Source organism: Phalacrocorax aristotelis, chromosome 9 (genome assembly GCF_949628215.1).
Source record: "Phalacrocorax aristotelis chromosome 9, bGulAri2.1, whole genome shotgun sequence".
NCBI lineage: Eukaryota > Metazoa > Chordata > Aves > Suliformes > Phalacrocoracidae > Phalacrocorax > Phalacrocorax aristotelis.
Window position 1 is genome coordinate 34,114,047 of NC_134284.1, and position 70,220 is coordinate 34,184,266.

Genomic DNA, 70,220 nt, shown 5'->3' on the forward strand with positions numbered 1-70,220 from the left:
TATCACTATAACTGGAGTTTAGCAAAGCGAGAGCTCTTAAGGACTTGCTTAGTCATCAACACTGTGCAATAATAGTGGTAATGAGGGATTTCTGACAACTGATGTATACACTTAAGCCGATGTTAGCAGTGCACTGGTCTGGGCTACTGCATCTGCTGGAAATTCCAGCACTGTGCCGCTTGTAAGTTGGCATCTCCAAGTATACAGGAAGTAACTTATAAAAGTAAGAGACGCATCAAGGGAGTCCTTGAAGACTTCAATAGTGGCTATTGCGCTGTTCTTGTTTTGCAGACAAGACCAGAATGACTCACAGACAAGGGAACATACTTTTTTTTTCCCCACTTGACTCATGAGATAAATTTGCCAATAAACCTCCCCACCCTTGAAACACGTCTTGACTCATACAGAAGTGACGAGGGGAGAGAAGCATGAGGCTCGTGACCTGCTCCATGGAGTGCCGAATGCTTGTGCAAATGGGATCTCCCTTGGGAGGGCAGCGCGTTCAGGCCTTGGGCCACCAAAGGGGCAGAATGGGCCTTTGAAACCAAGGATGGGGGTAACTTTTCTAGCCATGGTCTGGGGGAGAGGTTTTGCTTCCTCCAGCTCTGAACCCCGTCTTGAAATGCCTCATTCTGGTCAGGCTCAGAGGCTCTCTAGTATTCCCTGTTCTCCAGTGTTTCCTAGTGGACAGCTTCAGTGAGGCAATACTTCTGAGAGTTGTGCACAGCCCGGTGATAGCCTGCTTGTGCAACTCCTCCTCCCCTGGCGGGGCGGAACTGAAGTCCTTTGCTGCACTGATTTGAGTCCTTCAGTGAAAAAGGCATAACTGCTTTACCTAACAGAGCAACTGAGGCTAAAAATACCAGTGACTGACTGCTGTCTGGTACTTGGGGAAGATGGGGTTGAAGATTGCTGCCCTAGTCCACAGGACCAGCGGCACTACGCCACGGGCTGCTTTCCCAAGTACTTCCCTCCGTACAAACCAAACTGCTCCTAGTCATCATCCTTTGGCAAAGAGATTCTCTGCCTCTACAGCAGCAGTTCTGATACTTCCACACTTGGATTTGGCTTGCTGGGGGACATAGTGTCTTTTGAGATCCTATTGCAAACAAATTTTACTTGTGAAAGTATGTTTTATTACATCAAAGTATTCATGCAAGAAGGCACTTCTGTTACAGCCATATTAAGTTTGCATTAAAATTCCACCACCGTAGTTATATCATGGTGGGCGTGACGCTGGTGAGGGTGACGTCCCCGGCAATGCAGAGCCTGGTGATCTCGTTCAGCTGCTTCTCGCGGAAGCTGTACTGCAGCAAGTGAGCGTCGTCGACCGCTACCTTGAAGTGATCCACCTCGCAAAGGACCTGGAGCTGGAATGAAAACACCAAAAGATAATATCAGATTTGTACTAGGAAGGAGTTTTAAGCCACAGACTTGAGCAGGCTGGCGCTGGCTAAAGCAGCCAGCTGAGTCCGGACCAGTGGTATGTGGATGAGCTGGTGCAGCAGCGCTCGGCTGCAAACACACTGGTGACATTTGCCTTCCTCAAAGCCCTGCCGTACTCCTCCTCCTTCGTGTTTCGGCCCACAGTTTGTCTCCTCATGACTATGATAGTATTTTCAAGAAGCAGCACTGTACAGTTCACACAGCGAGAGCCGAGTTCTCACCAAACATGAACCTATTTTGCAGGAGAAAAAGCTCCTGAAGAGAACTGCCCATGGGGGAAACGCTTTATAGAAACCTGCAGAACAACAGTATAAATAAGGAGGATATAATCTAAATATGACTAACAGGAATAGGGAGAATTTTTACCCCAGGAGGGGTAAGAAGTGCAGGGAAGGTGCTGCAGGCCTGCTGTGCTGGGCAGCCAGTGAAGCCCACTGGGCGACTGCCCTGAAAGCACCTCTGGGAGCCGACTCCTGTGCAAAAGTAGCGAGGTCCTTCGAGTCAGTCTTTTTGCACAGCCCTGACCCAACCCTCCCATCCCACAGTGCAGCTGCGATTGGCACATTAAGACTGAGTTGGGAGGGGTTTTTTGGTACCTTGAAGGGTTTTCCAGCTTCAAACGGAAACCGAGGAGCTGTCCTCTCCTCCTTTCCCCAGTTATTCTGAAACATTGAATTACAGACAATGACTTTTCTGTTGTCTTCCTTAAAGCGGGGATTAAAGTGGAAGGCGATGTCATTCCCTTTCTTGAAATCCAGTGAAAACCTGCAACGACAACAACGGATTTGCTGCTTTTTCTGCAAAAGCCCTGGTCTCTGTAGCAGGGCTTGCCCAAAGTAGCAGCAAGCAGGCAGAAAAAAACCCCACAGACCCCATTGGGCAATGACAGGGCATTTACACATTTATTTTGTGTAATATTTGATTTCATACCAGGTTATTCAGGAATGGAAAGCAAATTCCAGCCCCCCCCCGCTCCATCCAGCAGTGGAAAGCCCCTGCCCTCAGTGCTGGACGCCCCCGGTACCTGTTTGGGTTAGGGTTGACGGTCCCTGTGATGGTTATGAGCAGCCGAGGGACGAGTCCTGCCTGCAGGGGCAGCTCAAAGGGGACTTTCTGGGAGACAAGAGGGGTTTGATGTTAGCAGAAAACCACATCCAAAGCCAAATGCTCAGGCATGGGCTTGCTCTCGGTGAGACAACACACTGGGGCAGCCCTGTGACGCAGTGATGACCTGTGCCACCTGTCCTGGGGACAGCCAGCCCCAGATCCCTCCCATGGCCAAGGAAAATCGGGCAGTGAAGACACAGGAACCCTTATAATATGATGGAGCTGTTACCATTGGAGGAGCCGGTCCCCCGTGCGGAGGAGTGGGCTCAAATCCAGGGCCACTGGGCGGCTGTCCTGGGGCAGGATACGGCCCTGGTCCTGCTGGTGCTCCAGGGAATGCTCCAGGTGCTCCCAGATATGGTCCGTGTCCTGCTGGTCCTCCAGGATATGGCCCCGGTGCTCCAGGATATGGCCCCAGTGGGCCGGGGAACGCTGGGAACGCCCCAGGAGCTGGTGGCTGGTTGCCCCAGGACGGCCAGCCTTGGGCTGGGGGGGCAGTGGGGTTGGGGTTGTTGCTGGCCGGCAAGGCGTCGGATAACTGGGGACAGAGGGGAAAGGAGGAGGGTTAGGTGGGCGACGTTAACCCTGGGCTCAGGTCGAGTCCTCCAAAACCCAGCTCTTGTAGCCTACAGCATGCGCCGAGGGCAAGCGCCCAGCTGCTCCCGAGCGGTGGCAGGGCACCAGTGCCTGGCCTGAGGTTTCCAAAACACCAGTAAATGTAACTGGAGCGGATTTGGGGAGTTACGCAGGTTAGCGAAGCTGTGCCCCCACCCGTGCCGAAGGTCCCTGCTTCAAGGCAATTAAACAATCACAGCCCCCACTTTTTTTTTTTAAAGAAAGCCGTACTTACAGAGAAACCGTCTGACATTTTTCCTAAAACAAAAGACAAAGGACACTTAAGTCATTTTTATCATACGCCATCCAAAAAATAGAGATTTTTTTTTTGAGAAGAGCTACCGGTTACAGCAGCAACAGGCTGGAAATCGCTACGTGCCCATCACATACCTGCCAGGCAGAGCCGACAGCTCTGGTACCGCACAACAAACCCTCGTCTGGTACCTGCGGGAGAAACCGAGGGTCACCACTGTGAACAGCCTGAATGGCGCCGGGGGGTGAACCCAGCCCAAACACCCTCTGGATTAAATTGGCCACTGTAGGGTTGATGTTAACACACCACCATTGTTGACCTTACAACAACGCCGGTGTCAAGCAGAGAGGGGACACTGGACGACGGGGACCTGGGGCTGCTCTGCCCTGAGAGCTCTTGGCTCTCTCCAGCCTCTCGACGCATTTTCATGGGCTTTTGCTCTTTGCTCGCAGGGACACACCGCGCAGCATCGCAAACTGCATGAGCACCCTCGTCCTCCAAGAACCATGGGTCACAGAATCACAGACTCACAGAACGGTGGGGGCTGGAAGGGCCCTCTGGAGCTCACCCTGTCCCACCCCCTGCGTGAGCAGGCACCCCCAGAGCAGGGGCACAGGGCCGCGTCCAGGCGGGGTGTGAATGTCTCCAGGGAAGGGACCCGACAGCCTCTCTGGGCAGCCTGTGCCCCTGCTCTGGCACAAGAAAGTTTTTCTTCATATTCAGGTGGAACTTCCCGTGTTCCAACTTGTGCCCGTTGCCCCTTGGCCTGGCGTTGGGCACCACTGAAAAGAGCCCAGTCCCATCCTCCTGACACCCGCCCTTTAGATATTTATAAGCATTGATGAGATCCCCCCTCAGCCTTCTCTTGTCCAGGCTGAACAAACCCAGCTCTCTCAGCCTTCCCTCATAAGGGAGATGCTCCAGCCCCCTGAGCATCCTGGTATCTCAAATTGTCAATCCTTGGTCAATGAGGACCCCTGCATTTGACCTACGCAAAAAAATTCCCATGCCAGGTCTGCTGTGCTCAGAAGTCAGGAGGCTTTACCCAGCCTCAAAACACTTTTCATAATGGGAAAAAAAAAACCATAAAGGAATGCGGGGAGCTGTTCTTTCTGCCTTCAGCAAACCCGCTCTGCAGCCAGCCCTCCGCTCTCACCCCGGCTAGTCTGGCAGCGCTGGAGGCTGGCAGGGCCCTGCCAGCAAGGCCCTTTTAGGGGTGGTGATGGTGGTGCAGGGGGGACACACGGCCACGTCCCTGCCCTGGCCAGGGGGTGCCAGCCGTCGGTGCCAGCCGCCGGGTGACACCCGCACCCACACGGGCTCTGCGCAAGGGGAAGGCGCCCGGTGACAACACTCTGCCCTTGCAAAGGCATGTGGAGGAGCGGAGCTGCTCGGTGGGATGAGTAACATGGTGTCGGCGCCCACACGTGTCCCAGCAGCGGTTTTGCCCTGCATGCGGCCGCAGCCAGTGTTATTCAAGTCCCCATCCCTGAGGCATCATCCAGGAAAAGATTCAATAAGAAAATTATCCAAAAAATCCCTGGGCAGGGCTGCAGCAGCAAACAGAAGCAGCATGAGGGGGCTACAAACCAGCACAGCATGTTGGGGGACACACAGCCACCCCGCGACACACGGGATGGATGCTTGCGGCAGGCCTGGAAAAGCGAGAGGAGTGTGGCACCCATGGGTGGCGGTCCCCTTTCTCCCCGCCGCAAACCCACGCATCCCCACTCGCCCCGCATCAGCCAGAGGGGCACACGTGCCATCGGCCACTCCAGCCCAGGGAATACAAGCTGCTTCACAAGCTTTATGGGTCCATGCCAAGCCACTCTGCTGCCTGCGTGCAGGAATAGCCGCAGCCTGAGCTGGGTTCCTCCCCTCAGAGAGAGCATTCATAAAAGAAGAGGGGAAAAAAAAAAAGCGAGGCAGAAACAGAGAAGGAAATGGAAAATTCCAGATTGAAAACAGAAGGAAAATACTCTTTGAAAGAAACGATTTGATGCACAAAGGCCAAGGCAAAGCCGGCTGCCCTGCCTTAGGGATAACAAAGTTTTCACAACCAAACAAAAAAACCCCTTTCCCTGCAAAACACTCATACTGCTGAGCCCATGAGATTTTTAAGTCAGTCTTTCAACCAGCATCCAGAAGCCTGGACTGTTTGAACAGCCCGTATCTTGCAAAGCTTTTATTTGCCTTCCAGGGTTTTTTTAAGCCCTTGCATTTGCTGTTTGTTCACCGGCTGAAGCCAAGGGTGCTCACACGGCTCCTGCGGGCTCCCCAGGCCGGATCCAGCTGGGCTGGGTTTGCTCAAGCCACAGGTATGTGGCTGCCAATGGTTTGTGCTGCTCCAGCGAGGGGTCCCACCTGCAGTACCTCAGGGAGATGGAATTTTCCTCCCTTACAAGGATTTCTTATCCGTTCGGCCCCGGTGGAACAGCGTGGCAGGAGCCTCTCATCTCCCCGCCGGGACTGGGATGGCCGATTCATAAACAAAGTCTTGGAAAAAACACCATTCCTCTGCCACCAAATGGTGCCGCCGAGCTGGGAGCCCGCAGTCACCCCGTCCTCTCTCCGCCACTGCAGTGTTGGAGCTCTTGGCCGTGTCTCCCTCTGGAAATGCTCCAGTGGGTTATTTGCCCGCTGCCGTGGCAAGGGGGTTTCTCCCACCCGCAGCCGCGGCAGCCCTGCCCTTCAGCAATGCCTCAAAGGTGCATTTCCAACATTTGGGGTGCCAAACTTGAACCCGGCAGCTCTCTGAGCTCTCACCGGCCCGATAGGAGCTCGGCCACAGGGAATGTCCCAGGGCAGACCTCTATAAAGCACCCCAAGTATTTCCTATTTTCATGCAAAGTGGAAAAACTTGGGAAAGAAATAGGAATTTTCTTCCCCTTGACGCTACTTCTATTTGGGAAAGCAGCCTCTTCCCCTCAGCGCTATTTCTCCAGTGATTTTCTGGGGTGTCTTTTGGGGTGTCTCCAGCCTCCCACGCACCGACACTCCCACCCCTCCGCTTGGTTTCTGGGGCACAGGCAGGGGTACACCAGCACCCTGCAAGTTGTAAACAGCTTCATATCTCCTTAATATTCACCATCCCACCGTTACCCCTAAAGCACCGAGTACTTTCTATGCTCTCCGGCTGCTGTCACTAACTGCAGAGCCTGTGGCACACCCACCTCCCACTTCCACGCACAAGGGGACGAGCACAGCCTTAACCCTCTCTTTGCAAGGCAATACGTGCCGTAACCCCACTGCTGCTCCCCCTGCTCCCACTCAGGACCTCCGTGGGTGGATGCATCCACTCACCTGCAGTGCAGCGGCTGCCTGGCGGCTCCGGGGCTGGGATCCCACGGCAGCAGGGATCCGCCTGCTCGGGGCGGGGACGGAGCAGGGAGGCCCACGGGGAACCCAGCCCCATGCTGGGAAGGTCACTGGCAGCACAAGAACATCATTTTGTTTCCCTTTATTAAGCGGCAACACCACCAGCGGGCAAAACTACACAGGGAAAAATTTGAGCTTCTTGTGTTTTATGTCTCTGTTTCCACGCACCAGAGGTTTTCGTTGTCCTGCCCTGCGAGAGCCGGTCCCCACCATGAGCCACCGGCAAGATGTCAGTCTTGCAAGAGATTTGTCTGCAGATCTCACGGCTCCGTCCCTCCAGCTTTATTGAAGCTCAGTAAAACACAAATTTGCTTTTAAATTTGAAACATTTTCTGCTTCTCTCCGCAGACTGCCAAGAAAAAAAGCTGAAAAAGCTTTGGTTTTCACCCAATCCAGCGAGGCCGGCAGAGCAGCGGCGCCGCAAAGCTGCTAGCAGCAGCTATAGTTTCAACAAGCGTCGCTAAGGGTGAATCATCTCCTATTTGCTCAACTGGCTTCACAGCTTAAAGCAATAGCAAAGGAAAAGGAGTGTTTTCATGCTGAAACTCTGATCTGCTGGATGGTGCTGCTGGGGGAAGGGAAGGGGAGGGGAGGGGAGGGAAGGGAAGGGAAGGGAAGGGAAGGGAAGGGAAGGGAAGGGAAGGGAAAGGGAGAAGGAGAGAATATTTCAGTTGGAAGGGACCTACAGTGATCATCTAGTCCAACTGGCTGGCCAATTCAGGGCTGAGCAAAGGTTATTAAGGAGCACACGCTTTAACTGGTGTCATTAAAGACATAGAAACAACTTCTTTAAGGCAGCAGCTGAACTAAACAGCTTAGCTGATATCGAACCTGACAGAAAAAAAAAATAATGCAAAAATCTATTGAGTTTGGTTTAAATGAATTTTAGTATAACTTCTTCCCGTTTATCTCAGCTTATCTAAAAGACTGGGCTTTAAAAGAGGGCAGCCTCCTCTCTACTGGGGCACCAGTTGGGACTTCAGCATCCTTCAGCTTCGTATAATACTTGTCACAGGGATTCAGACCAAATGTAGGCGTGCAAAAATGCCGTAGGCTGATGAGAGATGCCAGGGATGCCCGAGGGAGCAGCCCCCACGGGATGCTCCACTTGGGGAAATACGTGAACAGGGAGTGCTGCTTCCCTCGCCTTTCACAGCACCCAAACCTCACCACAGTAAACAGACACTGCGATATCTTTGGGGATGGTTTAGGGCAAAGGATTTAAACCAGGAATGCTACAGCATCCCTGAGCCTGTCACACAAGCAGGAGATCACTGCTCTTCAGAGAAACCCTTCAAGTCCTTGCTCCAGCACCTCTCTAAAACACAGCCTTTCTGAGTGTATATTAAGAGGCGCACATGTGCAAAGCATGTGTTCATAAAGTCGATTAAAGTGACATGCACTAAGCGGTTTTAAGCAGGTACCGGTGACTTCTGCCATCCTGGATAAGGCTGTATTAACTTGTTAGTGCACCGCTTCCTCCCTTCCTTCCTCAGACCCCCCTCAAAGGTCTTTGGCAAGAGATATTTTAATGAAAAACCTGTATTGCTATTTTCAGGATTTCACCTGAAGGCTCCAAACATCCACCAAAAAGGTTTGCCTGGCTTTTTTCCAGCTTCAGTGCCGTAAGCTTTGCACTTCCAGCTACCCAACAGACACACGGTGTTAAAAAACATCTTTGACCAAAAGTGAAATCATGGATCAAAAGCTGAGCCAATTTCTTCACTTAAATAAACGAAGCAGCAGCGAGGACGGCGCGTGACATCCCCTCAGCGTTCACGGGGTGGGTGCTGAGAGCCCTTTGCACGCAGAGCTATGAAATGTCCGCATTTCGCTTTGCTCCTCTTCCGCTGAGTCACCACGTTGTGACTCGCATGGTTGGACGCAGAGATGTGGCAACTCTTGCTTTCAAGCCTTCCCTCTCGGGACGGAGGAAAGAGCGCAGCTGGGTTTGTTGCCAGAGGACTGAGCGAGCCAGGCAGCGCATGAATGCTCCGGCTCTGTGGGAGACGTTAGTCGCAGCGAGTGACTGCGCCTCTCGCTTGTAGCGGTGCGACGCCCTGTGATGCACGGCCCCGCAACCCAGGGCTGGCTGCTTTTCAAAAGTGGATAAAAAATAGTCATTTCTCAAAAACGGGCATATACTTGGGTTTTGGATTTCTTTTAAGGACTCATAAGTATCCTGCTTGCTTTAGAGACTCTTAATGTAAAATGCAACCCTGCTTGGTACCACGTACAATTTAAAGCCCCCAGTTGCAAACCCAAGGGGTGGGAGAGACTGGGGACCCAGGCAGACGGCTCAGCCGTCAGATCACGCCGTGTTTAAGGCATGTACGCTCTGACTTGCCCCTCACTGTGGCCAAACATGTCCTCTAAACACTATTTATTTCCCCATTTTAAAATGCCCAGCGTTTACCTGGTAGCCTGCAAGAGCCAAGTGATATTTAATGGCCAAAGGCTAGAGATGAGCTCAACTCCACAAGGGCCTCAGGGTCAGTCCAGGGCTGGGAGTAACCCACCCACCAACTCTACGTCCCCAACACACTCAGGCACCATTATTACATTATTAAACATTTTTCTGTAGCAATAACCTTTGACAGGCTGCTCTGCAATAGTCGCAAAGTGCCACCGTCTACCGAGTGCTGTGTATTGAGGGGCTTGCCTGCCGTGGCGTCCCAGCAATATTCACCATTGGTTTAATTATCTACATACTGTGGTAGTTTAAAGGAAGCCATTTAAGCTGAAGAACTGCACAAGTAGATTAAAAAATTAATTAATGGAGACTGGACGCTAGAAGCCAGGAGAGTGAGCGGAGGCGATAGGACAGCTGGGGGCCACCACACGGGCAGGGACCAGAGGAGGCGACCGGCTGTGCCACAGCAGCCCCCGTCCTCTGCAGGAAAGGGGCAGGAGGATGCTGAGTTCGGTTGCTTAAAGCCTGAGGGTTGGTTTGTTTTGAAGAACAGTTTAAAAATTATATACACGTTTCTATACATAAACTATATATATACACACATTTTAAAAAATATGTACGCAATTACAACTCAGAATTATCAACCCTTTACTTGGTCCCAGTTCTCTTTACTCTATGCTAAATTATATCAGGAGTTAACGTCTTCTGCATCTTTTATTCTTGTGAACACCGAGTCTCCCAGAGACGCAAAAGACCCCACCCCAACGAGCGATCTCTGTTAAGTTAAATAACTTTAAGGTGGTAATTTCAAACTGCTTATTGAAATTAATAAATAGAAAGCTGCTTCTGCCTTGTCTTCTTGCCGGTAAATTAATGGGAAGGAAAGCAATCTGGAGGGCAAGAAGCTCGATGGCACAGAGAGCCACTCCCCTTCGCAGAGGAGAACAACACACATCCGTGTGATTTTATCAGTCTCATGATTTCTGTGGCCTGACCCACGCAAGGGGTTGGCAGCAACCCCCACGTGCAACGTTTGGGCTGCAGATCTACCACCGAGGCCAACCTCGGCGCAATCCCAAGGTGCTAAATTCAACCATCCTCTCTCCTTCCTCCCTGTGAAACCTCCCAGGCTGGGGAACAGGAACCCCAACAACATCCCCTCCTTTCTCAGACACAGAAATGATGTTCCAAGGGCCACAAATGCCTTTGCCGAGCCCGACGCTGCACCTCCCTAAGGTATCACTTCATTTTCAGCCCTGCGTGCCAGCGGCTGAGTCACCTCCGACTCTCCACCGCTCTGCAGCAATAAAAAAGGACATTGCAGCACAAGCAGGCAACAGGACTCTCCTCCGTGACCTGGCAGGTTTATGTGACGATCTCCCAGGACTTCTGAAAAGGGCCTCCTGCAGAGAACCCAACAGCCCCGCTCCTCCTCACGGAGCCCTTTTTGGGGAGATGGCTCATTCCTTGGCTGCGTTACTCACCCCCCGGCCCGAACATCGCCGTGCCCGAGCGCTAGTGAAAAACTCAATGCAAGGGAAGGTTGAGAACTTCAATAACTCAAGTTTGATGGTAAGGAAAAGCAGCAGATAAAGAGCATCAATCAGGAGGCTTAGATTGGATAGGAGGAAAAATGTCTTTCCTGAGGGAGTGGTCAGGCCCTGGCACAGGCTGCCCAGAGAGGTGGGGGAGTCACCATCCCTGGGGGGGTTCAGAAAACATGTAGACGTGGCACTTGGGGCCATGGTTTAGGAGGCCTGGGGGTGTTGGGTTGGGGGTTGGACCTGATGATCCTGGAGGTCTTTTCCAGCCTTAATGATTCTGTGATTCTAATTCTCACAGAACCATCCCTGCTGCTCACATGTACGAGCAAGCCTGTTTTTCCTGTAGCAGCCCCCTTTTATTCTGTCTTTATAAAGCAGAAAGCAAAACTCCTGCCTTTCTCGCTTCCTTCCAGAAAACAGAGTACCAGTGTGAAATTGCAGCTCATCCAGTTCCTTCCTGCTCTGACAGTGCCAGGAGAACGGCAAGTCCACCCCCAGAAAGCTTCGCACAGCTTCTAACGCTGATGCATAGATGAGCAAAACCATGCTACAGTTGGAAGCTTTTATGCCATTAAAGATGAATAAATGAGAAGCACTTCGTGCTTGACATGCACATCTGAGCATTAGGTTGCTTTCCAAGTGTCAAACGAGTCTTGCAGCAATTTGTGTCAATAGAGATTTACAAATGTCCACAAAACCTCCGTGGCTTTGAAGTTAATAGTAACTACCTCTGCTGCTGCACCAGGCTCTGTGCAGCGCACGGCCTGGGGGCCTTAAGGAAGGTCCCTCATTCTAATGTTATTCAATAACTGGATGGGAAATCCCTACAGGGATTGCCAACGCCTGTGCAGATGGGGTGAAATACCCCCATGGCTTGTTGCCACCAAAAAGACAAGGTCCTGGTGCTTTTCTTGGCCACTGTCTGTGCTTGCCCAAACACACAACCAACTGATTCAACCTTACATAAAACTAATCCAGCCTAAAAAGCCGAAAGGCAGAGCGCTGTGTTGCAGGAGGGGTTGGATCAGTTCAAGCCTACCCCCACCAAAGCCGGGCTGGGATGCTGTGGTCTCTCTGGGTGTAGCACCAGGAGATGCAGGCGGCAGGTCAAGGGTTCACACAGCCAACCTCACCCTCGCTTGCCACGGGAAAGATGCTCGATATGGAGAGTAAAAGCCCTGTGTGACACCGCACTGAACAGATGGGGCTGGAAAGGGGAAACCTGAAAGCCAATGAAAGCCACTGCCAGAGCAGGGGCACAGGCTGCCCAGGGAGGCTGTGGGGTCCCTTCCCTGGAGACATTCACCCCCCGCCTGGACGTGGTCCTGTGCCCCTGCTCTGGGGGTGCCTGCTCACGCAGGGGTGGGACGGGGTGAGCTCCAGAGGGCCCTTCCAGCCCCCGCCAGTCTGTGAAAGACAGGACAGTTATGCCTGATCCAGCAGAAGGGCAACTGCAATACCAACCACTCTGACAAATTTACTTTAAAAGAACTTTAATACAGCAGTGTCCTTGTTTCAGCTGGGATTGAGTTAATTTTCTTCCTAGTAGCCCACATGGGGCTGTGTTTTGTGATAATGTGGAGATGTTTTAGTTGTTGCTCAGTAGTGCTTACACTGGTCAAGGACTTTTTCAGCTCCCCCTGCTCTGCCACGTGCACAAGGAGCTGGGAGGGGACACGGCTGGGACAGTGACCCCAGCTGACCCGAGGGATGTCCCACACCATATAGCGTCATGCTCAGCCTATAGAGCTGGGGGAAGAAGAGGGAAGGGGGGAACATTCGGAGTGATGGCGTTTGTCTTCCCAAGTCACTGTTAGGCGTGATGGAGCCCTGCTTTCCTGGGGGTGGCTGAACCTGCCTGCCCGTGGGAAGGAGGGAATGAATTCCGTGCTTTGCTTTGCTTGCATGCACGGCTTTTGCTTTCCCTATTAAACTGTCTTTATCTCAACCCATGAGTTTCCTCACTTTTACTCTTCTGATCCTCCCCCATCTCACCAGGGATGAGCGACTGAGTTGCTGTGTGGGGCTAAACCACGACAAACAGCAATTTGTGGCTTTTACTGCAGCTCAGGAAGCCAGAAAAGGTGGGAAAGGGACGAGCTTTGTACAAGTCCCAGGCAGGTTACCAGACTTTCCTTCTTTGCCGCACTGCTTTTGATACCAGATTTTTGCAGAGCCCAGAAATTCATTCTCCTCTGAAGCCTGACACTTAACGGGGCTCAGCTTTAAGTCTCACGTACAGCGTGTCTGTCTTCTTCCTGTACAAGTCAAACCAAACGCCGTTTAATACAAACCTGTGCAAAGATGCAAGTTATAACGCCGGCTCCCAAACGGCGCCACTAAAATGTCGCTGTTTCTCCCCGTTTTTAATCAGTGATAAAAAACAATCACTACCAGGTACAGCCTCCCCTGGCAGGGGGGACTTGCCGCGGAGGGAGCAGCCGGGAGGGCTCGGAGCAGCACCACTGCCCTCTGCTGAAGGCAGCAGGAAGGTGGATGTGCAGCTGCCAGCTCGGCGAGCGAAAAACCAGATGGAGCAACCACACCAGGCTTTGCTTTGACACAACAGGCGTGAGGTCATTTTTTCCAGCATCCGATTTTTCTTTGAACCACTCAGAGCGGCTTTTGCTTGCTGCCACTCCACACACCTTTCACGAGAATCAACTCTGATATTGTCTCCTTAAGGAGCGCCAACAAACTCCAGCTTTACGCAGTGAGAACAAGCACCAGGATATCAAAGCATCCATTCTTCCCACTTGCTTCTAAGCAAACTTAAAATAGGATATTCTGCCACCTTTTCTGTGCAGGAGGGTGTTGCCCTATAACTGAAGGGAATACAGGCAAATTAGAAGGCACAAGATTCAAAACCCCGTTGAATAAATACTACAGATAAAAATCTGTAGTCATTTGTCACCTCCTGAATTTGTTTAAAGGATAAAATCCATATTTGCTTTTAATCAGCCACAGAGCAGTGAATTTTTTTAGAGTCACGGGGTGATTCTAGTGGGAAGGGACATCAGGAGGTTCCTAACTCCTGCCCGGAGGAGGGCCAGCCCCAAGGTCAGCCCAGGGCTTTATCTAGGCTGGCCTTTATAACCTCCAAGGACAGAGACCGTACAACCTCTCTGGGCAACCCGCCCCAACGCCTGATTGTCCTCACGGTGAAAAAGTTTCTCCTTGTTGCTGGTCTGACTCTCTTGCTTAAACTCACACCATCATCCAGTTCTGCAGCAATACAAGCCGGTGTTTGCTTTAGAATATGGTCTCCACCACCAGCACGAAATTTTCCTCTTTAAACCTGAACTATAAATAATTCCCCCCATTTCACACTGAGGGTGCCAGCTCCAGCCTGAACGTCACTCAGAAGCAGCCAGTAACGATGTCAGGCACAGCAGGGCACCCAGCTTCTACCCAACCTCCCCCCAGGATCCAACCTTTAATAATTTAAATAGCTCATCCTCCCTAGGGTCTCTCTCTAGCTGAGAGAAATGAGCGCCTCTGCAGCGCACGAAATGCAACGCTTACGGCGGACACGCGCTCCCGCTCCTTTCCCAGACGAGCTTCCTGCCACTGACAAACGGCCCGGAACAAGTGTCTCCTCACCAAGGCCACAGTCCCACTTACGCCGCTCTCTGCAGCAGCACCAGTGCTTTGCACCGTGGAATGCTTTGTGGGATGTACGGGGGGTTATGGCAGAGAAGTTACCTGGTCTAAAGATAACTGGGGCGGCAGCAGAGGGGGGAAGGGATAGGGAGATGTACATTAAGCCACCATTACTGCCAAGCGAAACAAACTCGGTGGTTGGTGGCGCAGCTTGATGCAAGAGTTAAGTGCTACAAGAACTCCCTCCCCTAATCACCACAAGAACATGAATCTGCAAGAGCAGGTACGATCTTGCTCAGAGAACAGAGCTAGGACCTGAAGTTAAACCCAAAGGCATGTGCCGACTGACCTCTCGGCACGGCCCTTCCCTGCCAGGTGCCGCAAGAAAGCGGAAAGAGGACAGAAACACACGTATTGCTATTTTATCTCTCGATCTCTCATTTAGCAGGGAAGGTGCGCTCTGGAAAATGATACTACAGAACTGAAGTGTTTGTACCGTTACACTGACCATCCCTTATCTAGGTGTAACTGGTAACTCAGCTTTAGTGCAAGTTACGGTCTGCCGCGTGGAGGATACAAAGTCCCCATCCTTCTGTCTTCACCGTCAAACAGACCGACTTGAACAATCAGCAGATCTCTGAAACAAAAGCACCTGCATCCACCAGCATACTGCCTTGGCGCACGCAGCTTCTAACGCTGGGTTTCTCACATACCTGCGAGATTCTGCTGGCAAGAGCGACCAAAAGAAGAAAATTTCACCTTGCTGTTACCAGCTTAACGGGCGTGCACACATGCGGGTTGTTACACCGAGTTAGCTCAAATTCCGCTGACTTGCGCGGGCAGAGGAACGTTTGTAGTTATCCTCCCACTGCAGCTCCCTTGAAAATGTATTTGGGAAAACCGGGCCAAGAGGAAGCGATGCCTGCGGACACGTTACCTACCCAGCCATCACCCCTCTTCAGAGCACGACCTTTAGTACCGCAACCGGCGCACACACCCGGTATCGGTGACTCCCAGGAGGGGCGCGGGCAGAGCTCGCGACTCCCAGCGGCACCAACACCCACATCCACCCACAGAGCGCGGCCGGATCCAAGTCCACTCGAGATCTCTCTCTAGATGTCTCAGGGTAAGTGTGCCGCCGTTAACCTTGCAGCATGCACTAGTTGGTCAGAAGCTTATGTTAAAAGTTGAAACTTGCGTTTCTTCATTTGCCAGGTGACACTTCACATACTAATCCACGACCTGCCTGGTGAATAATGGCTGTTTGGAGCGTATGGAATTGTGTTCTAATAATTGGAATTTTGTGCTTAACTTCAGAAATAGGAAAGCCACTTCCAAGTTTTTGTCCTTCCTGAGCTGCCCAAGGGCTTTTGCTACACAGAGGCTAAGGCCGACCTTTGCATCAACACCCCAGCCTTCGGACAGCACGGAGGCAGCTCTACACAGGCCGGTCAGTGAGCCAACGCCTGTGCACAGAAGTGGGTCTGAACTTGCCTGGAGGGAGCTCAGGCGTCTGCCTTCACAAGGGCAGGCCGGAAGGAACGCTTCCCACATGGTGGATCTAACCATGCAAACCCTCACCACTTCGCAAGACCCCCGGGATAGTTTTTCCAAAACTAAGTACTCCCTTAGGAGTTACGTAGGCAAGTATCGCTTGTCAGATGCTCCCCCAGAATTTGATTGAAGTGTTTTGGGCCTGCAGGGCAGTAAGCCATTCATGTAGTGGGATTGGCATACCCATGTCCTCATCCTACCAATGCAAAAGATGACTCATTTGAGGAATCCAGAGGAGTGGGCAACCCCACAGCCGTTAAGATAAAGCATTGGCCACGCACTGTATTGTTCTATTAATAGATTTAAGGATTACATTTGGGCCACAGTCTAAGACAAGCTTGTTTTCTAAGCCTTAAAGTGCATAAATGTTTTTGTTTCCACTCTTTACTGTTCACTGCTGTAGTTTTTACCTTCCTGAAAGGGTGGAGGTGTGAGCGAAGGCAGCAGCATTGGCCAGCTCTGGTGTGAACCATTCTGTGAGCCACCCTGTAAATGTAGTGATGAGCAATGCCCGAACTTTGTCGTTCACACTGCTGCCAAGCCCTGGAGTTTCTCACTGGTATCCACCCTACCCCATCAAACTCCTGATAAACATATATAAAAGCATTGGTTTGCGGATCACTTTGCACATCCACGTGTGTCAATCTAGCCTGGGAATGGTTTGGAGCCAGGAGAAAACAAAGAAACCACACCACACCCTTCACAGGTAGAAAATAAATCCCATTCCTCCTCTAGAACCAGAAAGATCAGATCTTTTTTCTCTTAATTGAGAAGGCAGTTTGTGACCAGGCAATACCCGAGGCCGACATCCTACAACACAGCAACGGTCACATCCGCACTTAACGTGCCTTATGCACAGGCTGCAAAAATCAGAAAAAGGAAGAGGAAAAACACTCACAGAAGTCAAGTAATTCTGATTTTATATTCAGTCTTTGCAAATCAAGGACGTCCTACTTTTACTATTCATTCAAGGCAAAAGTCTACACAAGCATGTCAAAAGCAGTAATTGAAAAACAGTAAACACGACAGTCTTGAAAATACGTTTAATGTCTAATCTTATACAAAAGTGACAGCATTTTCAAAAAAATATCAAATCCTGTATTTATAGCTTCTCACTATCATACAGCAATATTTGTTTCATCTAAAGAAAATACAGCAGCAGGTGATAATCTATACTTTAAAGATGTGATTGCTTATATTTCATATTGTAAACAAATGCAGTATGTCAATCTCAAAGCACAAGTCAAAACGAACTTCTCAGCAATTTAACTCAAATGATGCATAGAAATGTACAAATTCCATTGCAAAAGCTTCAGGCCAGAAGTTGCTCACACTTGACATAACATGTGATAAAGTTACTACACGGTATATAGTGACAACTTGAGTTTTTACACAATAGATTAACAGGTATACCCTTTTCACTGCTATGCAAAGAACTCTGCTCACAAAAACAAAGGGGTTATGAAACAGTTTTCATGACCTCAAGAAATACGAATATACATTGAAAAACATCCCATATATACTGAATTTTAGCCTAAATGTTCCAGTAATAAATCCTGCCTATTTCAGGAAGAACCTAGAAGTCTAGTTACTTTTACAAATCCCACTCCAAAAATCATTACTTGCTACATTTGCTTTATCCTCTCCTACCTCTTCCCGTTCCCTGTAGAGACGCATGGCCAGTGCAATTTCAAACTGGAGCGCTGCTACCGCATGATCCGCTTGTTCGGAATAAGTGTTTTTGTCATTACATTGATTTATAATCTAAGGCTGCAGGTATCAAAAAAAAAAAGCACTTGAACAAATGTAGTCAATGTTCTCTTACGTTAATTTTTAATTAGTCTTGCCAAGATCGAAGCCAAGTCTGCTCGGGGAGGCAACTGAGGCTTGTTTAAGGTTAGTGAAGACTCGCACTTTTGGTTCCTATTTCTAGAGTTACAGATGCTAGGTTTTAAGCTGAAACGTTAAGTATTTTTGTTCGGCTCCAATACCGCCTTTCTAAAACAAGTAAAAGACACACACCTTTTCTATTACTTTTCAGGACATTAAGTTAAAACAGCCGCAGCTAACCTGACCGCTTTCCTCTGTAAAAATATTGCGGGGCTTTGCCACAAAGGCTAAGACAAGCATTGCCACCAGGTCACCCGATTTGTTTTTAAGAAGTCCATCACGTGCATGCAGGAAGCCACAAGAAGGTACTGGAAGAGAATTGACTTGCTTTCACAGTTCCATGAAACAAAGACTCCCTAATGAGTTACCATGTTAAACAAAATTTGTTCCTAAGTCTACCTACAGAGGCTACTTTAGGGCATCCCCAGCTGGGGATGAAACTGTCTGTGGTCGCAGTCTAGGCTATGAAGTACCACAAAGAGTGCCAGAACTCCTCACTGACACGTGGCTGTGTGTCTTGGCAATGCTAAACCAGCACTGCAGCAAACCCCTTGCATGCTCTTTGCACGGATATGGCAGGAATATGAAAACTTACTGCCGTGCCCCTGCAGAGGGGGGACAGCTACACAGCAGTGCACAGGCTTCCAGACATTCATTCACTCCCAAATCACACTTACTTAGTGAGGTATGCGGACTCCGAGCTGAGAACAGAGGACTTCTCCCCGTTACAATGTTCAGCGGAGCCCTGATGAGACCACCTCGTTCTCAACTGTGGCAATAAGGATCTTTGTAGCTGATAGAACTAAATGCCATGCCAAAACCTGCCGGGAAGGGAATTGTCAAGGTTGGGGTGTTGTTTTTGATCTTTTAAGCTCAAGTTCAGTTTCTAGGGACTCTGAAAAAGTCCGCTGAGTTTACACAACCCAGCAGAAAAGTCAAATTTGAAACGACTAGAACCCAGGTCAGAAATAGGGAAGTACCTTACCTAAGTGGGAATCAGTTTCTCTTTACACAGACCAAGCCAAACTTCCAACCACCACAGAATGAGAACTGGCAAAATGATGTCCTCATTTGCATGCATAAAACTCACATTTGTTGATTCAAAGTTAACTGCACATCCAGGTTATTTAATTTGCACATAAATGCCTGTTTGTGAACACGAACAGTGTGCCGACAAGTCAGACCGAGTATTTCAAATGCGGATCTTCTCCTCCGTAGTCCCAGACTGAGCAATTGTTTTGAGTATATACAAAATGCTGAGAAAACCTTCAAGTTCACATGCTCTCTCTCTTTAGTTTGCATTACTGTAGCATGTTCAAAAATTAGATTTCTTGACAAAAATCTTGAAACACTTTTTATTGACATTTTAGAATAACCTGAAAATAGACAAAATATGACTATCCATCCATTCAGTGACCAGCACAAGTCCGGCAACAAGACTTAAAGCATTCATGGAAATTTAAGAATTAACAATTTTTCTGTTAAGTCTTTGGGCCTGATTCTTTATAATCCTTACTTGGCAACTCCCATTTTTCCAAGGAATACTTGCCAACATAAGAACCACAGATGTTAGTTTTATTTCTGCTCTTCATAATTAATTTTATTAAACCAATTATGCCAGCATATGAGCAAGGTAGATTTATGCAAACTGCTCCTTCATACCTCAAATGCACATACAAGAGGCAAGCATTCTTCATAGCCCCAAACATTACTGAAACGAAAACTGTAAAAATCTCTTTAAGTAGTGGATGAAGGTGGAAAGCTACAGTATTTTGTTGCCCAGAATGTATTCAACGGTAAGGCTGCAAGAGACAATAATCCATGGTCAGTACAGGCTTTTCACAAAACAGTTAAGTCATACTTATAGAAATCATAATTAAAATGAAATTCATCCTTATAATTCATTATTCCCTCCCTGTGTGCCCTAGAATCACAATCTCTAGGTGACAGAGACTAGCATATTTTCACTTTCAGAAATCAAAGGCTTTTCCCCCCCACTTTTGCTTTTTAGAGGCTTTCCAAGTAGTGGAAGACCACTATAATGTGATGCTCAGAGACACTCCAACTTGATATTATTTCACTAGTTCTAGTATATTTACTTAAGCATTTAAGAAGTTGGCTATTATTTCACTGACTACAGAAATGAGACAGATGTCCTGAAATTCCTTACCTGTGCTACCGGGTCTTATGCTACTGCATTTCCATGCTTAAAAGTATAACATTTTAGAGTAATTCAAGACCAAAATTAAATACTCACATGGGGACCACCAGGCATTGATGGAGCACCAGCAGGACCAGATGGCACTTGAAAAGGATTAGGGGGCGTAGGATATAGTCCTGGAGCTGGATATGATCCTGTGGGTGGAGGAAACGGACCTGGCGGTGAAGGTCCCCATGTTCCAGGTGGGACCGTACCCCATGGTACTGTTGGCGCAGCCCCTGGAGTCTGGGTAGGAGCGGAATATGGCCCTGGGGGTGGATATGGCATGCTAGGTGCAGGATACTGCCCTCCCATTGTTGGTCCCCATGCTCCAGAGGGCATGGATCCCCATGGCCCAACAGGAGCAGGAGGTGCAGCTGGCTCTGTTGGACCACCATAAGGTCTTGGAAGCTCTGGAAAGGGCATATTTGGTGGAGGATATTGCCCTGGTGGGACAGGACCTGGCACAGTTGGGGGTGGATATGGACCACCAGGAGGAGGGCAAGAGGGTCCAGTAGGAGGAGGAGGAAATGGAGCAGGCGGTCCAGGGGGCATTGAAGGATACATTCCTGTTGGCGGAGGTCCGAATGGCACGCTGGAAGCGGACGTGTTTGGTGGCAGTCCGGTTGGCGCTGTAGGGGGAGCACTTGGGTTGTTCCAAGGATTCGAAGCTGGCCAACCCTGCGGTGGCTGACCAGGCTGCTGACCAGGTTTTGTACTGCTCACTTTGGAGGTTTTAGCAGGTGACTGATCTGGTAAAGCATCTGCCAACTAAAAGACAAAGCATCAGTGAGAATATAAAACATCTACTGGACTTACTAGTTGCAGACATTCACCCACTACATGTGTATGTTTCGGTTGCCAAAATGGGAGGAGGAGAGCTCTTTCTTGCTGTGCACGGATGATTACATTCATTTTTGTGCAGCTTCTATCGTTAAGGTAGAAAAGGCATTCTGACATGCCACGGTTAAAAAACAAACCCAAAGATAAAAGGCGACCTACCACACACAGCAATAAGCAATTTCAGCACAAATCCAGAAAGAAAAGATCTTCACAGATTTCCATTATAGCTATTCTGACACTATTAAAACACAGCTCCTTTGTTAACATCACAGCAAAAAAGAACCCACAAGGCACCTAGCGGCTTCATACGTTTAAGTCCACAGATTGCTACATCTACCCAAAAGGAAAACACCACAACTGCAATACAGAGGAAATCACCTCTCAACTCTAAGCTCCCCTTCTTCTCGAAAAACGTATGTCAACTTTTAGAATGAAGTAACACAACTGGCTGATCTTCAGGAAAGAAAAACTGTTACTTACCGAAAAATCATCAGTTCCAGACATTTTGCTGAAAAGTAAGGTAAGATAAAGTGAAATTTGTTGAAAATAATAGAACTATTTCAAGCAAGAGTTCATCTGACAAACTCTACATTTGTCTCATTCAAACCACAGTAAGTGCTGAACTGGCAGCGCTCCGCAGCGGTGGCTTTGTTTGAATGACTCTGGCCCATACAGGGATGTGCCACCCAAACACTTTCCTTGTGATAAGAGTTCTCATGAAAAGGAAAGTCTTCAGCCTCTACCTGTCTCATCTCAGACAGGACCGACAGAGAATATAAGTGGGTCACATTACACTAAAAAAATATTTCAAATATTCATACCGAGTAGGCAGCCTACCCAGACACCGATGCCTGTAAAGTATTCAAGGCCTTTTCTAAACTGGGACTCAAAAGTTATGCCAGGCTGCTTGCAGGTAAAGTTAATGCACCTAAACCAAAACATGATTAAATCCCCACACAGATCTTATTGTCAGAGATAAAAGAACTATAGTTTGCCGATCCTCCAATTATTTCAGAACACACTAAAGGCAGAGGATGCCTTAATTATGTTCACTGACACCAGCTAGCCAGCCTTAGCTGAAAGATCAAGCAGAGGTGTCATCAATGCGTACCTAACTTCTAACCTCTTAACATTTACAAGAAACACTGAAAATAGGGACCAATGACCCACATGCTACCTTTCCATGAAGGCAACTACTGCACTTAGAGCTTTCCAGAGCTTCACCACAACAAAAACGGACTTGCTTTGTCAATCTTCATTAGCCATACAAAAGGGCAGCTGTCACAAACCTGAAGTTATGTTCAGTGTGACTGACAACAAATACTGACTAAAGGTGAAGAACTCTTGAAAGGATGACCAAGAGCAGGTGAAACAGGTGGACGTGCCCCAGTGCAGCCAGAGGGTTTTAAAGGAGAGCATGCGAGATAGAGAGGAACATAAGAGGCGGAAAAAATGCAAAATATAAGAGTACAAATACTACTGCCAAGCTGATCCCCACAAACACCAATCCTTCCTCTTCCTTGTTGAAGGCCAAGACCTGACCTTTAGTACAGAGACTGGTCTCAGGGATGGGTGTTTGTACAGATAGCCTATGACAAAGAGGTTCACAAACTCCATCAGGTTATAAATTACATAATGCAAATAATGCAGAGTCTTCTCTGAAACTGTATTGTAAGTTTATTACTATCTACACAACTTCCTAATCTTAAAACAGTACCAGACCAGAAGGAGGGGTGGCTTAGGCCAGCATGCCTTTTTATCCTCAGCAGTGACAGGAGGGAAGAACAAAAACAGGGATGACGCTTGCCCCAATACTTCAATGATTCCAAGCTCAGATACTCCCTAACTTGTAGGCAATTTCTATGGAATAACAACCCCTAAAGAATTTCTTTTCCATAAACACATCTAATTTCTCCCCTTGTACCTACAACATCCATCGGCAAGGAACTTCACAGGGCTGCTACACCTATTTGTTACACAAAAAGGCACCTTCTTTTTTGTTCTAAGCCTGGATCTTAGTAGATTCAGTTGTTGGTCCTTCGTTCCTGCAGCTGAGGAAAATCAGTAAATCTATTCTTATCCACTCTGCCCATTATTCTACAGATTTTTAGCAGTTTCTTTTAGCTGCTCCTTCCCCAGGCTGAGCTCTAGCTTATTTCATTGACCTTTGCACAGCAGCTATTCCATACCTTTGATTATTCCACTGCCTCTTGTTGAGGCTTTTCCAATTCTTTTGTGTCTTTGGAGATGAATGGCAAGAACAAACCACACAGAACTCAAGATGTGGGATAACCATTGATTTATACAGTTTCATAATTAGGTTCTGGTTTGTCCTCTATTTCCTTCCTAATACTTCTTAATCCTTCATCTGCTTTTTGGTCACTACAGAACTGACACTTTTGTGGCAATATTTCACTCCTCAGTGTTAAGGGTTAGCCCATCATTCTATGTGTTAAATTATATGCACCACTCTATATTTATCTACTCTGAATTATAACAGATTTATTGACATTGAATTATATCTGACATTTTATTATCTAATCATTACTTTCCTGAATGGCTTCATATCAACAAGACACTGCTCATCTCATTTCCCAAGTTATTTATGACCACAGCGAGCAACCCAGACCCCTGCGGAAACACAGTAAACTTCTCAAGTTACACCTAATACTTCAAATAAACCTTTTAAGAAATACCTATCTACAAAGTTAGGGCCCTAGTGGAAGCCAGCGCTTAACTGCATGAATCCAAAGGTTTGTTAAAGCTCCGACATTAGCTTGTAACAGTAGTTCCTTCAAGCAGGTACAAATAAATTCAAGCAGGTTAAAAAAAAAAAATGTCCAGAGAAGAGCAACGAAGCTGGTGAAGGGTCCAGAGAGCAGGTCTTGAGAGGTTGAGGGAGCTGAGGGTGTTTAGCCTGGAGAAGAGGGGGCTGAGGGGAGCCCTTCTCACTCTCTGCAGCTGCCTGAGAGGGGCTGGAGTGAGGGGGGGGTTGGTCTCTGCTCCCAGGTCACCAGTGACAGGACGAGAGGAAACGGCCTCAGGCTGCGTCAGGGGAGGTTTAGATGGATATTAGGGAAAATGTGTTTCCTGAGGGAGCGGTCAGGCATTGGCACAGGCTGCCCAGAGAGGTGGGGGAGTCACCATCCCTGGGGGTATTTAAAAGATGCGTAGATGCGGCACTTCAGGGCATGGTTTAGGAGACCTGGGGGTGTTGGGTTGGTGGTTGGATTTGATAACCTTAGAGGTCTTTTCCAGCCTTAATGATTCTATGATTCTATAAATACCTGCATCGTTATATCAGATGAGGTACACTGTTCAGATCAATGACCATTTGCTTAAAATTGAGAAACCAACTGAGCTACATCAGGAAAGCAGTTTCTGCTCCCATTATTAACAGCTCAGCTGTTTGAGAGAGATCTGCCAGAAGCAGCTCCGTTTCTCTTCAATAGACAGCTCTTATGTTAAAAGAGTCCGTTAGTTTTTGCAATGAACCACACTCAATAAGAATCAGGAGTTGAGATGTGCTTTTTAGTGGCATTGTAGTTCAATTTACCTATACAGGCATAGAAGCTCTTTAATATAACCCACAAAATATAGGAAATCAATCATTAATATAGAAACAAATACAAAAATAACTTGTTATGTAAGTGTGAATGTAAATGTATTCATAAACAAACAAACAAACAAAAACCCAGGTTAGCAAAACGCAACACCAAAACAGGCCAAGAGAATCATCCTTTCTTTAGGCAGCTGGAGAGATGGGATAAGACCAACTGAAAAACAGATCTACAAGAGTCTGAAAAAAGCCCACAGAAGAAGTCTGAACATATGCTGCAAGGGAGAAAAAGAAGAGAGGAAACAAACCTAAAGGAGAACTCAAAGAAAATCCCATGATCTGTCACAAAAACGACAGGGAGTAGTAAATCCAAGTCAAAGCAGTGGATGACTACAGCTGAAACAGGCCTGCTTACAAAATATCAACAAATAGCCCCAATATTTTTCAGCAGATAATTTCAAAATATTTCTGTGCCATGAAAATTACGGAAACAATTCTGCTACATGACTTATGAAAAAAGCGTAGTTAAGCATAGCTTATAATGAGATTTAGTGGCTTCTTCACTTTGGCAAGCAGACTAGAACAACATTTGTTGGCAACATTTGTCATAACTGAGTCAATGCCAAGCATGTCAAGGATCCTCTTGCAGACAGGATAGCCTACTTCAGGGATGTTTTTTAAACATACGTTTAATCTGGGTACTGCCACCTTCGTTTAATAAAAAAGAAACTGAAATTATCATTAGACACATTCAGACAACATAGGAGCTAATTTGTACTTAAATCTAGAATCTATGTTCTATTTAAGTTGTTCAACACCGGTATAAAGGATTTCAATCAAAACCTTACAGACACATCAATTACATTTGCAAAGGTATTGGTATGCTCACAAACTAGACTCAGAGACACCATCAGACAGAAGACCTCCAAGTCACTCCCTTTCGAAGTCCCCACTGGTCACATATGCCTCAAGATTTTAGAAAAATGTACCAAACGGTCCCTTGGCTAGATTTTTAGAGTCAGCAGAGTTAACAAATGGACTCTCATTTTCTCTTGAAGCTTTCCTAGAAGAGCACTGCACAAGCACTGATATGAGCAGAGAAAAGCTGATTCATGTAACAGACATCTGTTTTGTCACATTTAACCTCTACTTCAAATTATTCTTTCCTAGAGTTGGGGGGAAGAAAGAGTGAGTGGAAGGAGGGTTCAGGAGTTTAAGTAATTTGGCAGGGAGTAGACAGACTACAGAACTGGCAGCATTAAAACCAAAGTCCTGCTCGCATCCCCTGTGCTGTAAGGTAAGATTTCCTTTGTTTTCTGAAGGCTGGCACCCCCGGACACATCCCCCACTTCCCAGAAGCACAGAGCCTGCCAGCTCTAGGTCGGCTGGTCAGGGCACCACTTCTCAGTCACCCCTGAGAACACACACAGCCAGGAGACCAAAACTAAAACTAGGGAAAGAGAGAGATGACCAATGTCTGCAAATAAAGCGTCTCATCCTTTATCCTGAGGAGTAATGGGAGGGCATGGAGGACTTCCAACACATCTACCCAGAAATCCTACACAGGAAAACCTTTCCAACCACAGTCCAAGGCCTCCCACACACCCATGAACTACTCTGGAGAATTAACAGCAGGGAGGTGAGACAAGCAAGCCCTGCTGGGCTCCACGGCAGGCTGGAAGAAGGTCAAGAAGCACTCCAACACAGCCAGTTCTACCAACTGCGCTTAAGACCAAGTGGTGATTTTCAGAGAGGTCTGTGAAAACCCCGTTTCTGGAAGTGCGGTGCTACATGTGAGGTACTAAATCTGTCAGCTTCCACAATAAAACAGCTCCCCTGTGTTTTTTAAGCTCTAAACCCCCTCTGGTCACAAGCAGCCCAAATGAAAGCGATGGATGCAGTAGCATTTTTCCCCCATACTCTTGTCTTTCCTGGCTTTTATCCATCACCAGTCCCTAGAAACCTCCATCAGAAAGCCGTCCAAAACACTTTTTCTTTCTTTCACTAAAACTATCCAAAACTAAGCATCAGCTGCTTTCTCCTTTTTTTTATTTGAGTTGTATGACATTTTTCAAACACTTGATGCGCCAGATTTAGTTCCTGTCTCCAAGATCATCTTTCAAACACAGAAAAATGCTTTCTAGATGCAACAGGCTCTGCTGCATTTCCACTGGGTGGCATGGCTCTATCAGCAAAGAGGTTCTTTTGTCACTGTAACATGACTAATACCTACCAGCATAACCTCATCTACAAGATTTCTGCCCACATAAGTACAACTACCCAACATAGCTATACAGATAAAATGGAAGAGAGACCATATCTTTGACAGCTTCCAAATGTTTTCTAAAATATGCAAATTTCTGCAGCTTCTACCTTCAGGCATTAAGCGTCAACATTTTATAGCTGGCCTTTCCCTATCTTTAACGCCTTCTGAGTGGCCACGCTGATGCGCTTGCATACCGTGTAACCATTTAGTCCGACCTGCACGTTTATTCATTGGGAGAATAAAGACAACGGGTAAACAGACTGACAGGAGGGAAAAAACAACAGTTACGTCATTAGCAGCTACTTGAGACTTGGAGATCTTTTTCCCCATTCTTTTGTCTGCCTTGACTGAAAAAAAGGAGGTAAGTCAGTTTTTTAGTTTTCAGATTTTCAGTTTCCATATTCTCCGGACAGACTGAACTAAGAGCAACAACCAAAATGCTGCATGTTAGTGCATTTGCTATAAATTATCAACTACCAGAAAAAAAAAAAAAAACAATTATTCAAAATAGAGGTTCCCTCTATTTTGACAAACAAAAAAAGCCACAAGGACCTGTAATCTGTTCCAGTTTCCCACCCATGACAGGCTGTTCAGTTTCACAGCTGCCTCCCCACCAACACCAGACCTAATCACTTCAGATGGTCACCACACCACAAGCAGATGGCTCCAAACCCCGGCAAACCATTTATCACTACTGAGGTGGCTTGTTTGTGTGCCAGCTGTGACACAAAACCAGGGGAGAGCAGTGAGGGTCCGCTGCCAGAGATTACTCCTGTCCACACCATCCTACCCCGGGAATCTTGCAAAAGATGTATTAGTCCAGCAGCTCAGAATAATCGCAACATATCTTCCATAGCTGCCCCTCTAAACTTTCTTGGGAGGTATGGAGCCCATTCTCATCATGTTATCCCCATTTTTAAAAGCTTGTTTTATTTCTCATTTATAGCTTTAGCTTCTAACCAACAATTCCTCACAAGTCTTCCTGAACTAGCTGTAAAAGCTATTTAAAGAATACCTGTGTTCCACTCCTACCACAGCTATATACTCAGGAATTATCAGCTTAATTATTTTTATTTGGTTTAGGTGAAATAAACACACTGACCCCGAGGGTGAGTGTCTATCAAACATCTTCACTGCAGTTTTTAGGTGTCCGTCCCCAATCAAAACATCAAAACTGTGTGTCACATCCCAGTTCTAGCCTCAACAGTGACAAACAAAACCACACACCTCTTCTGCTCCTTTACAAAGGCTCTTTTCGGGATAAATGCTTTTCAGGATACAATCTCACTGCACAGATACAGCTGCTGTCTTTCACGTCTTGATTCGGCACTGTTAAAGTGCACTTGAATGAACTCAAGCTTCCAGAAAATCGAAAGTGCTTTCTAGGACCGGCTTGATATTTACCACAAATTTTTGCATCAGCCACTGGCCTCCACAGGTCTTGGGGAGGGTGGTTTCAGGGTGTGTCAGTTTTGTTTAGAAGAAAAAAAGAAAAGCTACCTTTCTTCTTATATCCAGTGCCAATAAGGCTGAACAGCATCAGGCCAACACTGTTTTCCACAAAGTTCACCTAGAAACAAGTTCCCTCTCAGAGATGAAACCCATCGGGTACATAGTTCATTCTCCAAGCAGCGCGCCCTTTGATACGACGCTGCCCTAGCTGTCCCCGTAAGCCAGCCACCCTAAGTGTATTAATACTTGATAAAATGAAACAACTTCTCATAAACTGCGAGAGATTGACTTGCCTGAGACCTTTAGTGAAGAACCTTCCAGTTAAACAGCCACTCGTATGCGATCCACGTTCGTTTAGAGAGTCACGTATAGATTTCGTTTAGAGAGTCACGTATAGATTTCGTTTAGAGAGTCACGTATAGATTTCGTTTAGAGAGTCACGTATAGATTTCGTTTAGAGAGTCACGTATAGATTTCGTTTAGAGAGTCACGTATAGATTTCGTTTAGAGAGTCACGTATAGATTTCGTTTAGAGAGTCACGTATAGATTTCGTTTAGAGAGTCACGTATAGATTTCGTTTAGAGAGTCACGTATAGATTTCGTTTAGAGAGTCACGTATAGATTTCGTTTAGAGAGTCACGTATAGATTTCGTTTAGAGAGTCACGTATAGATTTCGTTTAGAGAGTCACGTATAGATTTCGTTTAGAGAGTCACGTATAGATTTCGTTTAGAGAGTCACGTATAGATTTCGTTTAGAGAGTCACGTATAGATTTCGTTTAGAGAGTCACGTATAGATTTCGTTTAGAGAGTCACGTATAGATTTCGTTTAGAGAGTCACGTATAGATTTCGTTTAGAGAGTCACGTATAGATTTCGTTTAGAGAGTCACGTATAGATTTCGTTTAGAGAGTCACGTATAGATTTCGTCCCTATTGTATAAATACAAGCCGACAAGGTATTTACCCAGCCAAGACACCGCAGCTCCCGCCGTTAGACAGAGCCGAACGGGATCGGCTACCACCGAGCGGCCTTTGCCTGCAGCGACCAGCACAGCCGGCCGCAGGTACGAGAGAGCGGCCGCGGCCCCCCGGAGCCGCCCGCACGCCCCAGGCGGCGGGCCTCCGTTGGGGGGGGAGTGAAGGGGAGGGGGGGGTTTGCCTTCCGCCACTCACCCGAGGCCCGCGGCCAAGGCCGGCTCCGTCGGGGCCGGGAGAGGCGGCGGCGGCGGCTCCCCGGGGGTGCGAGGGGGGGGAAGCGCCGGCTGCGGCGCGGCGGGCCCAGAGGCGGTGCGGGACGGGACGGGACCCCCCTCACACAGACAGACAGACAGACAGACAGACACCCGGCGGTCAGCACCCCGAAGGGCCGGGAGGCGGCGGGTACCTGAGGCGGGAGGAGCGAAGCGGCGCGGCGCAGGCCGGGAGCGAGGCAGGAGGCGGCGGCCCGCAGCACCCACCGCCACCCCGACGCCCAAGGGGGAAGCGGAATTGCGTCACACGCCCCGCCTCCCCCACCGGCCCCGGAAGGTCAGGCGCTTGGCCACACCCGCCCTCTCCCCGCCTACGCCGCTGCGGGGCACGTGACAGCGCGTCCCCGCCCTGCCCCGCGCGGCCTTGCGGTCACGTGGCGCCTCCCACCACCCCCGCGCGCCGAGGGGCGGGCGGGGTCTGAGTGGAATTGGCTGGAAGAGTCGTAAAGTCACAGGCCCATTGAGGTTGAAAAAGCTCTCTCGGATCATGAGGTCCAACCCCCAACCCAACACCCCCAGGCCTCCTAAACCATCGCCCCAAGTGCCACATCTACACGGTTTTTGAACCCCCCAGGGATGGTGACTCCCCCACCTCTCTGGGCAGCCTGTTCCGATGCCTGACCGCTCTCTCAGTAAATAAATTTTTCCTAATACCCAACCTAAATGTTCATTCTGCCACCCCCTGAAGGGTGATTTCAGTGGCCCGAGGGTGACCCATAGCCCTTTCCTGTCTTGGCTGCCTGGTTTCCCTCTTAGCTGGCAGAAAATCCCAGCAAATTTAACTTACAGTTACCCAAAATGTCCTTTTTTCACATTTCAGACCTAAAGGATGGAGGGTGTACCTGACAGCTTGGCAGGTTTGCTCAGATAACTACCTCTCCCTGCGTACCTTCATCTCCTCAGACCCTTGCGGTAAGGAGAGCTAAATATATAACACCATCTTACCACCCCTCCAAGCAAAGGCACTAATCCTGCAAGCCTTTGCATATAGTTTGTTGTAGCCTCACGAAGTTTGCAGATGACACCAAGCTGAGTGGGGAAGTAGACACTCCAGAAGCGAGAGCTGCTCTGCAGGAAGATCTGGATAGGCTGGAGGAGTGGGCCAGCAAGAACCTTATGAAGTTCAACAAGAACAAGTGTAAGGTCATGCACCTGGGAAAACATAACCCAGGAGTGCAGCACAGACTGGGATCACCTGGCTGGAGAGCAGCTCTGTGGAAAGGGACCTGGGGATCCTGGTGGGCAAGAAGCTCAACATGAGCGAACAGTGGCTGCTGCGGCCAAGAAGGCCAACAGGGTGCTGGGTTGCATCAAAAAGGGCATCGCCAGCAGAGATAAAGAACTCATCATCCCGCTCCACTCAGCGCTTGTCAGGCCACACCTGGAGTGCTGTGTGCGATTCTGGTCCCCGCTGTACAAAAAGGATGTGGACAGGCTGGAAGGGGCCCAGAGAAGGGCCACCGAGATGATCCAAGGACTGGGAAGCTGCCATACGAGGGTAGGCTGGGAGAGCTGGGTTTGTTCAGCCTTGAGAAAAGGAGGCTCAGAGGGGATCTCATCACCATGTACCAGTACTTAAGGGGCAGCTACTAAGAAGATGGAGACTCCCTTTTTACAAGGAGTCCCATGGAGAAGGCAAGGGGGAATGGACACAAGTTGCTCTTGGGGAGATTCCGATTGGACACCAGAGGGAAATTTTTCAGTGAGGCCAGTCACCATTGGAATAATCTCCCCAGGGAAGGGGTTGACTCGGCCATGTTGGACACCTTCAAGAGTCATCTGGACAGGGTGCTGGGCCATCTTGTCTAGACTGTGCTCTTCTTAGGAAGGTTAGACTAGATGATCCCTGAGATCCCTTCCAACCTGGGATTCTGTGATTCTGTGATATACAGATCGTGCCATTAAGCTCAGCAGAAACACAGGCAATGCTGAGCACATCCTGACAGTTGTGCCCCATGTGCCAGCACCCTTCCCTTTAGATGCATCTATTTGTACTTTTCAAGGTCGTTATTCAGTCATTTCTGAAGCAACTGGCAAAAATCAGCAGCAGGAGGAAAACTCAGGCACTATGGTAGCTGCAACAGGCATGAAACCACAGTATTTTTTCTCATTTATTTGCATAAATCGTTACTACCTCAACTGAAAGGGTATTCACTACAGACCCAGGCCCATGATGGCATGATAACTCGGTTAATCTGCTCACTCTGAATTTAATTAAACACCATGGAAAATTTAGGCTGACTTCACAGTTCTTTCGCAATTGCCGTTCAAGTACGGTGACTGCCGGGAGTTTGTGTAGAAACAGCACTTCTGGCGTGGCCTCGTTGGGGGAAATGAGCAAATATGAGTGAAATCAGCCTTCCTCCCAGCTGTGCGCCAGGCGCAGCCATTCAGCTCACCTTCATTCTTCCACGCTCGAAAGAGCCTTGCCATGGGCAGTCACTGCCACGTGCTGGACTGCCAGCAGCGATAGCAGGAGTCCTCGGAGCATGACATTTCTTCCTGAGCAATCTGGTGGTTAGAAGCCTTAATTAATGAGCACGCATGCGGCCAACGACAGTGATGATCTCTCACCTTAAATAGCAAACTGGGACTGCGAGAGCACTTTTAATCAATAAGCTTACCAGCCAACCTCACCAACCTTGATGTTAGGATCGCCTGATGTGTAATAAAAGTACCCCTCTTTCTTCAGAAGCAGAAAGGATGATGAATTTTTGTACAAATATTTATTTGTATACGCAGCTTTCCCCTGCTGTAGGCAAATGTAGCTCTTCATCTGTACGTATGTATATGCTGAAGGTTGTAAAAAGAGCTGCAGACTTCACATAGTTTGTGTGTAATGATCCATTTTAGTGCCAGGAATAGGACTCGGTGGGCCTAACACCGAGCCCTGGCTTCATCCTGTTGGAAGACATTACTTTGCACTCTAAATTATGTCATGGAAAACAAGTTGGGATGAAATTGCAAATTTAGAGCTTGTGTACAGCTCTTAAGGAAGGCAATAGAAGCTGTGTGAAAGAAATTTGGCTTCCAATTAGGAAGAGGCGTTATTTTCCATCCCTCCATTGTAGGACCTGCAATAGTATTATTTAAATTATTCAGAAAGGCCGTTTGGTGTAATAATGTGAAGGCAGTTCTTTATTACAGGTCTGCTTTGCAGGACCTCTGCTGTTGCCTGTATTGTACAAGTCTAGGCCTCTTTGGTTTTTTTCTTCAGCATCATATAAATATTTGGGTTGGAAAGAAGCTCTGTTCTAACCTCTGGTTCAAAACAGGGCTAGTGTTGAGCCTTGGCCAGCTGAGTTTTGAACGTCTCCAAAGACAGAGATTGCACAACCTCTCTGGACGTTCAGTCCAGTCCCTAAATATGGTCACTGTGAACACTACAGTTATTCCTTGCATCTCATCAGGCTTTCCCTTGCTGCGACTTGTGACTGCTTGCTGCTTGTTCTTTTGCCACGTACCTCTGCGAAGCATCTGCCTGCTCTGTAACCCCGCTCTGGGTGGCTGGAGACTGCAGTGAGATCCCTCCTCCCTTCTCTCCTAGCCTAAAAATACAGTTTCCACAGCCTCTCTTCGTATGCCATATGCCTTCATTTGCCTTCTGGCCCCCCAGCCATGCCAGCGGCCCCCCTCTGAACTCCCTCCAGTTTGTCAACATCTCTCTTGTCTTTCAGTGGCAAAATTGGGCATAATTACCTACCTTAGCCTTTATTTTTGGGGAAAAGGCCAACAGACAATACTTAAATTGGGTTTTAAATTCTATACTATAAGCAGTACCATAGCAGGAGCATAGGCAATGTCAGCATTCGGACCCCTCCTCAATTATATATCGTGGGATTTCAGTTCCTGGCTTCCCAACAAGTCTGATTTAATACTTTTCAGGGACAATAACACAGATTTTGAAATGTGACAAGCATCAGAGCCAGGAAACTTTATCACACCCAGAGGGCTGTGCATGCCACAAACAATAAATTCAGAGGAACAATAACAGTATCTTTTTTGTACCTCCTGCCTTTAGTCAGAAGGAGGAAATCCGAAACACAGTGAAGGCATCCCTTTTCTAGCCAACCAGAAAATAAAAGGATTAGTTTTAATTTTTTTTTTTTTTAAACGGGATTAAAATTATGGAATGCAACGTCGGCTTTAGTTAAGAAAATGCCAGTCTCTGATGATGGGCTAGAGCTGTGAGACAGAAGATATTAAGCTTCAGTTACAGTGTTGATTCTTACTGGGCGATGTCACTCGGCTTTTATTTTCATGCTTCACTGTGCACTGTGAACATCGTGCGCTCTGAAGAACTAGCTGAGCCACCCTGAAGCTAGATTTTAAAGGATACCAGATGGTAAGTTCAATGCATGTGGTAAGCTTTTAGATGCTTTTCCCCTATGGCCAATCACTGACTGATCATTTATTTCAAAACCCTCATAAAATAAATCACTTTGAAAATGACGCTGTCTGTAGTTAATAAGTGCTCTTTCTCAAGGCAGAGGCTTGTTGCCATGAAGATAAAATCATAAAACTGGTTCAAAGTGTGCTGGGATGGCAAATGTGCCCTGTTGAGGAGATGAGATAAACTGGATTGAACTGGAGGGGAAGCACAGCTGTCTGCTTGTTGTGAACTTAGGAGCAGGTGAACTGTTGTTAAAGACACTTTGACGTCACTTAGGTGCTAACACTCAGGTTTTCTGTGACAAGGAGTGAATTCTTTGGGTACGTTTTCTTTCCGCAGCGGTGGATATGTAGAGCCTTGATCATGTGTCAAGCTACTGCATGGGTTTGTTTTCTGATTTTGGAGATAGTGCTCATGTTTGGCAGCAGAAGACAGAGCTCTCTCCACTTTTTCTTGTTCTTCAGTGAATAAGAAGTAGAAAATTCCTCTTTGTGTGACACCAATGAAACCCACCTTATCATGTCCCCTTCTGCCCAACTCCAAAGAGAGAACCACACTTCCCCGGGGGGTCCAAACCTTTATCCATCCCCTTTCTGTCCTCCCCTTCCCTATTCCTCTGCATGCCCAATCCCAAACTCCGGTTCCTCATGTGGTGTTGCAACCCTTGCGGCCTCTCAGTGAGTTTTGTGACATTTGCTCTTTGGCTTCCCGCCACGGCTCCAACTAGGCAGATGATAATATGAAATCATGGCCCTTCATTCTCTGAAGGGTCATGTTTTTGAGCGCTCGCTGCTCTGGAGACAAGCTGGAAAACTTCTTTTTTCAAAAGCTTGAAGAGCAAAAGGCAAATAAAAGGACCTCTTATTTTATTTCGCTATAATTTTGCAATTGTAAATGAAGCTCTTTTTCTGGAGAGGGAGAAGGTTGTGGTTTAACCCCAGCCAGCAGCTCAGCCCCATCCAGCCGCTTGCTCCCTCTTCCTGGTGAGATGGGGGAGGATCAGAAGAGTAAAAGTGAGAAAACTCATGGGTTGAGATAAAGACAGTTTAATAGGGAAAGCAAAAGCCGTGCACGCAAGCAAAGCAAAGCACGGAATTCATTCCCTCCTTCCCACGGGCAGGCAGGTTCAGCCACCCCCAGGAAAGCAGGGCTCCATCACGCCTAATGCTGACTTGGGAAGACAAACGCCATCACTCCGAATGTTCCCCCCTTCCCTCTTCTTCCCACAGCTCTATAGGCTGAGCATGACGCCATATGGTGTGGGACATCCCTCGGGTCAGCTGGGGTCACTGTCCCAGCCGTGTCCCCTCCCAACCCCTTGTCCCCCCAGCCCCTCACTGGTGGGGTGGGGTGAGGGGCAGAAAAGGCCTTGGCTCTGTGCAAGCCCTGCTTAGCAGCAACTAAAACACCCCTGTGTTATCAAGGCTATTTCCAGCACAAATCCAAAACACAGCCCCCTACTAGCTACTGTGGAGAAAATTAACTCTGCCCCAGCCAAAGCCAGCAGAGAAGGAGGTGAGGAGGAGCTGGCTTGTGGAGGCGTTGGCCTGGCAATGAGGGCAGGGCTGGTTTTTCCCCCATAGCCCAGATTCTCTAACGGATATAGACACACAGGCGCACGCACATCCCTGGTGGAGAAACTGTGGCATAGTCCTAGTGGGGCAGAGCAAAAGTCCAGCTGGCCTCGAGTCCCGTGTGAGTGTGGGCAACACCAAATACTTAGGAAAAGGAGAAAGACAAGAGGTGTGGGATGATCCTTCCCCTGCAAAGCCTGGGAGCCCCTAGCGATCAGCAGCCTGGGGTTACATCTGTGTCAGCAGCAGCTGGAGACCCACCGAAGGCACAGCCAGTACCCTGTGCAGGTATTGCCCATGCCGCGGGGTGCTGGTTAACCCTGCCATTGCATGAGCAGCTCCCAGCAGGAAGAAGGTGCCCCAGATTGCTAAACCTCCCTCAGTTTTTCATCACTTCCCTGTGATGCCATTTGTGGCTGTATCTTTGTGCCTCATTTTATCTTTCTGTGCAAAGCAGTTGGGATCTGTTTGTTCATGGAGAGACACTTCTGTGCTCAGGCATTCCTCCCTGCCTGGCATGCCACGCTTCCTCTGCAAACCCTCCGAGATCTCCAGTTTTGCACAGACACTGCCTTATGCATTTCTATATGTGAAATTAATTGTTCGTTCGATACCAAGTTGCTCATGTCTCTACTTCAGATGTATATTGATGGTGTAGCCATACTGCTAAGGTCAACGATCCGCTGATGGGTGCCAAAGAACACATTTACAGTCAAATAGCTTGTAGTAATTCAGGGAACGATGCACGTGAGGATCATTTGAGCTCATGAAGGATCTGTAAGTCACTGGTACGACAAAGGTGGTACTGAAGGGCGTGGGATGAATAATTGACATGAGCGTTCCATATAAAGCACCGAGTGGAAAGCGTTATGTCCAGTGCTGATCTAGGGGTGCGGTGCATGGCAGTGGGCCGAGCTGCTGCTTCTCCTTGTGTGAGGTTTTGGGGGGGAGCCTGGCTCCAGGAGACTCTTGTTTTACTCCCACATCTGGGAGGTTCATAGCATCTGAACAGAAGCTGCCCATCTGACCCAAAATCTTCCACGTGAAGACCAAGTTGATGCTCACCTAAGAATTTCAGTAGTTTTAGTAATCTCTTAGAATGGGGCTATTTCCCCCCCAACATTTCTATACTGAACCGGGACAGACATTTAGTGGGTACCAGGTGCAGCTGAAGGAGTCTACTCTGTTCCAGGACTAAGGTTTTTGTCTTACCTTCAGCCTCCCTGCTCCAGGCAGGGACTTGATGGCTGCAACTACCTTGTCAGTTTTAGACTACCCCATCAAAAGGCATGAATTTCATCCACTGCAACTTTAATACAGTAAAATCTTGTCCCATCAACTAATAGTCATTTAACGCTCTGAGAAAATCTGTGGGAATAACACCCATGTCATTCCTCCTCCTTCTCTTCAGCTTTCAGGCCCTGATTCAGCAAATAGCTGAAGTGCCGTGCTGAAGTGGTGCCTTTTAGTTGCTAATGCCATGCAAAAATGCCCTGAGAATAAAGGGGGTTTTATGACCACTGTTAAAAATCCGCTTCCTTCTTTGGGTCTTATTTTTCCATCAGCCTGCTGGAAGAGTACAGCCGGAAAACAGATTAGCCCGGGAAAGACTTCTTCTGAACTAATAAACATACTGCAAATACAATTCTTAGTCATATTTTAGGTCAAATGGATGTGTCAAGTCGATAGTCACCCAAGTATGAAGGATTTCTATAAATACATGAGACTTAAATATATTTAGTATCTGTCTGACAGATTCTTTGAAGTGCAAATGTGGCTGGAATTAACTGAACTTGGGATCATTTCAAGCAAGAGTAATTAAAAAAAAGAAAGAAAACAAACATTTGAACTTTTTAACCTTGGGGTTGTTTCCAGCCACATCCCTCCCAATGATAATGAATTCAGAAAATTCCATGAAAATCTCTATTCTTGGGACGCTTGAGGCATTTAGCATAATGTTCTCAGTTCCTCTTCTCTCTTATGAAAACAGGAAGAAATTATGCAGGGTACTAGCTGTTTAAATGCTAGAAAGTCTCCCTGGGGAAAATTACAGACATTTCAGTGATAAATTGGAAGTGAGATAACGGAAGGTTTGGAATGAGCCTGATCCAAAGTTCATTTCAAAGCTTCCTCATTGATTTCGGGGCTTTTTGTATGAGGTTTGAGATGAGAAAGTCTCAGCCCAGCTGAGTTTGGGTGACAGGTTTGTCTTTGTGCAGCTTTACCCTGGGGAGTTCCCACCGAAGCAGGGATAAACAAAGAACCAAAACCCGTTAATGTGGGTTCTTTTCATGGAAGTCCTACATCCGATCTTCATCCGGATCCTTCCCAGCAGCCGGGCTGCTCTCCCCGCTGCCAGAGCAGAGTCTTAAGGCTCCAGGCTGGATGAGTGAGCATTATATGTTATCTGAGTTCTCCCTGCCTGGGGGCAAACGCTACTCCTCCCTGTAAACGTTTGCAATATTGTCTGAAGAGACAAGGTTTCGAATCCCTACTGTAAGCCCTTTCCCGCCCCAGGGGTGAATGCATCCTAATTAATTAGCAGAAATACTCCCCCTGTACAGCCATTTAGAAAGAAAAGGAACTGGCTATTGTGATAAAGTACATTGCAAAACATGCTGGGCTCCGCTCTGCCAATATCACAGGGACCCGAGGACGTAATTGCTTTGTTATTTCGTGCTCCCCAGGGTTGTGCTGGAGGCAGTTTAGCAGAATGGGCACTTAAAAACTGCCTCCAGCAAACTCCGCTCCCGGCTGCCGCCTGCTTTCCCAGGTCCCCCCGTCGCCTTTGCTCGGTTTGGCAGGAGCTTGTTCTCCTCCTCCTCCTCCTCCAGGAAATTCCCGTCCTTTGATTCCCCATCCCATGACTGCTGCCGCGGGCTGGGTTAGAGCCACTGCTGCAGAGCCCGCTCCCCGCCGCCTCCGCCCCTAGATTCATATATCGCTTCCCATTTTATGCTTGGACTTGAAATTCTTCGGGAGATGGAGCATCTCCTTGTTTTAGTGTCGAGATTAGCAGTATCGAGCTACTGTTGCAATACGAATAACGAAGATGAATAACACTTCCTCGGTAATATTTCAGCCCGGCATCGCAGGGTCCGGGCCGGTTGGGGACCTGAGAAAACCAGTCTTGTTCTGGACCGTGTCACACTCCTTCCTCGGCACTACTTTAGCTAAACACATTCTGGGAAAACAACAAGATGTGCTGCCAAAATAGCAGAAAGAACCAACTCCCCGAACAGGAGACCTTCCCCCAGCTCCACTATTTGAACAGCAGGTTTAACAAAGTAACAGGAGGTAAAAACAACAAGCGCAATGTTATTTAAACTTCTGAATAGCTCCTAATCACACAAATTGTTTCTGAAGAACAAGTAGGCAGCACGGGTTGCAGGATCAATCTCCAAAACGATTATGCTGAAGTGCAGTAAAAAATGAATGGACTCTTTCCCTCTCAGCAAAGGTTTAACAGCCAGAACTGTAGTTAGGTCTGATACTGCTGGAAATTACTTTTCTTTCAGACAAAGTATACATTTCATGCCTGCTAAAATATATTTTCACCACTAAAAATGAACTGTGATTGGCAAATGAATTAAGTATACTTTTGTGGAGATCTACTCTCATGCGTTCACTGATTTGCAGTAATTTGTTTGCAATGAATCTCCCTGCTGTGGGAAATTAAGACACACGATCCGATTTAGACCGTGAAACCACCAGCATACAGCCGTTCAGAGCCTCATCCAAAATAACTTCATAACATTTTCACTTCCAGTAATGCTTATTTTGAGACAAGTGAAGCACCCAGTGCTGAACCGGGCTGGCCACTACTGGAGCTCCTCTTCCTTAAGCCTTCTCTTGGGGCCACTGTTGGGATTGGGGCACTCCGCTAGACGGGCTTTTGGCCCAGCCTGGCATGGCCATTCACATGTTCTAGGTAAAACTAGATAAGTCGGTGTAAAAGTCTTGTGTTAGAGTACAAATACAACGAAGCCGAACCTGGCAGAGGCAGTGAAAGAAATAATTTTGGATGCTCGCAACAGTACTCCAGCCAACGTAAGATGGACGGAGGTGTACGTCTTTTTGCTTTGCTTCCTACCACTGTGCGTTGCAGGCTAAGGTGCATCAGCTGCACTTGTGATTTCAGCTGCTACAACATTAAATTTAATTTGCTAACCCTGTATGTTATTTGTGTGATAATAAATGTGCCATTTTTAGCTCATAAAGCATTGAACAAATTTATCTGGAATAATTTCTACCCTAATGTGGCCGAACATTTGACAAGCAGAGCTCCAAAATGCACTTTTGGGAGTGCTATTTGGTTCCAGTGTGGGGGTATCAAAGCAGTTAAGAGTACAGTCTGGGGGAGGAAGGACAGGAGATTAAAGAGCAGGGGCACCATGCTTGGTTTGGGAAGCCCTTGGAAACAGGCAATTCTGGTTCCCCAGTTTCCCTGCCTCCCCCTTCCTTCCCTTTAGGTCTTCTCCATCCTCCCCCTTCCTTTCCCCCTCAATGATCCTGTCTGCCTGGAATCACAATAAAGGAGCGCATCAGCTAAAGCAAGGGATTATTTACTTGCGCTTTTGCTATTAAATGAAGAACAGTATCAAAGTATTCAGTGCATCCCCCTGACTCATGTGGAAGAAAGGACCCTTTTATTCCTTGGCTGGTCTTTTGTCTAGCCAAGAATCTGCCGCCCACTCAGGTAATTTGTACCAACAGATCGTACCTATGGTAGCAGAAGATCCTGTCAGGAGGGAATATCCAGCAGAGACCGGGCCTTGCTCATGTGGGAGAAAGGCTGGCTGGGAAGGGTGAGAGCTGATTATTTTTTTTTACTCGCTTGAAGGAGAGGAGGACTCGGGAAGAGGCATTTGCTCAAAGAATGAATGTTTTTGGGTTGTTTTTTTTATTATCTTAATAAATGCGTGTGTTCTTAGTGAATCAAAGTAACAGAGACAAAGGGCAAGTGCCTCATCCGGCTGGCATACTCAAACTCACACCCTCCCACTCAGTGCCACCTTTGAAGATATCTTCCCCAATAAAAATTCTATTTCCCCTTCGCATTTGCCCTCTCTTTGGGCACGGGACCAATATTCCCTGTGTACAAGGATACCAGAGCCAGCAGCATCACACCAGGATATAATTTGGCTGGGAGAGTATAAAAAATGACAGAAGTATAAAAATGACAGGATGTTCCCTGTCACCAACCCTGCACTAGCTTGGCGGCAGCGAGATCTCAGGCATCTTCTAGTGTAATGCCAGTGTTTGAGCTGTAAAGAGACGGACAAGAAAAGCCTTCAGCTTGCCAGGTCAAAGGCGTCCTGAAAAATGAGGAATTGCTGGGGAGGCTGAAGATCATGCAGAGATACTCCTTGCCAAAAACACTAGGCTGGAGATTTCCTATTCCTACTGACGAGAGGCCATAGGCAGCCATACAGAGAAAAGCCGGTGTTGCACCCCGGCACTGGCTTCCTTCCTCAGCTCAGCTGTTACCCCAAATTCCCCCTTCTTAGATTCATAGAATCATTAAGGCTGGAAAAGACCTCTAAGATCATCAAGTCCATCCACCAACCCAACACCCCCAGGCCTCCTAAACCATGGCCCCAAGTGCCACATCTGCATGTTTTCTGAACCCCCCCAGGGATGGTGACTCCCCCACCTCTCTGGGCAGCCTGTGCCAGGGCCTGACCACTCTTGCAGTGAAGACATTTTTCCTAATATCCACCTAAACCTCCCCTGACGCAGCTTGAGGCCGTTCCCTCTCGTCCTGTCACTGGTGACTTGGGAGCAGAGACCAGCCCCCCCCTCACTCCAGCCCCTCTCAGGCAGCTGCAGAGAGTGAGAAGGGCTCCCCTCAGCCCCCTCTTCTCCAGGCTAAACCCCCCCAGCCCCCTCAGCCGCCCCCCAGCACACTTGTGCTCCAGACCCTGCCCCAGCCCCGCTGCCCTTCTCTGGACACGCTCCAGCCCCTCAAGGGCCTCCTTGTCCCGAGGGGCCCAAACCTGAGCCCAGCATTTGAGGTGGGGCCTCCCCAGTGCCGAGCACAGGGGCCCCATCCCTGCCCGGCTCCTGCTGGCCACACCAGGGCTGACACAAGCCCGGGGGCTGCACTTTCCTGCTCAGGTTATCTTTCACGCTCCTACAGACACCCTTCCCTCAGGCTGACGGCACCCTTCACCTGTTTGAAGCATTAGATGCTTCTGGAATAACATGAAGGTGCTGATAAAGTAAAGAGATTAAATCCAGGGGCTGTTCATTTCTAATGTACTAAAACCATCAGGAAAAATACCCACAAACCTGGAATTATCTGATCTTCCAACTGTGCTGGTGGAGAAAAAGACTACGTCAGATTTAGTAGGGCTATTCCCTTCCCTCTGCCCATCTCTCTCCCAGTATTTTCTAGACACCTTTCCTCCTTCCCCTGAGTCAGAGGACATGACATTTTGGATGGCTCTGAATGAGTTGGATAGCAACGCAGCCAGTGCTCAGATTGATTTTTCTTGACTAAATTTGCTTGATCTTCTTTTTTCAGGCTTTGGATATCAATTAAAAGAACACTACTCTCTTGTCTTGTGTGTTGCTCCCCTACAAAATAATGAACTGTTTAATACACTAGAGGCAATTTCAAATTATCTGGTTTAATGAGGAAGGTTGTGACAGAAGATTTATTACCCTTTCTGATCTGCTAATGTATTTTCCCAACCATCCCAGCAGAACCAATCACCGTATTTTCATTATACACTCTATTTTCAGGGGTTCATTAGTTGTAGACTAAAAATAACAGTGAAGGTCTCAGTCTGAGAGCTAATCCAATTTTTTTAATTGGAAACAAAATTTGATCAGACAACTTTCTAATCATAACAGCATCAAGCATCAAGACCCTTACCGGGTGTTTTGTCCAAATTGAAACTTCATGTGACTACACATAAAAACCTGACCTAGAAACACAATCACGTAACTGCTACAAAAGACAAGCTCAGCCTTCTCCTTAAACAAAAACCCCCACGTTAGCACAAGCAATGGCCTGTAATCTATTCCAATTGATGCACGTTAAAAAAACCCCCAAAGGTCTGACCATGAACCCGTTCAACTGAGACAAACTCAGAGATGCTCTTGGCTGGCACTAAGATTTCTCTTTCCCCCTGAAGAATTATAAAGAAAAATAAGGAAAATAAGATGGAAGAGCTCCCAGACAGCCAACAGGGCATCCTACTGTGAAGCTGGATTCAAATCTTTCTTAAGTTGGTACTTTCCAGCAACGGTTTTGTGCTGTCGAATTACAACACATAACACAAACCTGGTGTCTTTCCCGCTCCACCATTTGGATATGCAAGAGCCACAAGCATAATGAAGAAGGCTGGGAAACGGATGTTTTTGGATTTTACAGGGCATGCTCTTTGCAAAGAGGCATCGCCACCACGGTGGGAACGTGGAGGTGCCGCTGCCTGAGCAGCAGCTGCCCCACAAGGCAGTTGCCCTCGTATCTCTGCACCGGGGGCGGGAAGAGGGTCCCATATTCACAAGGGCCAGCTTTAGCAGAGGGACTCTGGCTTTGGCCCTCTACAGTGGCCAGACATCCTTAATGAGCTAATGAGCCTGCTACGACTTGTAACGACACCGTGGCACCACGGGAGCCCCGCGCTCTGATCCAGACATCCCTCTGACCGGTCCCGAATGCATGCCCTTGACGGGGTTCTCTCTGGCACTAAAATAACGGGAGTACCCATGCGAGGACATCCTTGGGGCGCTTGGCAGTCTGCCCTGACCCCCGAGGAGCCCTGCGGGAAGGTGTTCGTTAATGACCTGCCTGCGGGGCGGCTGGGCCGAGGATGCATTTTGGCCAGATAACGTATCACTCAGACACCCAGGGGATTTTTAAAATGGATGTAGGGAGGACGGAAGTTACTGCAACTCTCATCAGCCTCATGCTATAGATTTGAGATGCATGAATTATATATTTACATTCAAAACTCTATTATTCATAGAGTTGAGTAAACAAGTATTGATTTTTACACTGTAGCACAGATGAGTATTTCTAGCAATGCAGACGGAGGCTCTCCTTCCATCCTCTGGAACCCTGACCTCATCGGCACTTCCTGAGAGTAGTATTTAACAAGGACGATCAAGTTGAAAACCAGTTAGCTGCCACTGTTTGGAATGGAAATCAATATGCGTTTCTTTCTGAATGGACACCCTCTCCACCCATGCCATGTCACTGCGCGGCTCGGCTCGTCCTACGGCTGTTTCAGATGCTGAACCAGACCTATGCAGGCGGAAAGCAAGGGAGGAAAGGATGCGTGTAATGCCCCCGGCTCACAGAATAACCTTAGCTCCCCTGCCTTATGGGAGGAGGCAAGGACGTTCTGGCTCTGTGAATTACCAGAAAGAGTAAGCGCCGATGTATTAAAAAAGCCCTGCTGCTGCAGAGCTCATATTAAAGCTTTTGAGACAGGCCCTGCTATCGGTATTCGAGCTTGTGTCAAGGTTTCTCTCCAGTAGATGTATGATGCTGCCATGCACATTTAGGGGTGGCAGAAAAAACCCTTTAACTGCTTTTCCCAGTACTATGTTGTTTCAGAGGTTAACCAAAATCACTTACTTCATAGCTAACTTTGCTCTACTGAATCAATGTACAAGTTCCTTATTGGATTTTTATTGCCGATAAAATTGACAGAGAAAATCACTAGGATATACTTAAAAATGGGAAGGAAATGTACGTTTACAATAAAAAGGTCTCTGAAGGTCTCTTGTTTCATAGGAAGGAAGCTGTCTTTATATTGCATGAACTATAAAAAATTATTAAAACCAAGGAGAGACAGGAAGCTGATAATTTGATTTATCATCTTAATGGCTATGATTCATTAATAAATAATATAATGGTTTATGTCTCTCTTGTAAAAGAAGTAGAGAAGAGCAATTTGTCTAATAAATGACTTCAGAAATTACAGCTGAGCCTTGTTTGCCACATTTGTTCTATTTAAAAGGAATGAGCGAATATCTTATTTCTTATTACTTACTAGGACATTTGTTGTATTATTTATAAGAGTCAAAAACCTTAACTAAAAGCCACTCATCCCTGACCACAGTCTCCCATTAGCTTTAAATTCAGGAAAGAGAAAGGGATTGATCACTAGATCAATAAATCCAACCTTAGAGATGACTAAAAGCTTCCTTTAACCTCCTTCCTCCAGCATCCTTTTTCAAAATTAAAGTATCCCCCTTTTAAATTATTTAAGAGCATGTCAATTTTACAGTAAGGCCATGTATGGCTGCATCATACAAGGATTTCTTCTTCAGATTGGAAACACGCCAGCATCTTTAAAAGGAAAGCATTGAAATGATGATCACTAGTTGGTTTTTCTTTTTTTTTTTTAAAGTTGGATAACCTCCTGCAGACAAGATACACACATTCTGTTCCAGATCCTGTGCCCTGGATTTCATTGAGACAAGTGCTGAGAACGGAAAAATCGAGAATAAACACGTACTTCCAATTATCGGACACACAAACTATCCCAAATGCATCAGTGCCTCCGATGGAGTTGAAGTCGCCCTGTATTGACGGCGGGCCAACAAGTGCCATCACAACAGAGATGCAAAAAGTCACTTCAGGCAAAAGCAAACTCCGGAGAACATGATTAACGCAAAGAGTGTTTAATTTTTTTTTAAACCATCCTGTAGAAATAGCTTGGATTGTAGTTTGCCCAGCGGGCATCGAGATCCTGACCCTATTTTTCCCCCCTTATAAGAAAATAACATATCAAAATCAGATCTTTTTTCTTACCAGAAGCTGTTCACACTGATTCAATACGCTGTTGTTTCTACTGTCCTCCTACGGAACCGCCTTCAAAACAATACAAACTACGTCATGCAGACACAATTCCTGATGCAAAACTGGCTGGGTGCCCCAAAACAGGGGGCCATGGCCAGGGTCACCCCTGGATTATGTCCTCTCCCGGCCGCCGACCTGCTGCGTGGCCTTGAGCGCGTGTTTCTCTTCACATCTCCGTACCTTTCCTCATTCTGCATTTAACCTTCGTCCTGGAGAACTTGGGGTCTCTGTCTCACAAGAGTTTGGGCTTAGAAAATGGAAGTTCTTACCCTGTTTCTGAGGTTAATTTTTTAGAGGGCTTCAACACTGAACTTCAAGGCTCGGTTATCTTTGGATCATATTTCAGATGCGAGGTGTTATAAAGTATTCCTGGGGTGAGCAGCACTGGTAAGGCTGTTAATGACAGCAGCAGGAGGAAACCCTTTAGGATGACAATTCCTGGCATATTGTAAAACCAGTTAGTTTCTACACGGCTTATTTAAAAAAAAAGAGAGGAAAAAAGAGAAAAAAGAGAAAAAAGGGTATATGGATTAGGGCAAAATAGACCTTTTGAGTTCTCGTATTTCATAAAAAAGGCATGTACTCCATGAAACGGATCTCCCTCTCACAGACTGCATGTGTAGGCACAACTCACTGCCATTAGGCACAAATGTCACACAGGTATGAATGATCTGGACAAATAAAACAACAAAAAAAATAGGGTGAACTTCCACAAAACCCCCATTCATCAAGATTTCCTACACAGGAGCTCTCTAAATAAATGCAATTAACTGGCCCACAGTCCAAAGGCACTATTTTTATGTGCCGCACCTTCTTCCCCCAACTGCTATATTATGTAGGTCTCCTAAAATTGGAGTGCTCCAGACATTTTTGGGGTAAGTGATGCATCAACGAATGTCAAAACAATGTAGGCTGCATACAGAACGGCAGCTGCATACGGAACGAGGCTGAAAACACGGCGCCTTGGGGAGCTATACCCCAAAAAAGGTTCTTCCATGGCCTTTCATTTTGAAGGGACAAAATCTTTTCTGATTTTGAAAGAGACAGTAGCCTTCATGACCTTCCAAAGCAAGTACAACTTTTGGGCAAAATCTATTTCTTGTGGTCTTGCAATAGAACCAATACTAATGCTAATCTCTATCATGAGCTTTTTGCCCTAATTAAGAGTTTCTGAAGGAGAATTGTCATCAAGCAGGCTGCAAACAGCTCTGGCATCACTCTGTGAAGTCAGCTTTTGAACCAGACGCTCCTAACTTCCCTCTGCAGCCACGCGAGTCGCAGGCCACCGTTCCACCACGACAGGCACAGCGTAAGAGAGCAGAGCAAAGACGATCCCCGCCGCTCGCTTGCTTTGTATTTGGAAAACAGCAGCGACAGAGGGAAAAACAGATTTAGTAGCATGAAGCTATCCTTGATAAAATATATGCAAAAGGCAATGAGAGTTGAATGGAAGCAGCGCAAGGAAAAGATTACAGAAAAAGAAAGGCGATTTTTCTGACATCAGTCATATCATTATCATTTGCATATGGAGAAGGGAGAATCTCAGCTGGTAGAAGCTGTTATAAGCATATCAATAAAGCCACGGTGATTTACAGCAGCTGAGTTTGTCCTGTAGCGTATTCATCCACGTGCGATGCAATAGATTGATGCGTTAGCATTTTCTCCCTGGAGACTCTGGTTCAAAAACCTATTTAAAACACAGTGAAAACAAATGGGCTGGTCTCGAAGCAGATGTCCCTGGAAATCTGTTTACATCATCACAGTGGCAGCAGTTTAGTAGAAAGGGTATTCTCTGCTTGGGGTGGGAGGCAGCAGGGGCAGGGCAGCAGGTCCCCCGTGGAGTTGCATGGCAAAGCTTCCTTGGTAACTCCCAAGCACTCAGCTTGCAGGACGGATTTGATGGCCACAAATGCGTAGAATTCCGTACAAGGTGAAATGAAAAGATTCAGACAGAAATATGGCTTAGTCTATAATCTGGGAGCAAGACTCTACAGCACCGTGCTCTGCCGCTCCTAGCCTGCGCACGTACATAACCTCACGCGCACGAGTAACTGCTGATTTTTGATAACGCCTTTTGCGTGCGTGAAATTACATGCATTTGTAAACATGCAGGCTTGGGGTCTCAGTTTCAAAAGCATTTAAAGAGGATACAAACACTCCCAGCAATCAAAGGAGAGGAAGCAGCGCGGTTGTTGTAGTTACACCACCTCTCACATACGGAGTAGGTCTGGGCCCGGGTTCGCGAGAGGAGATGAAGCACATACACGCGAAGAAAAAAGAACCGCAGGTCCCCCCTGCGCCTCCTGGAGCTGCACCCTGAGGCCAGCCTGGAAAGCAATTGAGTTTCTTGCCTGAACCCAGATCCGCTGAGTCTCACTGGGATTTCACCAGTAATTCAGCAGCAGATCTGCCTACCCATGTAATGTAAGTAATGCTTTTAGGAGCATTATCCATGCATGGTTTTCCCGTACATGGAATTTGGCAGGAGGCCATTCGACCAAATGCTTCACACTGCAAGAAAAATCTGCAGACTTTTTTTTTCTTTTTTAAACTATACTTATTTTAAAAAAACTACAAACAAAGTAAAGAAGTTATTCATTATCGCCCTAGGATCAACCATGCAAGATCAGATAGTTTAATATGCAGATTTTAAAGGAAATATCTTCCTTCCCACCCTCCCAGCCCATGCTTTATCATTTCAGAAGCAGCAGCTCCTACAGTGAAAACCGGGTGTTTCATATAATGAAATAGTCACACAAAAACAGAATTACCAAGTCCAAGCCCCACCTACCCTACGTAACTACCTCATTATCCCTCCCAGACACCGATCAAACCCCAGTTTATGAGTAGCTTGCTTTCTACTGCCATCATACAAAATGAAAAGCTGTTCCAGAACCCCACTGCTCTGATGATGACGAGCCTTCCTCTTTTCCAACCAAAATCTTTTCACACCCAGTTTATACACATTTGTTCCTGCACGGAGTGTTGTCCTTAACTTGAATTGTTTTTCCCCTCCCTGGTGTTTAGTCCCCTGATGTATTTATAGAAAGACCATATCCTCTTTCAAACTTCATTTTGCTAGGAATAGTAATGTTAGAAATAGACTGATGAATTTACTGTACTAGATACGGGCGGACACGGACACACACACACAGAGGTGAGAGCACTCATTTTAAAAGAAATGCAGAAAATACAGATGAGAATCTTTAGTTAACAGTGCATTATTTGAAACATGTTGGCAATGTATGTAAATTACAATATAAAAGACAAAAGACAGATCAAGTTCAAAACTGATTTTTAGGGTTGGTTTTAGATCTAAAGACTATCCATCTATAGAAATACCAGAAAGCCTACCTGAAAATCTGAAAAACTCTAGTTTGGGAACAGTACCAAAAACCCACAATGAATATCATTTCTAAAAAAGAGAGCTGGGAAGACTCAAAGTACATTTGGATAAAAAAAGCCTTAGACAGAGGCTAGTTTGGGTGGTGAGTAATCTGCAGAAAAAGAAAAAATTGCTATTTAAAAAAAACCCCAAACCCTAGAAGGAAGAACGACCGAACATACTATTTGTCTGTTTAGAGACAATTTCATCTTTTCATAAAAATATTTTCTAGCTTTGCTGCTCTGGCACATCAATCCTGAGTACTCTAACTTTCGACTTATAATGATATTCCTTCAGGTACAGCTTCACCGATGGAGGAATGGGAAGCGCGTCAATACCATCGTAAGTTGTGCAGTTGCAAATGACTGTTCTACATATATGTTGAAGAGAAAAAGGAAAAGTCCTGTTTAGCGGAGTGGATAAAAGTGGTTCAAAGAACATACAGGAACTTGGATCTTTGTAGTGCTCTAGGAGTCCCGTTATGTCAGGAGAGTGGAAGACGCAAGGGTCGTGGGCATCAAAGCTGAAGTTGTGATTCCACTGCTCAATCCGCGCATGGAGGGAACGACTGTAGCGCCTGAAGCTCACAGAAAACAAATAGTCTTCTTGGGCAGAATCTCGTAACAAAAAGGTTCCCTCTGGCTTTCCTTCTAGCAGCGCCTCAGCTGCATATTTATCCATGACTCCCCAGTAGCAGGGATTGTTATTGATCTGGAGGAGATCTGGGACTAGGCAGTGGACATAATCAATCTGCGTATGGTATTTTGGCGGCGTTTCCATCTGTAGCAGCTCATCATCCGTTTCCCATTTGGGCTTGTTTCTTTTTCTAGAACTTGTGCACAGTGTTATAACTTCATCGTCAGAGTCCATATCGCTCTCGTCTTTACTGCTCCGTACCGCCTTACCTGTAACCAACTCAGCCCTCGAATCACCCCTAGAGGAACCACTGTCGGTAAAGTCACAGGACTGGGAGGGAGAGTCCGCTCCCCCGTTGGCGATCTCGTCGTCTCGCAGCTGATCCTCCCTTTCCTCACGCTGGGATAAATCAGCAATTATCCAGTCTTCCGCTTTTGGACTTATGGGGGCCGTATGTCTTTTGATCAAGTGCCACCGAAAAGCTAGCTCCGAGCGTGGAGGGAAAGGACACTTATCTAGCATTAACTCACTGATATGAATTTTTCTTTTTGATGGCAGTCCTGAGGCATGCCGACTGCTACAGTTCTTTATGGGAAAGCACTGACCCACAGCGTCTTGCAGCTTCTGTTTGAGAGACCGGCCTAAAAACCTGTGACCACACGAATGGTCTAGATCCAGCTCAATAGACGAGCAGCTGTATTTCCTCTCTTGGCTCCTTAAATTAGCCCCCGATCTTCCCGCAGCACTTGCTGTTTCAGCATCAGAACAGTGCTCACTCTTTTTAGACCAGGAGAGCTTCTTTCCACTCCAGACATAACCGTCCTTTCTATCCACACTTCTGCTCCGGCTGCTTTTGGGTCTCACATCTGCGCTTTTAATATTACTGTCCTTATTTTCTGCCATTTTGACAGGTTTGCTTCACAAGTTGCCAGAAAGCACACTCTCTTCTTCTTGTAGGGTTTTTCTACATAAGGAAGCTTCCACGAGGCACCTTCTGAGATTATCTAAGGAAAAAGAAAACACAGCTAAGTTAACAGGTGTGCACGCACGCAACACAAGACCAGTGCATACAGGACAACAGCGACAATTAAAATTGCTAACCATGTAAAAATAATATGACCAAGCTGAACTCACTAGAACACTCCACAAATACTGGGCTACTCCCAGACAAGGCTCTCTTGACCCTTCCTTGGGAAAAGCATCCTCTGGAATAAACCATCTGAGGTGTTTTTAGTGTCCGTTCTGACTACGCAGCAGAGCAGAGGGTTTTAGGTGTTGGCAACCCTGTCGTGCTAGGGTCCATTTTAAAGGGAAGCACTTACGCGGCAGGTGATACTGCTGTAGCTGTTTACTGAGCAAATTCTGCATCTCTTCCAAATAACCTTTCGAGAAGAAACAAGCCAAAACAGAAGCAACTAGGTCAGAGTACAAAGAGCTACTGTACCTAGATGATATGCCTGTTTGCTACTAATCCACAGGGTGGGATGCCAGAGATCTTTTTCTTAACTGACACTTTGGGGTCACTTTCTGGATAAAAAAAAATAAAAAAATTAAATTATATCAGTCACAGATTCCGTCAATTTCTGAAAGCTGTTTTCCTCTGCCTTTTCAATCGGAGCTAGAAAATACTGAGCCCCTAAGGGATTGAAATATCTGGGGCTTTACATACTGAAAAGGATTAAAACAAATCCAGTCCCTTACTAAAAGCAATTTTAAAAGGCCATGAAAGATGGAACTGCTTATTGCTCATTAGAGAAGAAAGTTTACATTATTAAAATCAGTGTTGCTCTGAGACCTACGGTTGCTGATTTCATTCTCTTTTGTTTCCAAAAGTGCATTGAATTCTCAAATAGATAAGAGGTTTCCTTTTGAATGTTGTGCTTTGAAAAGGAAAAAAAAAAATCCTCTTTTGATTACTTCATTGAAAGTAGAGCAGAATTTTTTCAAGGTACATAGCCAGCAATATGTCATGGACGCTATACCCTCCCGAGGCACAGCAGAATGTAGAAATATTTCCCATCACGTACCACGATGCTTCTGCACCAAAACAACGTGCAGCTCCTAGCTCCTCTATTCCACTGGGGTTTTTTTGTGTGTTGTTTTTGGGTTTTGGTTTCTTTTTTTTTTTTTTTAAACTAATTGACATGGTAAATACTAAGCAGGAAAAGAAAAGGGCATGCACTTCCTCTCTCCATTCAATCCATTCTCATCATCAGGATTAGCCAGCATGACACAACCTCTCTGTGGTCCCCCGGGGCTGTGCAGGCTGAGTTCTAGCCTCTGCTTTCAGTAAAAGAATAAGACTGCCGTGCCAAAAGGCTTACATGCAATCTGTGGGCCAAATGCATCCCAGATGGAACTTTCACCCAGGAATTTTTGACATTGCATTCCTCATTTACAACCCACAAACCTGAGAGCTGTGGGGGAAAGGAAAAGAGAGGGAGGAGACGCAGAAAGGTAGAAATGAGGGTGAGATAGGTTAAATATTGCAAATACGTTGAAAAAAACTGGCATTAGAGTGATGCCAGTGAATAGTACCTCACTGGCACCAAGTGGAATCACAGAACGGGGTCCGTTTCCAGCAATTACAAATCAAAGATTAAAATAATAATTTCTTTTTCTTCTCTCAGGATTTTGCAAACCACTTTTCAGTGAAAACACTGCAGGATGCAGGAGAAAGGCACCATTTTTACCTGAGGCCTGAAACCCCTTTATTTAGACCAAGATTCATTGATTGCTTTGGTAACATTGATATTTTTCATCTATAAACAACTAGAGTGGAGCACTGAATTTTCTCCACAATTAAAAAAAGAGGGAAAACAGCAATCCCATTTACCCTGGTGCTAATGTGAAGTAACTGAAGACACAAAGTTATTCTAGATTCATTCTGTGGTTAAATACATTAACTCTCTATATATGGGATTTTTAATTGGACAGAGAGATATCACTGAGGTTGCAAAGTCAAGTACTTAAAAATTAGGATATGACAGTTTGTAATTGCTTTTGAAACCTTCAATTATCTTATTCTGCACATCCAGCCCATATAAGGAATAAGAATAGGCAGAATATGGGCTTTTAATTAAAAACTGCAAAACGTACAAAACCCTGACGTGCTGAAAAGGCCCGTTATCTCCTAACTTCAGCCTTGCCACTGAAATAAGCTCAGTGTTTTATGTCATTTCTGGGTTGTCATTGCATTTAACTGTAAAGCCACCTTCTACTTTGTACCTGTCTTCTACTGCGAATCATTAGTGGTGCCTGAACCCTGAAACTTAAACTGGAGAACTAGCACATGATGCTGTAAGACATGCACCATTAGCCAGCAACACAGAAGGCTGTTTCCCTGGGGTTTGAAGGCTGCTGGAACCGAGGCGCCAATTCTGCCACGTCAGAGCCGTAATTGCTACTCAGACATAACACCAGACCCGTGAAGAGCGTGGAATAAATGAAGAAAAAAGGGATGTCATCCTGCTAAAGCCAGGTTTGAACTTGACTGTGTGAAGGAAGAGTAAAGGATAGTTCTGGGGTCAGCTTGAGACTTGGGAGACAAAACCTCGGTTTCCAAATCTGCTACAGCCATCCCCATGCTTGCAGGCAAGCTGCCTTCTGAAAGACGTGCCAGCCACAGTGTATTTAGGTGCCCAAATCCCACCACGTGGCATTACAATAAGGGCTCATGCCTTCATACCTTTCCAAATCTGTGATTCGCAGCCCCACCAATAAAATGGGGACCAAAAATAATTTGGGTGTTGGGAACAAAAAGGCATAAAGGGCAGTGGAGCATTCAGTGCTGTTTTGCTACTTAAGGCTGTCCACCTTGTGCTGCAAGCGTCCAAGGGAAATGCCATGTCCCGTACATCCATTAATGGCTGGAGTGCAACTGAAAGAGCAGGAGAGGAGGGCAAGGATAAAAGAGAGGGAACACAGAGTGTACTTTTCCCTACAGGGTAAGGTTAAATGGAAGAGTCCAGCCCTGTGCAGCTTACATGCAGCAGTTCTGAGATCTTTTTTGTAGCTATAATTAGTCTCCTGCCTACAAAAGCCTTCTTCTTCTATGCAGGGATACCTTAGGCATCTCAGAAGCAGGCAGATTTGACAAAACCCTTATGCTTGAAACTCTTCCGCCTAAGCAAATGGCAAAGATAAAGCAATGTGCAGGCATAAGCAGAGTTCACTTCGGGCCATGGGATCCAGCTTGTAGTTCAAGGTTATCCAACACTGTCACAGCTTACAGTCCCTGAGGACAAGCAGAGAGCTGGGTGGTTTTTATTGTTGTTTTTACAATGTGCACAGCTCCCCCCTTCAGTGGCACGTCTCCCACCAGGCTGAGGTGGGGGGGGCGCATAGGGCTGCACAAGATGCCTTTTTTTTTTTTTTTTTTCAAATGCTGATGCCTCAACACTAAGACTTCAAGCCCAAACTAAAAGCAATAAATATCTAGAAGCTATTTGGAGGCAATAACAATACTACCTCCTAGCCAGAGGTGGGCTGCAATCAACAGCCATGATAAGACAGTTACAGCCTCACCATATGTCTAATTAAATCAGCGACAAATACCCAGTAACTCCAACAGGAGAATCAAAACCGTAAGTGTAGACAGACCTTTTTTTTATTTATTCAATAAATACTGAATCACTTTAACTAGCTTTTTATGCCCTGAGCCATTGAACCCTTGCCTCTAGCCCAGTACCTCCCAATCTTCCTCATCAAGCTGCTTCCCTTGCGGTATCACGAAGCAGCAGATGGTGGGGGGTCTCCAGCCCACCCTCCCGCTTGAATCGGGACCACTGCCAGTGTGGGCTCAGGGGAGGCACTGCACTGCCCAGCCACGTTCTGAAAACCTCCGAGCGCGGAGATCCCACCACTGCTTTGGTGCTCTCACACCACACGACCCTCCTAGCGAAGGAAGTACTTTGAAAGTTTTCTGTCCAAGCACACAAAAGCCAAAGCGTTGCAGTTTTATGGCTTTAGTTAAACAAGAAAAGGAGACTCACACAAAGAACAATAAATCAATTTTGGAATTGTTATAGGAGTTGATATTCTTCTAGAGCTGATAAAATCCTGAGAGAGAAGAGCAAGCCGTGATAAACTGGAGTACTTCTTTGTTCTTTCAACTTACATAAAAGTTATTTTAAAAACTTCTCACCAGTCACATGCTGTTTCCATTAATTTCACCCAATTACATTTTGGCCGCAAGACCGCATTTTAAAACCTGACCTTCCACTGAAGTTGAGCTGTTATTGACTTATTTTGGAAAAAAGCCCAACCTAGGATAACATTAAGTCTCAATTCTTCTGTCTTAACTTATTTTTCTTCAGTTTTGACTATGTTTATTTTGATTTATGATACTGTCCAAAAATACCTAAGCTAGGCTCCAGAGGCCCTTCCAACAAATTAAAGCAATAATCTCTCACACACACACACAAAAGAAAATGACTGTCTAAGGATACCAGCGACAACCTAGAATACTTCTTACTTGGAAATAGCCTTGTTTCATCTTGGGTCTTTATACCCCAAAACTATTAGCAGGAGCTCCAACACCGGCGCTATTTTATCGACACCCAGGAGGCAGAAGTGATCTGGGAGCAGGTGCCAAAGGCGAGGGCAGCTCATATCTACTGCTTTAACAAAACTGCCCATGTGCTGAAGGAGAGACGCACGCAGCGCTTGGCAGACCGCAGCAGCACTAAATCAGTAAGAGCTTTATGGTCCATGACCAATACTTCGTGCTCCACCCAGAAACCGAAGAGGAGAGCAGCGTGATTCCCGGCTCCCGCCCTGCCGCTCTGCTCACAGCCACTTACGCTTATTAATCAAGACAGCAGCAGGTTGAGTTCCCAACCACGTTTAAAGAATAGCCTTGCATTTGATGCTGTGCCCACTTGGGATGTCTCAAAGCCACCGGGCCTGCAGCCCCTTGGCTGAGTGACCCCCCTGTCCCCCCAAAAAACATCCCCCCAGTTTTCCCATGCCGTTCAAAGAGTCATCCCTCCAGACAATTAATTTAGTTGTTACACAGAACTGAACTTCAAAACTGCTTTTATATGTTAAGATATTTTAGGTGCAGTTTATATGAGAGTTTCTGCAAATTAAAATAATAAAGAAAAATAAATACAGTCTACATGCATTTGTTTCCGTCCCTGGCAGCAGCTTGCAGTAAGGCTGCTGTAAGAATAGCTTGGTCTTCCCACTCATCTGATAAGCAGTTCAGCTTGAAACATTTTGCTAGAACACGTTATCCTTACCAGAAATCACGATTTACTGAAATATGTCAGGATACACCCATGGAAAACATGTTTCCACACAGCTTCCACGAGGTTTAATAATGAAATCTGGGCATATATATATTTAAAAAAAAAAAAAAAAAGAAGCATGCCTGCTTTGTAATCCTGTCACTTACTCATTCATGAAAGTACCAACAATGCGACCGCCACAGAGAGCCCGACCACATTTCCAATATAAATACGTCACTCGGCTCACCCCAACCACCGATAACTCCGCTGCACAGCAAAACTGAAGATAAAAGGGTTTTGCCTGGAAACAATTTTTCTTAGAAGCAGGAAAAAAACAAGCCAGATCATTAAAGCTACATAAAGGGCAAAAAGATTACTCTGATTTTTTTCTCCTTATTTCAGCTATGTCAACCTCTCAAGTTTTTTATTTCTTCAAGAAATAAACCGCAAAGCTTTCTTCCTATTTTTCTCCACACAAAAGCTTAATGATTTTTGCAGCGCAATCGCTACCTGCCTAACTACAACCGCTGTCAACTGTATCTACCACACGCATCGGGATGGCTGTAATTACTGAGTAATTCCGTAATTGCCGTAACAAGCTCCGAGAGGGTTCGATCCTGCAGCCTTTACCCGGGTGACAGCACTCCCCAGCCTCTCTGCAACACTTTGCTGTCACGGGGGTTCTGCCTAAGCGGGGAGCGCCCCTCATTTGGGCTTTCCTTGCCCTCCCTATGCCTCTGGAGGGACTGCCATTCAGTAAATACACACAAGGATATACAGTAAATGTATATGCGCTCTATACAGGCATCGGGCGTGCAGCCACACACAGGTTTTCACAGGAAAAGTGAAGGCCCGCCGAGGAGCGAGCCCACCCCGCTGAGAGCCGGTGTCTGCGCCCCTGACACCGCCTCAGCCCTCCTCACCCTCCTCCGGCCCGCCTCAGCCTTCCTCTGCCCTCCTCACCCTCCTCCGGCCCGCCTCAGCCCCCCCTCACCCTCCGCCTCCCGGCCCTGACTTACGACCCTCCGGAGGGAGCCGCCGATGGCGCTGCCCTCCCTCCCCGGGGAAGCCGCTCGCCGCCCAAGTCGCTCCCTCAGCCGGGCAGGGCGGCCTGACGGGCGGCGGGCGAGGCGCGGGGGTGACGGCGGGAGGAGGAAGGCCGCCGGGGCGAGGCGGTGGCGGCCCCGACTCCTCTCACCCGCCGGAGCGGAGTCGCTGTGAGGCTGCCCCTGCCGCGCCTGCCGCCGCCATCCCCCCTCTCCCGGCCGGGGCCGGCCCCAGCCCCGGTCCCAGCCCCGGCCCCGGCCCCGCCTGCGCGCAGCCCCGCCCCGGGGCTCCGAGGGGGCAGGCCCGGCCCCTCGGGGCGGGCCGGGCGGCGGGGCCGGGCGAGGCGGCGCCGAGCGCGGGAAGGCTCGAAGCGGGCGGCGGGGCCGGTACGGTGAGCGGGCGGCAAGGCAAGGCAAGGCAAGGCAAGGCGCCGCGGCCCCGGCCTCCCCCTCGGCCCAGTGGCGCGGGACCCTTCCCGGGGCGGGGGCAGCCCTGACGGGGAGCGGGGGGAGCCTCGCAGGGCCCGGCGGGCGGCCTGGCCTGGCTGGGCCGGGCCTGACATCTAACATGGCCCCGCGTCCGACATCATCTACCACCCGACATCCCCGCGGGTCGGTGGGTGGGTGGCACAGCAGCCCGGACCTTGCCCTCCCGCCTGAGGCTCTTTCCGAAGCTTTTACATTTTGAAATGTATTTTTCCTCCCTTTTGTCCTCCCTAAATCAACAGGTGAGAGCGAAGATGCCATCCGCACGAAAGCCGATGCGGTACGGCCACACCGAGGGCCACACGGAGGTCTGCTTCGATGACACCGGGAGGTAACTGCCCGATTCCTGTCCCGTTCCTAATGCCCGTATATGTGTGTACTTATGTGTACAATGCCCGTATATATGTGTATATATATGCGTATAATGCCCATATATGTGTATATAGATGTATGTATATAGATATATACATAGACGTACGTGTGTCTATAAAAGCTCTATATGCATTTTTTGTAAGAGTGGCTTCATATAATCTAGCAGAAATCACTGTAATGTGGGAGTAAATATGTTCACATATATACTAAGAAATGAAAAATACAGTTGAAGAAATCCAATATTGGGCTTGCTATCTTTTCTTGGTATTCTTGCTCTAGTTCTTGAATGTATAAACTCAATACTTGCCGTTACCTCTTTATTGGTTGAAAGTAAATGATAAACCAGAAAACAAGCCCTCTCAAAATGAACTCAAGGGGTAAGACTTATATTCTGAGTTTGGTTTAAGTCTGGATTCTCTTATTCCTTTCTTTAGCCCATTAGGCTTGGTACAAAGACTGCTCTTAAGGGTTAGTCTAATAACAATCCCTGGAAACCACAAAAAGCTTTGTTTGCCATTACAATGCAAACGTTTAGAAAAGGATGCAGACATCCTGCCAAATACCACTGCTCCACTACTGCTGGACTCCCCAGCATCGATATATTCAGTGTCAACACAGTGTTGTGTTGCTGTCAAAATACAGACCTTACAGAACTAAGAAGAGCAACATCACAGCTTCACCACTGGCTTTGTAACTTTTTGCTCTTTAATTAGAATTTTTTGGGACTGCAAATAACTTTAGGAAAAAAGAATGCAAGGCTTGATTATAGATTCGTGATGTCTTTAATTAAAAATCTCATGCAAACTTCTGTATATTTGCTCTGTGACTTCAGGTTATTGTTTACTGCATTAAAATAGTGTAAGTTAGCTCCAGCAAACTTTTAATTCCATATTAACTATTTCTTAAGGGTTCTGTAGGCCTGGAACATTTTAAGCTTGTTAAACTTCAGTCAAGTATGCATTAGCGCTCTTAGTTTTGCCCTCAACTTTGTAGTCAGCTGTAAGGTAAGTTTTCAAAGTCTTAAGAGGCAATTAAATGCCCAGTTCTTAGAGAATTCAGTGCTAATCAAGCCCTTTGAAAAATTTGCTCTATGTCCTGGAAAAAATGGATTGACTGATAATATCTACAGGTCTGTCCAGATGAGTGCCAGGCCTATGTAGTTATCAGAGACTCAGGGTGCTGCATTATGTGGCCAGACGTGACTTCCCCCCCCCTCCACCCCGGTCCCCGGTTACATAATAAACATAGGTGTTCGCTGTATCGCGTAGTATATATTGTGTTTCAAGCTAAAAAACCCCTAATACTTTAGTTACATTTTCGTGTTGGGATTGAAAGTCACAGTGGCTGTCCTTTCCATTCCTGAATGTTAACAAGTCCTGTGTCTTTCCACAGCTGCATTGTAACTTGTGGCAGTGATGGAGATGTTAGGATTTGGGAAAACCTGGACGATGATGATCCGAAGTCCATTAATGTGGGAGAAAAGGCCTATTCGTGCGCTCTGAAGGTATTGTCGTTAACAGGACTCCTCTGAGTTGTGTCATGCTGGTGTTGGTAAATGACTGTGCAGATGCTGGATTTTCAAGCTCAGGGATGATGCTTGTGTGAGGAACATTAAACATATACTGGGGTAATACACAGAAACAGGCAAGAATATTACTGTATGTAGCGCATTTCAGTCTGATGTATGTTAAGTATGTAATCTTTGACGTATGTTGAATACGTACATCTTTGTCTTCAGATCAATGTATGGAAAAAATAAATGGAATGCTGTTTAACAAGCAGCAGGTATTTAAATTTGGGCATATGAACACATTCTACCTTTATGTCTAAAGGAAAATATTAAAGCAGTGTTGAAAACAGTTTTCTGAAATACACAGAAATTTAATTGATTAAATGTGCCTGTAGACTTTTTAATACTTTAACTAAATTAAGTACTTTCTATAAATCAAGAGGGCTTCTGGCAATTCATTTTACCCCATACAAGATTGTAGAGGAATTATTCCGTATACTAAACTTCTGTAATATTTTTTTTCCTCCTCTTCCTTCACATTCCGTTATACTCATTTCTGACTTTGAGCTCCTTTCTGAGAAGCAAACCCAGCAGATTAAGCTAATCATGCAGTGAACTTTTTAGGCTGTTTCAGTGTTTTCTCACAAAGTGAGTTGCAAAAAGTTTCCCAGCATAAGATGTGATCATCAGGTATTAGGAAAAAGAGCCAAGCGGTTGTTTTATGTGGGCCAGTTTTAAGGTCCAGTTACTTTCACAGTATCTGGTAATGCTTTGGTAATACTTTTTTATAATTGCTTAGTGTTTCGCTCTCAAATTGTCGTTTAGCCTAAAGGTGCCTCTGACCCACCGTCCCCAAAGTCAGAAGAGAACAGGATTCTTGCTTAAGTTGTAAGAATTGGTGGGAATGCTGACTAGAGGCAGTTCTGTAGGCTGGCTGACTGGCATTTGAAACATAACCTGCTCAGTTTGTGTTAATGTCAAGGCAGTTCCTTTTACTATATCTTCCAGGAGTCATTAGTTGTACGTAACAAGGCAAATAAGTTACCTATATGAATTTGTATAATAGAAAAGAATTCTTTTCGCTTTGCATGTTCTCTTACCTTGAGAATTCTCACAGTATTTCCTTTATGAGCAATTATTGGTATATTACATTGGCAGCAGAAGGTCTAAAATGCTGTCTTTGTGCCAATTGTAGAAGAGAGGAATTCCAGAAGTTTACAGTAGTTCTTTGTAATGATAAAGGGAAATTTTAAAATTGTTTTTCAACTATTTGTGATTTTGGGGTGGAGTATGAAAAAGGAAATAAATGAGAGGTAACATATATGTATTCTATTTTAAAAACAATCCTTTGAAACTATATTCAGAACTACTGCCTCAAGTGAAACCTCTTTCTTATATCCTTTTTAACATACTGTATGTATCTGTTCCTCAATACCTGTATAATCTCTTTTCATCACTGATTTTTAAGGGTATTTTAGTGTTGATTTTCATCACATTACTTATCTTTTCACAAACCAAGTGAGGTGACTTGAGTGAGTTCTCTTAGTACATCAGTGGCTAAAACTATTAATGAATAGAGGAGGGAAAATCCTGGCTTTAATTTTTGACACCAGTAGGGAAAATCCTCTGCTCTTAAGTTTATTGTAAAATGCTTTTAGGTTTGAGGGATTTTTTTTTATTTTTAAATAGTGACATTAAGAATGTTTTGTGAGACTTCAGGACATATCATTTCAAAAATTATTTGTTAACGAAAATGTTGTGAGGAACTGATCTGAGGTGACAATGTAATCTAGGTAATAAATCTCATCTCTTAGGCTATTATGGTACTGGCTGCTGCTTTGTTTATCTTCAGGATTTTTACTCTAGCTTTAGGCAACTCAAAAAAAAAGCAACACCCGCCAAACCCAAACAAAAAAAACCCTCAAGGAAATAAGGCATTTCTATACTTATATATTTCAAAAACTTACTGCGATGTACTACTGAGGAATAGCGTTGTCACATGAAGAAGAGAGAGTACTTTTCCAAGTGTAGGATAATTATTTCTTTTGTTTTGCGCTTCTTTTAATCTGGATTAATTTTTAGTAAACATCTGCCTTCTGTTTTCTGAAAAGAACTAAGCCATAGCTCATGAACTTCTCATCTTTCCCTGGTGGCATTTAACTGAGAAAGTTCGGTCCGAGGGTGCCCTCTCCTGATGCTGCAGCATATTAATCTAAATAAGACACAAGATTCTTCCTGTTCTAAGAGTTTTCTTGCCTGTGTAAAAAGAGTGAATTTTCCATCTACCAGAAGAAGACTGGATAATTCTCTCTGAAATTAATTAGCGGCCTTGAGTATTCATTATTTTAGTAAAAATACAAGTTGGGAAGGTGCACTATGCAGTAAATTGCCAAATAATTGGCCTAATTAATTTTAAGTCTGCTGAAGCAACTCGAGTTTCAGTATTAAATCTAGCAGTGTGTTTCTCCAGGACTGAAAGTAAGAATAATTTTCCTAGTTTTTAATAGTTTGGTTAAAGTGAGAAGGTATTAAAGTTACTGTGCTTGTCTGTATATTTTTGGGGAGAAAAAATTTAAACAATATTTTCCCTACTACTCTTACTGTCAGACCTCTTTTCGAAATACTGAAGTTAATCTGCCCAAATATTGGGAACATCAGAGCGTTTTTTTGGGCTCTGTGGGCATAAATGTGTTTTAACTAACAATTTTTATGATGACTTTGTGTTTAGAATGGAAGACTGATCACAGCAGTATCAAACAATACTGTTCAGATACATACATTTCCTGAAGGAGCTCCAGATGGCATCCTTACTCGTTTCACCATGAACGCAAACCACGTTGTCTTTAATAGTGACGGTACCAAAATTGCTGCTGGATCTAGGTAATCTGTGCGTGATGAGGAAAAGCATTGTTATCGTTCAAAATCTGGCAACTTCCTTGCATGCTGAGTTTTACCAATGAGATCATTAAACCACATACCTCCGAGGGTTTTGAAGTATTGCAAAATGCCTTCTGGGGGTGGAGAGGAGGAAAGGAATGAAAAGGACTTTAGGAAACAATGCTCCGAGAGATACTTGATCCACCAAATAATTTTAAATGGAATTCTGTTGTTGTGAAATAATTCCTTTTCTTTAGGAGCCTTGAGTGTTTTCAGCTTTCAGTCTTACAACGTGTAAGCATAAGTCTTATATGGCCCATATGGATCTCATTGCAGCATCCAGGATTTTGTTACTCTGTGCTAAAGATAAAGTCCTGACTGTTCAGGATCGTGGTGCTGCAGATTTATATGCACATGCAAAAGTTAGAGGGGTTCTAATTTGTGCAAGAGCTTTGAGTCATTCTCTGGCTTAGGTATCATCACCATTCTGCTGAATGATAACAGATGAGAGTTGCAAGACTTGCCTGAGAGAAATTAAATGCATAGTTTAGTTAAGTTCTTAGGGCAGCATGTTTGCTTTTACATGATATACGCTAGTCCTTTAAAGAGGTGGCAAAATAGCAAGCAGGCAATATTTATTTAATTTCAGGTTTAGGTGATTCTTAATTGGATTTGGTGGACTCTTTGGGCAGCTATAGCTACAGCTGGGCTGTCTGCTTGCCTCTCTACTGGAATTTGTCGTCCACAGTAGAGATGACAGAGCATTTAATCTGCTCCCTGGCTCCTCTAAGTGTGAACTGAACTGGAAAGCAATTTGGGTGAATATGCCGGACTGTGAACTCTGGCAGTGGTGGAGCAGCCACACCAGCTCCCCCAAACCTGGGAGGCTGGACAGCTGGGGGCAGTAACCACACTGATCTCTAAATCTGACCAGGGATCATGAGTTTGGGCCCTTTGCCAGTGCTTGTTTCTGAGGGAACAGCTCTGCCCTGGGATCTGACTTTGATTAGAGAGATTAGGCAGACAGCAGACTCCTTTCTGGTGCTAAAACTTTTACAAAAATCCAGTACTTCTGCAGCCTGGCCCGGGCTCCCACATGAGGAAAAAGAGGTCATAAGACTGTGAGGCCACCCCTCGATGAGGTCTTCTGTAACATACTGACGGAGAAGATGACAGCCATGAAATGACGAGAATGCAGCTAAGAATTGCTTTTAGTTGTCCCAGATTTCTCCATTTTTTATGTGAAGTCTGCAAACTTCAGTTTATATGTAACTTTAACATCCAACTGGTTGCCAAAGGTCACATGAACTATTTGAAAAATAGTTGTGTGGCTTCTTAAATAAGCAAAAAATATCCTACTGCCTGTTTTTTTTGTTTTTCTTTAAAGTTGTCGTGCATTGTTTTAAGAGTGCTAACATAATTTTAGTTGTCTCGCAACAGAGCTTATATAAAGACTTCCTTTTAAGACTGTTAAGATAGCTTTAGATAGCTGACAAAACGGAGGTTGTGTTTCTGAGTATAGTTAAAGTTATGGGTAACCCTATAGAATTAGGTCCTAAAATTAAATTTCTCTCTGAGGGTGTTGCAATGAAGCCTGAGAGTGGTACTGAAAGATTGTCAGAGGAGTTCTTTAGCTTAGAAGCTGGCATTGATATCTTGAGTTAAACGGCAGTGATGTCTGTAATTTTGGAGGAGGGAATAAGCTGTATAAAAGCTGTAAAAATTCTGTTAATGTGTCTGGTATATTAAATGGTCTTAAAAAATCCTGTTAAAACATCACAAAATAAACTACTTGCTCTATCTTAAAAAAAAAAACAAACCAGCCACGTGGCCAAATAATTAGTCATGAATGTTGGTCCCATTCAACAGAGTTTTTGTTAAGTCAGCTCTCTGGTATCTAAGCAGACGTTTTCCTTAGGTCATATAGAATATTTTATTAAACAGGTATACGGTCTGTGTCTACATAATATACTCTTCAAAGAGCAACCATGTTTTATGAACTTTGACATGAACAAAAATTATTTTCTGATAAAAATAGCCTGGCCTTGCTGCTATGGCAGGAAGCCTGACGGTTCTCATTTTCCCATAGATCATAGTGTTGAAAGCTGTGACTTCCCCAAAAGATAGTTAGTGCCCAACTTTTTTTATTGCCATAAACACATAGTTTGTCATTTTTAATACCAATGTTAATACTTCTATGTCTGTGCTGTTGTAATCTACAGTGACTTTATGGTCAAAGTTGTGGAGGTGACTGATAGCAGCAAGCAGAAAACATTCCGAGGACACGATGCGCCTGTTTTAAGCCTGTCTTTTGACCCCAGGGATGTTTACCTGGTAAAAACACTTTCTTGTTTCCTTTCTACTTTGAAAATCCTTTTCCCTGGGAAAGGAAGTATATACTTTTTTTAAAAAAATAAACAAACCAGTGATGGGGCACGTGAGACTACTCCATTGCAGCTAACCTTACTGATGATGGGATGTGTGACAACTTGTTGCCTCCCAGGAGAACTCAGTCTGTGCTTTACTACTCAATTACTGCTGGTGTTCTTCTGGAATCTAATGCAGATCTGATTTTAGAGGGGAAAAGATGGCTCACTAAAGAAATTCAATATTAATTTCAAGCCTCTTTTGTGAATAAGCAGCTTACTTGAAGTGTGAGGGTGTGTAATTACAGTAGCTTGGATCTGAGTGCAATTGTCCAGTTGACAGTATTAGAAAGTTTTAAGTCTTAAAATGGTTTAAATAAGGAGACTTTCTTTTCAAAACTGCCTGTGTGTATATCTATATGTGTAGCATTGGTTATAGGGATTTTTTTGATTTTGTAGCATTGATTTCTCTACATCTTTAATTTGTTTGCAAAAATCTCTTACATAGGCATCGTCGAGCTGTGATGGTTCTGTCAGAGTGTGGAAAATCGCAGATCAGGTAAAAGGCCTGCTGTTCAAAGTTAAGTGTTTCATAAGAAATCTGGGATTTCACAGACAGCGAGAAGAGCTGGACTGAAATAACCCTGCTGGAATAGGTTTTCTTTTTGGGAAGAAATCTAACTACACTTTACAGAATACTTTTATCCACTTCTGAGAGAAACTTCAAAGCCTGATGATGAAATGTTGCCTGGGTATCTATGGATTGTTCTTCCTGTCTGTGGAATCCCCGATTTCTTCCATTCATCTTTCTTCATTGGCCAACATTGTGTGTTTTGTCCTCGGCACATTCAGAAATAACGCTTCTGTGAAAAGGTAGTGATTGACATCAGAGTTCTTATTTCAGAATTTCAGCTCATTGCTTTCAGGGTTAAGGAAGGATTTTTACTCTAATAAACAACTATCTAGGCATATTTTGGTTTTATTTATATTTACCAAGCTTCCTATGAAATTATGAATAGTTTTCAGGATTGTAGACTGACTGGCGAAGGTGGAATAATGCTCTGAGAAGGTACACAGTATCGTTTTTTAATAAGTGATCTGGTTGGTTAGTCTCATTAGGAACACGATTACTTTGACCTGAGATTAGGAAGAGATATGGATTTCACATGCCAGGATCACTGAGATGATGGCCATGATGATAATATTTTTCTTTGATAGGGGACTTTGGGCACAATGTTGCTTTGGTGTCTCCTGCTCTCTGCCTATGGCACACACACTTCATTTTCTGAGGTCTTGAGGTTCAGCTCGGTGCATCTCAACCTTTTAGATTTGAGTGAGTTTAAGGCTATTGACAAGGGGCTTGCTATTCCACTTTCTTGTTTGTTCACAACAACTTCTCCGAAGAAAGACATAAATCAGAGTTTGAAGAACATACTTTATTACAAATACATTCTTTAGGCTCAGCTCAGCAATATTTAGCTGAGATAGTCCAGGGCCTGTATGAAAGCAGATTGAGAGTGAGAATCAGGTTTAGTCTCTGCTCTTTGAACCCTAAGGAACTTGAAAAGAGGGTTTCAAGTGAATGTTTTAATAAGGCAATTCTGCATATGTGAGTGGGATTCTTTTTGCTAAATGCCATTGACTGGAATAAGAATCCGTGTGGAATTATTCCTGTAAGTGCAGTTGAAAATGTATCCCCACACTTGTGGATTGCTACTTTTTAAAAACAAAAGCACGCTTCTAATGTGAAATCTTGTGTTCCAGACTGACAGTGGGTGCCGTCCGGGGCAATTACACTAACAGTGCCCTAGGACTGTAGCAGTATGATGTATGTATCTCTGCCGTAGTTTGAGAATATAGCCATTCATTCTTTATACTGCTGTGGTGAGATTCAGCTGGTGTGTGTCACCTTGCTGCAGTTGCTCTGCGTTTGACAAATGCGTTTTGGCCAGATTTCTCTATAACCTAAAAATATGTGAGCTCATTTGTTCTGTACTTGATTAAAACCGCTTGTTCTGTGATCTTCTTTCTGTTACAAGTAGTTGTATTGTCATTAAAATGTTTCAGATCTGTATTGGCAAGGTTTTTTTTTAGTTAGTTATTTTTTTTTAAGGCAGTACGTACCATTGTATTTGAATGAAAGAGATTATTTCCGTTCTAAAAAATCTTTTTCCTTTTAGTTTTTTCCCCCCACACTTTTCCTTTAAGAATTTGTACTGTACAGTAGATTTTCACAGAGCTAGGAAAACTCATTTTTTTCATATTTTGTTTTCAGACATGCACAACAAGCTGGCCACTGCTGCAGAAATGTAATGATGTGATAAATGCTAAATCAATATGCAGGCTTGGCTGGCAACCTGGCAGCGGGAAGGTAAGAGACATTGTTTTAGCCACATCTTAATCCTTTTCTCTTTGGGTGTCCAACAGTAGAATTCAGTCTGGGCAAGCCCAGTTTGCATCTCCTGGGACTAAGGAAAATATTTGGGGTGAAGTTTGCTTTTAGGAGGGAAAAAAAAAACAGCCTGGAAATGGTTACTTGTTTAAGCTCCAGACTGCGTTTGGCAGTAGTCCAGCTGTCAGCCCAAAACAGCGTTGAACGGTCATGTTGCGCTTAATAGGAAGGAATATTTTACACGAGAGAAATACTCAGATTGTTCACAATGGAACATCAAAGGAGTTCAGTCTTTCTCTACTTTAAGTAAATTTTGCCCTATCAGTAGTCTTGCACTGTAAATATTTCCTTAGTAAGTTGTGACCTGAAGTGCGAAGTTGATTTTGTTGTGACTAAAGGTGATGCCGATACATGCTATGGGTCCAGTGGATGGGTCACCAGTTGAAATGGGTTGGGGAGTTAGCACAGCTGTTTAGATGTCTCTGTAGCACATAACCTAGAACACCTCTGCATTATAAGGTGCAGGAAGGGCGAGAGGAGGAAGGAGCAGGTAAACGTGACCTGTAAGAAATAAGGCATGGCCTGCCATAGTTGAAGTAAAGGACAGGGAACTGAGCGAAAGCTGGCCAGTTGGAAAAATTGTTTTAGGTTCTGCCACACTATTATCACAGGCAAGAACAGAAGCCATATTTGCCCTTTATTGACATTCCAGTATACTGGATCTAAAGAGTATTTTCCAGTGTTTTCACACATTTCTTACCTGAATAATCTTGTTTCCCCAACTTAGCCTATGTGTCTGCCTACCCGTGTCCACTCTTCAAAATACCTGGCTGCTATAATAGCATTATACATGACATTTCTGTGGAAGAGAGAATGTCACCTGCAGTACAAATTGTTTCAATATCCATATTGCATCAAACCAAATACTTTTAATTTTTAGGCTGATTCTTCACACACGCACAGGTGAAATGTAAGTGGTTGTCTTGCTTCTCTTACAAAGCAAATTGTTAGAAGTCATTAAAACCCCAAATACTAAAAAAAAAAAATAAACAGGCAGTAACATTTATGTAGTTTTGTGCAAGATGAAATGAGCTTTTTCAGGAACTGGCTATTCAAATAAGATTTATTAGGAATTTGTAACCTGATCAAAAGAGGTTTAGGGAGGGAAAATGAAAACATAAGCCTTGTGCTCAGAGCATTGAGAACTATTTATATGTGTGTGTGTGTGTTAGTTGTTTCATAAATAAGAACTTCTAACCTTATGGTGCAGCTGTCATTATCCTCAGCTTTCTGCCAGAAAGAAACGAAAATTAAAATAAAACCAGGCATGCTTTCCTATGTTGCATGTGGAAAACATTAAAGAGCCTTGTAATTTAAGTTACTTCAGCTTTCTTTACTTTCTCAGTTGGCATTGCTAGGATGCTAGAGGACCCTTAAATACTGAGGCAGTCACAACTGTAATACTTCTGAATGAAGGAGCTATGCTATTTGAATGTTCTCTTGGAAAGGTAACATGTTCTAAATTGTCGGATTCTTGTTTCCTTTGAACAGTTGCTGGCAATTCCTGTAGATAAAGTTGTTAAACTCTACAGGAGAGAGACTTGGGATAGTCAATTCAATCTATCCGATACATTCATCACACAGGTAGGTACATAAATCAGGTGCTTGCTAAACCTTCCATAATTTAAATGTTGTTCTGCTAGAAATTATCTTCTGGACAGTATCTCCCTTCCCTTCCCCCACTCCCCCCACCCACCACCCTGGTGATGATTACTCACGTTTTCTGTTTAATTTCTGATCCTGTTAGTTTATGTTGGAAAACAACGCAAGAGATACTTGATGAGTGTCAAACATGTCTTTATGTGGCTCTGGTTCATCTCTTTCATTTATAGTAACCCATTACATCTCTAGTGTCTACTGGTGAGTCACCAACTGCAGCTGAAGAACATCTGTTTTCACAAATCGCTCTAAATACATAGCTTTTTAGGGAAAATGGCAAGAGTATTATTTCTGTACAGAACAGAGATATCAGTTGTTCACTTTAGATTTTGTTAAGCTGAAATTTAGCTAAATAGTACCCTAACTGTGCCATCTTCCTTCTTTTGACCTCATTATATACTCGGAAACCTTTGGGCTAAAGAGCACTGCTTTCCTAGTGTTATTAAGGTACAGAACACAGTGTCTTGGAATTTAATTTATGAGTTTGTATTAAGTTCAAAACAAATAAAGCTATGTTTAGTGCTGAGTTTGCAAAATACGCTGTGCTTCTGTCTACATGTCTAGAATCAGGTTTGTTCGACTTCATGATAGTGTTTAATGACAGAAGATGGATATTCTCAAAAAAAAAAAGTGTGCTATCTCTAAAGAACAGTTCTTTCAGGGAACTGCCTAAAGCCAGCTCTAGCAAATCCCATCCAGCCTCCTGTACTAAAGATAATCGTTATTTTTTTAATTCCAGAACACCTGTCTCTCTTAAGCTCCAGAATATGAATTCTGTGGGGCATTGGTAATATTTTTGTTTTCTGTTTTTTATTTTTCCTTTAGCCCTTGAATGTTGTGGCCTGGTCTCCTTGTGGGCAGTATCTGGCAGCTGGAAGTGTGGATGGTGGTGTAGTGGTGTGGAATGTGGAAACTCAGGAGTGCATAGAGAGGTATTCAGCATTGTTCCGTAAACCCATAAGTCATGTTTCTTCTTGAAATAGAATTTTGTTATCTTTTCCGTAAAACTTGTTTGTGCAAATGTAAACTCTGCCTCTTGAAAAGCATTAGTAAGATTTACAGGGCAAATCTGTAAGTTTTCTGCTAATATCCCACTGAAAACAAGCACCCCAAGGAGACAGCGTACAAAGGCTCAGCTTGAAGAATGCCATTTACCTGCCTCACAGAATGTCTCCCAGCGGGTGGTGGGGCTGGGAGTATATCCACGGATAGGGAGCCAAAGCACACAGGTTGGAAGAACTGTGAGATCTGGGTGATGCTGAGCAGCAGGGCCACCGCTCAGTGATCTGAGCAAGAGGGCTCTTCTCTTGTGCAACCTGGGTGAGGTGCACTAATACTGCAGTTCATATGCTGAAGGGAATTCAAGGGCTGCCATATCATTTCCATGTTCTACAAGGAAGCAGCTGCCACAAGAGTATAGCTCTTGGTGGTAGGTAGAAATGTGGCATTGTTTTGCCTTCCCCCACCATATCCAGTATGCACAGAAGTATATTCTGATTCATGTGATTGATATATTGTTTTCCTTTCTGCATAACTAGAAGGATCTGGAAATATTACATTCTTAGAAATACAATAAGGAAGGGACATGAATGTGGATTTTGTTCAAATTCCATAGTCTAGTTTTCTGTGTGCAAATATCTTTAATCAACTATTAGATTAAAAAGTATTAAAAGGATAGTTTTGATGGAAATAAATTTTCCTCACATCCCAAACGCCAAGATCATTGGCAGTAAGGTGTATTTTCTAAAGGGAGAGGGAAATACAGATACATCAGCCATCCTCACCTGCAGGCAAAAAAGACAAACTGACAAATTGCACTTTATCTTGGTTAGTTAAAGCCCCTCTCTTTCAAAAAAAAAAAAAAAAGGAGAAAAAAAAAAAGAAAAGAAGAAAAGAAAAAGGTGTGATTAAGTGAGGTGAAGAAGAAGAGAAGGGATGATTTATCTGTCTGAATATTTTGGGTAAGAAAAGTGATTGTTACTGTAACGCCTATGTTAAGAATTAAAGACAGATTATGTAAATAATTAATGG

General features: G+C 45.6%; 4 protein-coding genes across 9 annotated transcripts in view; 1 reads left to right on the forward strand and 3 right to left on the reverse strand.

The window, feature by feature from the left end:
- Positions 1 to 1,113: 1,113 nt before the first annotated feature.
- On the reverse strand, positions 1,114 to 7,348 carry LGALS3 (galectin 3). The gene is made up of 7 exons (XM_075104288.1): positions 6,725 to 7,348; positions 3,559 to 3,612; positions 3,404 to 3,426; positions 2,783 to 3,091; positions 2,471 to 2,559; positions 2,043 to 2,211; positions 1,114 to 1,370 (listed from the first exon to the last, which is right to left on the reverse strand). The coding sequence occupies exons 1-7, from the start codon at positions 6,834 to 6,836 to the stop codon at positions 1,215 to 1,217; spliced, it is 912 nt and encodes a 303-aa protein (XP_074960389.1). The 5' UTR covers positions 6,837 to 7,348; the 3' UTR covers positions 1,114 to 1,214.
- Positions 7,349 to 16,941: 9,593 nt separating this feature from the next.
- On the reverse strand, positions 16,942 to 29,620 carry MAPK1IP1L (mitogen-activated protein kinase 1 interacting protein 1 like). Its single transcript, XM_075104289.1, has 4 exons — positions 29,509 to 29,620; positions 21,327 to 21,354; positions 20,061 to 20,774; positions 16,942 to 19,605 (listed from the first exon to the last, which is right to left on the reverse strand). The coding sequence occupies exons 2-4, from the start codon at positions 21,348 to 21,350 to the stop codon at positions 19,594 to 19,596; spliced, it is 750 nt and encodes a 249-aa protein (XP_074960390.1). The 5' UTR covers positions 21,351 to 21,354; positions 29,509 to 29,620; the 3' UTR covers positions 16,942 to 19,593.
- Positions 29,621 to 48,321: 18,701 nt separating this feature from the next.
- Positions 48,322 to 56,734, reverse strand: SOCS4 (suppressor of cytokine signaling 4). Of its 2 annotated transcripts, XM_075104297.1 has the most exons (3): positions 56,441 to 56,682; positions 50,633 to 50,715; positions 48,322 to 50,192 (listed from the first exon to the last, which is right to left on the reverse strand). In XM_075104297.1, exon 3 carries the CDS (start codon positions 50,089 to 50,091, stop codon positions 48,781 to 48,783), a length of 1,311 nt encoding a protein of 436 aa, XP_074960398.1. In that variant the 5' UTR covers positions 50,092 to 50,192; positions 50,633 to 50,715; positions 56,441 to 56,682; the 3' UTR covers positions 48,322 to 48,780. The 2 variants fall into 2 exon arrangements, with proteins under 2 accessions (XP_074960398.1, XP_074960397.1); XM_075104296.1 differs by lacking the exon at positions 50,633 to 50,715 and having other exon boundaries at positions 56,441 to 56,734.
- Positions 56,735 to 56,784: 50 nt separating this feature from the next.
- WDHD1 (WD repeat and HMG-box DNA binding protein 1) overlaps positions 56,785 to 70,220 on the forward strand; it is a 29,619-nt gene continuing 16,183 nt past the window's right edge. The window contains exons 1-9 of one of the 5 annotated variants that reach the window (XM_075104290.1): positions 56,785 to 56,854; positions 57,196 to 57,284; positions 58,718 to 58,829; positions 61,564 to 61,715; positions 63,935 to 64,046; positions 64,587 to 64,637; positions 66,354 to 66,449; positions 68,022 to 68,114; positions 69,015 to 69,121. In XM_075104290.1, the coding sequence (XP_074960391.1) occupies positions 57,208 to 57,284; positions 58,718 to 58,829; positions 61,564 to 61,715; positions 63,935 to 64,046; positions 64,587 to 64,637; positions 66,354 to 66,449; positions 68,022 to 68,114; positions 69,015 to 69,121 (800 nt within the window). In that variant the 5' untranslated portion in view covers positions 56,785 to 56,854; positions 57,196 to 57,207. Of the gene's footprint in view, positions 56,896 to 57,068; positions 57,088 to 57,195; positions 57,285 to 58,717; positions 58,830 to 61,563; positions 61,716 to 63,934; positions 64,047 to 64,586; positions 64,638 to 66,353; positions 66,450 to 68,021; positions 68,115 to 69,014; positions 69,122 to 70,220 lie in introns of those variants that run through there. The other 4 variants (XM_075104292.1, XM_075104295.1, XM_075104291.1 and 1 more) reach the window with 4 other exon arrangements.

Excerpts from the sequence above, each read along its gene's own strand:
- LGALS3 (XM_075104288.1), bottom strand. The coding sequence starts at position 6,836 with ATGGGGCTGGGTTCCCCGTGGGCCTCCCTGCTCCGTCCCCGCCCCGAG. Across the intron at positions 2,560-2,782 it reads GGGGACCGGCTCCTCCAATG|AAAGTCCCCTTTGAGCTGCC; the intron begins GTAACAGCTCCA and ends CTTGTCTCCCAG. Across the intron at positions 1,371-2,042 it reads AAGCTGGAAAACCCTTCAAG|CTCCAGGTCCTTTGCGAGGT; the intron begins GTACCAAAAAAC and ends TTTTCATTCCAG.
- MAPK1IP1L (XM_075104289.1), bottom strand. The coding sequence starts at position 21,350 with ATGTCTGGAACTGATGATTTTTCG. Across the intron at positions 20,775-21,326 it reads CTGGAACTGATGATTTTTCG|TTGGCAGATGCTTTACCAGA; the intron begins GTAAGTAACAGT and ends TTTGTCTTTTAG.
- SOCS4 (XM_075104296.1), bottom strand. The coding sequence starts at position 50,091 with ATGGCAGAAAATAAGGACAGTAATATTAAAAGCGCAGATGTGAGACCC.